The sequence below is a fragment of the Capsicum annuum genome, chromosome 12, assembly GCF_002878395.1.
Source record: "Capsicum annuum cultivar UCD-10X-F1 chromosome 12, UCD10Xv1.1, whole genome shotgun sequence".
Lineage (NCBI taxonomy): Eukaryota > Viridiplantae > Streptophyta > Magnoliopsida > Solanales > Solanaceae > Capsicum > Capsicum annuum.
Window position 1 is genome coordinate 23,963,365 of NC_061122.1, and position 72,089 is coordinate 24,035,453.

At 31.4% G+C, this 72,089-nt stretch overlaps 1 protein-coding gene across 1 annotated transcript; it reads right to left on the reverse strand.

Annotated features, from left to right (window-relative positions):
* Positions 1 to 31,209: 31,209 nt before the first annotated feature.
* LOC107851746 lies at positions 31,210 to 39,726 on the reverse strand. The gene is made up of 7 exons (XM_016696830.2): positions 39,457 to 39,726; positions 39,234 to 39,336; positions 33,939 to 34,022; positions 33,176 to 33,215; positions 32,681 to 32,749; positions 32,482 to 32,591; positions 31,210 to 31,568 (listed from the first exon to the last, which is right to left on the reverse strand). Exons 1-7 carry the CDS (start codon positions 39,575 to 39,577, stop codon positions 31,433 to 31,435), a joined length of 663 nt encoding a protein of 220 aa, XP_016552316.2. The 5' UTR covers positions 39,578 to 39,726; the 3' UTR covers positions 31,210 to 31,432.
* Positions 39,727 to 72,089: the final 32,363 nt, after the last annotated feature.

Genomic DNA, 72,089 nt, shown 5'->3' on the forward strand with positions numbered 1-72,089 from the left:
CCTCTTTTTGGTTTTGCAAGGTGTGAATTTAAGGACAAATATCTTCTAAGATGGAGAGAGTGATACAAGCCTAAAGAGCACAAGGATTACAAGGTCTTGAATAAGGTTCAAGTTTCGGATTTTACAAGTGATTGAAGACCTTTTCGGAGCCTTTTTGAAGCCCTGTCCAAGTGAAGAAAGGAGGATGGGTTGTTACACTCAAGAGGCACCTCTCACTAAGGACAAAGTGGACTTTATATACTACATTTCAACACTCAAGAGGCACCTTTTTGTCTAGCCCCCATTAAGGTCATTTGGGTCATTATTTTGTAATAGTATAAGTAGACACCTTAGCTCTTATTTTCATTAGCTTTGATGAATATTGAAAGAATACTCTTTAGTTTGTAACTTTAGTCTTCTAGTTTTAGCTTAGAATCCATAAATTGAGTGTTAAATGCAATTGGAAGGTTTTTCACTTGTATTGAACATTTGGCAAGAAAGGTGAAATTGAGGGAGTGTGAGTCCTTTGGTTCACCTAAGAGTGGGGTTTAATCTTACATTGATGAGGTGTGTTTGAAGGTTTGAGATACCTTCTTGTGCTAATAATTGGTGGAAGTGAGGGTCTCTCTACTATCTTTATTTTATGCATCTCTTCTTCATCTCTTTTCTTCTATGAGTGTGGTTTTCTCTTTAGTGTAATTGCTGGTTTTTGAGTCATTTGTCCTTAAATTCAATTGTTAGGCTATCAAGATAGAGGGTAAGATTTGTGCACACACTATTCTTCTCGGACCTTACTTGCGAAATTACATTTGTACTTATTATTGTTATTTTCGTATTCACATCCAAGAAGTATTTAAAATTTTATTTTTTAATCATAAATAATTGCCAACAAAAGTTTTCTTTTTACAAACTTGATTTTATAATTAGTGGATCTAGAAATTCATTTCAGCCAATCGAATATTTCAAAGTGTTTCTTTTAATTTTAATAATCAAAAAATTTTGTGTCAAAATAACAGATGTCAAGAAGAACAAAAGTCCTTGACTACATAATGGATCTTAAAATACTATTGCTGCATCTCCCTGACCAACTAATTAGAATTGCGCGTTAATGGCTAGTCAAATTTTTAACTCTCCCTCAGAAACTTGGAAGTTCTGATCCGAGATGGATAATAGCAATCACGCTTGACGTTCCTCTGATACATTCATTATGATTATCTCATATTCCTTTTTTCTTTTAGTATAATTTTATTTACTATACCTGCATAATAAGAATATTTTAAAGGAAAATTTTCAGAAATAGCAACTGTAGAGCCATAATTATAACTTTTATATCAACAATTTCAAAATTACGAAAAATAGCAATATGTATTTTGTATTTTAGTAAAAGGTTGCTATAAAAATACATATACAAATATGTTAAAACGTTCCTTATTAAACTCTAATCAGTTAGAGCAAATAATGGGATTAAACTGTTCCTTATTTTAAGCAACATTCAATTAACAGATACCTTTACCATTAATGACTCTTTTTTTTTTACTTTAACCGTTAATAAACAATTTGAAATTCAAAACTCGGTTTCCATATACATATGGTAAAAGCATTTAAAAAAAATTGAGAGATTGAAATATCATTGATGAACTCTGTATTTTACGAAGAATATTTGAATAATCAACTCAATGATTATAGGTATGGTTAAATAAACTTTTTAGATCATGTTAATGGAATTGAGAAAATAAATTGAAAGTTAATAACAATATGTGTTAATGATCATGAAGCTGAAAATTTTATATATTGTATTCTGAATTTTATAAGTTGTGGGTGAAATTTTTTTTTTCTACTTTTTTGTCAAACATCAAAGATTTTGTTTTAGTCATTTATGTATGAAACTAAACTAAACTAAATAATTTTTCGTGGAAATTTTTTTTTGTTTGTGTATATATAAATTATTAATTGTATGTAGTACATATTATATAATTTAATTTGTATTTAATATTTTGTAGTGTTCTAGATCTTGATGATGGAAAGCATACCTTTTCTCATTAAACATACTGGTAGTATGAACAATATTGAATAACAATATAAAGATTACATCAGTGATGCAATATTGTTGAGCATAAACGTTTCATACAACCAACTGCGCGAAGTACTAGCTTCGGACATGGATGTCGATTTGACATGCAAAAGCATTCAAATTGAATATCAGTTAACAGTTATTGAAGGTAAAATACACATACGTAATGACATGGGTTTGAAGGTCTACATTATGCAAAAAAGGGATGTAAAGGCAATGAGTGCTTTGCCCTTGTACATAAGTGTTTCAGAAAAGAATAGTTTCAATGAATTCGTTAGTTCATCAATATGTAATGCTACGAGTATGAATCTATCTATCATTGCGCGTAACGTGGTGAATACAAGTACTGAAAGAGCATTGATAGTTACTAATTCAGATGAATGTTTGGATGTATTGGATATTGACGCAACTAAAGTAATTATCTTGGACCCACATCACAAATATATTGAGGTTGAACAAGTTTATATCTCGAAAAGGGTGTTAAAATCTGTGATGAAGGATTACACGATTCGAGAGAAATTTCAATCACGATCTGTTAGATCAAGTAAAACCTGGTAAGTTTGTCATGTATATAAAATCTGTTGTTTTTTTCTTATTAAATTTTATTACAACATATGTATTTAAAAAATACATATAGATTTTTTTTTGTACATGTTGTAAATTATATTACACCATTTTTTTTTGCAGTTACACATTAATATGCAAATCAAGTAATTGTGATTTTTTATTTTGTGCATCTGATATCAACAAATCAGGAATGTTTTGTGTTAGAGAATTCTTACCCGAACACACATGTCCGATAAAGGATAAGATTTATCCTAAGTTTGATGCTACTAGTAAGTTGATTGGAGGTATGGTGAAACAAAAGTTTAAAAACCACAAAAGAAAGTACAGTGCGACTGAAATCAAAAGTGATATGAAGGAAGACCTTGGTATGAATTTGACGTATATTATGTGTTGGCGAGCTAAGGAACAAGAACTTGAAGATTTGAGAGGGAAACCTTCGGCATGATATGGAAAACTACCTGCATACATTCATGTTTTGAACACTACTTATCCAGGTTCATATATACGAATGAAAAGGCATAAAGATAATGAGTTTTTGTATATTTTTGTCGCACTAACTACATTCATACAAGGGTTCGATCACTGTAGACCTGTGATAGTTATTGATGCAAGTTATATTAGAGGACTATACAGTGGCACATTTGTAACTGCATGTACCATGGATGGAGCCGGTAAGCTATTCTTGAAATGTATTTGACTCTATGAATAGATGTATATGTTTATAATATATATATATATTTATATTTGTACTATCTATTTGTTATGTTTTAGATATATGAATTTATATTAAAGTTGTGAATTATGTTTATGAAATAAATTCATTCACATAATAGGTAAGTTATATATTTTTATAGAGTACTTATTTAATTTTTTTGTGGATGTTGATTGGGAGCAGGATATAGTTCCAGATATATGTATATGTATTATAGGTTTTAGTTATGTTTATGTTTTAAATTTCAGTTAAACTTGTTCCCAACTGTATGTATTTGAAAAATACATATGATTTTTGTAATGTCTGTATATATCGTACTTTTAATGTATTTGCTCCATGTTCAGGCCATATATTTTCATCGACATATGAAATAGTAGATTTTGAAAATGATGCATCCTGGACATGGTTCTTTCAGAATCTAAAGGAAGCATACGGTGAAAGAGAACATATGTGTGTAGTTTTCGATCATAACCCAAGCATTATAAAAGTTGTTTCTGGAGTGTATAATAATGTACCACATTACTCTTGTATGTGGCATCTATGGGGTAATGTGAAAAAAAATTTTAGGAAGTCACATGATGCATTGTCTGAAATCTTCTATATCATGACGAAATCGTACTCAAAGTTTGAATTTCATAATTTAATGGAGAAAGTGGAGGTAGTTGATGTTAGGGTGAAGAATTACTTGGAGTTGGCAGGATACGATAAGTGGGCTAGGTCATATGCAACAGTTCATAAGGGATAAACCTTAACATTAAATATTGCAGAGTCAATTAATGTTGCACTGGTATCAGCTAGAGAACTTTCAATATATGATTTTTTTTAGAGGAAGTTAGATTGATGTTTGGTAGATGGAACTTTGAAAACAGACAGGAGGCATTGTACACACGCACGGATCTTATTGAAAAATTTCAAGCAATTCTCCAACAGAATGAAGCAGAGTGTACACGTATGAAGGTATGATAAAATAGATATAATCATTTAATTTTATATCTTCTTGAATTTTTATATGTTGTATGAAACATATCTTAATATACAAATTATTAAAATTATAACAAATCTATATGTTGTAATGAAAAAAATACGTATATATTCTTTAGACATATTAATATGCATTTGCTGCTTTGAAAAAAAATACATTTGCTAATCTGTAGCAAATTTTACTGTAATATTTTTTTTTCTATAATATTTTTTATGTATTAATATTTTTAGGTTATACCAGCTTCAGAGTACGTCTATGCTGTCCACGATAAGGAGAAACATTTTATAGTTTTTCTAAAGGAAAAAAAAATATTCTTGTCATGCATTTCAATTGGATGAGATACCATGTGTGCATGCTTGTGTTGTACTTGATAGCAAGAATCTTGAAAAAGGATCATATTGCTCTAATCTATACAAGCCAAAAACTGTACTGAGAATGTATGATCTTCCTGTATATCCTCTACCACATAAAGATGACTGGGTGATACCTCAGGAAATTTTAGACGAAGTAGTTTTGCCCCGAAAATACAAGCGGCCCCCAGAAAGACCTGCAAAGAAGGAGCTCAGTAAATCAAGAAGAGATATGTTTGGAAAGAAAAGCAAAAATTATTGTAGTTCATGTGGACAAAAAGGTCATAATAGACGTTCATGTAAGAAATACAACAAATGATACATTTAATCATGTTTTTAGTGAAAATTCAGTTGCTTTATTATTCTAATTTTTTTTTGAATTGTTTCATTTTGAATTTTGAAATTTTTATTGATATTGATAATTGGATAGTGTTCAGATGTTGCACTTTTATGAAGTTGAACTTGTTAATTTGTTATAGTTCAAATATTTAATTTTATATTATATATGTATATATATACATATATTTTTTGCACTAAAAATATGTTTGAATATGGAATAATAGGAGCCATTGTTATTTTAAAAAATAAATATGTTTACATTAGACGTAAATGGAAATACAATCTGAAACGAACATTAGTATTAACCATAATGTGTATCTTTCAAAATATACAAATTGAAATCTGAATAATACATAAGTAGAAAGTGTATTAAGTAGAAACGTGTATATGGAAATCAAATAAAAATACATATGTATTATAAACGTTTATGTTCAGTTGAATGGTATATGTATTTTAAATATACATTTACTCACTGAAATTTTAAAATTTATGCTAATAAAATACATTTGTTAACTTAAATGGCATATTTATGAGTAATACGTATTTTACAAATACATATATTTACTGTCATGGTGATATATATTTTTTTAAAATATATATCTTCATTGTAATGGTAATACGTATTTTGAAAATACATATCTTCACTGTAATGGTGATATGTTGACTTCAGAATTGATATGGTAACAGTATGTTCATGTAATGTTAAAAATACAAATGTTAAGTGGAATAAGCATATGTATGTTAAAAATACATAATTTCACTGGAATAAGCATATTTATTATTACAAATATGCACATAGACATATACTAACCATGAAAAATTGAAAATTAGACGATTAAAAATCAAAAAGTTAAGATAACAATAAAGGAACATTAACATGCCATTTTTGACCATTAAAGTAACATATGAATCCCATAATCTATTCAAAAAAAATATCCACCTAATCTTAAATGTTGTTAACTTCAACAAAATAAAATACAAATAAAATATCAACCACTTCAGTGCCTTCTGTTAACTCAGTGATCCGAAGAGGCCTCATTGGTGCTTCATCATCACTTTGTGCCTTTTCGTTTGCTTTTCTAGTACCATAATCCCACAACAGTGAAGCGTATCTTATGCGAATTAGATCTGGGTCAAAGTCAATACATGGAACAGCTTCACCAAAAGTAAGACACTCGGCATACGTAATCATATATAAACCACAATCCCTGCAAAGACATACATTAATAAGTAAGAAGTTGTTACAACTTTAATGCATATGTATATATACAAGTAATATGCATACTAATTATTTACAAGCTGTCACTTGGCTGTTGAGGCACATTCTCCACAATTGAAACACCAAACAGATCCATCTTATCATTCAATTTCTAATTAGGATGATTGTCGATGTCAATACCCTTATGCTCATAGAATTTACATTTAATGAGACATATAGGTATAACCTTAGCTAACTTTTCAATTTCAGTAAGCACTGCCGCATCATGACCAGCAGCTGACAAAGAATCATATACATATATACACCTATGATTGAAAGATATAACTGCAAGAACCCAATAATGTTTTGCCTTTACATGAACAGGAATAAACATATGATCAATCGTATGCCATGACACTGTAGCATGTATGCGGAATCCACTTACATACCCATTCAGATCATATTTCTTTCCACCAGTATTAAAAGTTGCATCATCCAATTTATACACATCAAACACAGTTGTAACAATGTTCATGAAATTGCAGTCTACAGTGCTGAACTTATATGAGATATTGGGATCATACTTGGACTTCTTTCGCAGATAGTACAAGCATACATCAATTTGCTGCATTATAAATAAATTTCTTACTTAATATTAAATAAACAAATAAAAAAAATCAAACCTTACATATGAAAATATCATGTACAAATCAGTGAAGGTATAACATACTTCATATGTATTTACAAATATACATTTTCAACTATAACAAAATAATTAATTACAATTATTCATATTTAACACCGAACTAATATATATTTCAATATACAAATCAATGTAATAATACATCACTTACCTCATCTGACCACGTCTGGCTAGGAGTACCCATAACGTAGAATCAATTCTTGTCTTCAACAGATAAAATTCTAAAGTTGATAACTGATATTTTTGTCGTTCCCTTCAAATAATGTTCTTCTTTGTTGTTCTTGTTTATTCATTATACATATTAGTCTATAATTTACATAATCTTAATTTACAAAAGTCAGTACTATTAAGTTGTATTTTGTATACCTCTTCAAATGATATTTAAGAAGATCCAATGAGAGTCACGTCATGAACTTGTTGGTGACTTTAGTATCTTCTATCGCATTAACTGAATGAGATGTGAAAGGATGCTTCTGATCAAATGTTCTCCACTGCTCTTCCGTGCTTACTTTATTATTAAGTTATGCAATTAATTATGTTTATATAATCAATTACATCAGATAATGCAGTATTATAAGAAACAATAAGTATACTGCTGAAACAAAAGTTAAATCATGTCTAAAAACTGCAACAAATGTATTTCTGAAATACATATGAACAAATGCAGAGTAAAAATGTCTAAACTATCCAACTTCAAAATGAAAAAAATATTCTTCAAAATATAACCATATCTCATTAAAAACATTTACTGTTGTTCCAAAAATACAACTGAACAGCAAAAATCAAATTCATACTTCACTATCCATTAGGAAAAAATATAAAGTAAGCAAATTTGTTAACTAAAAAAATTATGTTAAGAGTACTAACCATCTGCTGAATCAAATTTTATTGTAAATGGTGACTCATTGTATCTAGATGGTCGCCTAATCCTTGAAACATGCATTGGCGTTTGTTGTGCTTGATTTGTCGATGGATGTACAATTATACTTCGTTCAAGATTGACATACGAATTAAGACTGGGAAGAAGTTCATCTGGAAGAGTGTTCTAAGAGTCAGACAAATGTTGATCAACATTGCTTTCAACATTTACTCGCAGGAATGTGGACTGCACTCTTATATTGTTGATCTAACTTTGAATTATCCACATCATTAACCTCTGACTCATGTCCTGCTGGTGTATTTACATTCATCTCGATCGCACCTTCTTTGTTCTGTATAAATTTTATAAAGATCTAGTTAGATTGCATTTTTCAACAAATTAAAAATAGCAATCAATGCACGTATTGTAGATACATTGAACTCATCTTCAACTTCAACATTGGCTTTTGTTATGGAGTCAAGATCAATGCTTCTAAGGATGTCATCTGAAAATGTGAGTTGAGATTCTGATATTTGTGCTTCACCAATACTTTCGTCAACTGATTTTGTGATCTACACATGTTCATACAAATTAAATAAAATAATATTTATGAAGAACTAAAAAACTAACCAATATGTATTCAGCATACCGGAGCGATACAAACATCTCTTGCTTCATGAACATCTATATCAGTTTTTTCCTTTAAAAAATAAAATAATAAAAATTAAAATATGTATTATTAATCAATATAACTATACCTAACCAAAAAAAAAAATCTCTATCAGAACAATGTCATTATACTCATTGTACCTATCAATCACATTATACGCATCACTCATATTGTTGCTTTGATATCCTGCCATCTCTTCACCAACCTGTTTTAATATTATTTTTTATAATGATAAATTAGAATTGTATCTATAAAATTAGTTGAATATAAATGTACGGAATTTACTTACCAATGTGCCTTCAGGATCTTATTAAAATCATGAACAAACTTTATAGTCGCTTGATGGGGTGATATACTCTTAACATTTTCATCCGCTAGTGGATGATCAGATTCGCTGCCTTTTGCTTGTTTCTTCGCGTTTAAAACATTAAAATATAAATTAAAAAATAGTAAATAACAACTTAGTTGTAAAAAAATACATATGTTGTAAATGTATATATGTTGTACCTTATTTTCATTGATTGCATTCATCATCTGATCAAACCTGGAAGACACTAGGCCACGGACATCATTAAACTCTTGCCATACCTGAATTATAAAAAAAAATAGAAATGAAAAAATAAATTAATCAAAAGCTTAAAGAAAAATTACCTTTTCACAAAATTTATCAAAGATTTTCTTCGAGACAACACTGTCTTCATCTTCAGAACTGAACGAAGACGGAGCAGGTGACTGAATCGGAATAGACTTTTTACTGTCAGGCCGGTTTATGTATTTTCTATTTCCACGTAGTGTAATTTTTGTTTGAATTGACTTGTGAATTGGAGTCCTGACAAAAGGCATCTTTCCAGCACAGGGTGGAGGGGTCCTTTTTGATATCAGCTCATCTACACCTTTAGGATGTGGCTTCATTTTTTTTCTTTACAGGTGAAGCTGAGAAATCGCCATGATGTTTTTCTTTGTGGTAAACTGATTTTGTCTTTGTGGAGAATCCTGAAAATCATTATCCGAATCAATGTCATCTTCATTATGACTAGCAGATCCAGGAACAAGCTTCTTTGGTATATGAAAAGCTGAAATCTCCTTTCTTGTTGGCTCGATATTCTTAAAAACGACCTACAGTTTAAATAACATAATGAAAATAATAATTTAGATGGTAAAATTAATTACATTATAAATCAGTTAACCATGATTCAAACCCAATAATGAATATACACTGACAAATGGTATGTTGTATATATACATATACCAGATCAGAAAATACATTTACAAAATAATCAACATCACATGCAAAAAAAAAATTGTAAAACTAACCTTGTCATTTGTATCATCAAACATACTTCCCATAAAAGTTTCATATCCTGGACGAGGAGAATTTGTCTTCCAATTCAAAATACGAGGGATTTGAGAATCCACCTTAGAAGCAACATTACGAGGCACGTTTGAACAACGCTCATACAACCAAATTTGAATGGCCAGTGGCATTCCAAGAAGCATATAGAATTTTTCTTTCGTCTTCAACTTTTTATGCAAACTTCTAGCTAATTCTTCAAATACAACCGATCCCCACGGATAATCACTGTAGCGATCACTCTCAACCAAATCAAAGTGGAGGCGTGGAATAGCTACGGTATCAACTGACGATAGTAAGAATGCGTGAATTAAATATAAATTGACAAACTTTAACGCATCTTCATCGTTATCATTCCCCCAAATTTTGTCAGAAACAACAACATATAAATCTTTTTTCTGTACAAAACTCTCACCATCAAAATATTGATCAATAATTTTATTCGGGCTCTCCTCGTCAAACACAAATTCATCCTTATTTGTAGCACAATTCAAACCAGTCACCAAAGCAAACTATCTAATAGTCAAATGAAGAATTGTGCCCTTTGCTCGAATGACTATGGCACTTGTAGAACTTTCCCTAGTTTCAAGTGACATAATGCATCTCCCTAACTGGGCTTGGACTACACAATCTTTCTTCTTCATGAAGAAAACAAATATACTTTTAGTACAAAACATCTTGTACTAACTCTTCGTCAACATTGTCTTAATACGGTCTTCAATGTCATTGACCGTATAACATCCTATATGAGGAGCAAATTTGGGCAATACCCGGGCCATGAATATTTGATTACGAATGACCTAAACAATAAAAAAATACATTTATATGACAAAATAGTCTCTTATATGTATTTATGAAATACATCTTAAAACTAGTTTATATAAATTGTCTTATATGTATTTATGAAATACATCTTATAGTTATTTTATAAGATGTATAATAACAAATACAACTATGTATGTAAAAAATATATTTCAACAAATAAGAAATACATATCACATTAAAAATCTAATGACTACCAAATACAACTTAACATCGAATAAAAATTTTAGAGGTAAACATAAAAACACATATCTAACCTGTATGTATTTTCAGAATTCATATTTGAATTATATTTCAACAGACACATTATGTATTTTATGAATACATGATTATTACAAATTTAATTAAAAAGAAAATAATATAACAACACATTTACAAATTATATAACATATGTATTTTCAGAATACATATTACACTTCTACAGTTGCTATTTCAGCCATTTTCCCAAAGAATATATATATATATATACAGAAACCTAATAAATACAAATATATTACACAAAATTTAGATATGAAATACATATTTAAAATATATTGTATATAACATATACAATTCATATCAATAACAAAATTTTCGAATAGTACCATACCTCCTCCACTTTCTCTTGTTCAGATTCAGAATCTGATGCAACGAGACTTGCAATTTTACTACATTCTTCTTTTTCATCCGACTTTTTCCTTTTCATTAATTTTTGAAATTTTGTGGGAGATGAAGTTTTTGTCAATCCTTTCCTTTTCATTATTTCCACAATCTTTTCAGGATCGTTACGGTGCTTATATCTCAACTCTTCAATGGTAACACCTTCCTTAGAGAAAACATTAGTAGAACCCAAATTAAAAACTTCGTCTTGTGTTAAACCAAAACTAAACGATGGTACTTCATCACTAAGTAAATTCTTCGGTTGATTTTCTCTAACTGAACAACTTCGATTTGCATGTTGAGCCATTATAAATTTTAACAGAAAAAAAATTGATCCGAAACAGAGAATTTTCGCAAAACTAATATTGAAAAAAATGACGACACTAAACACACTAACAAAAATTAAATGGAAAAAAGTAACATGCATTAACTGAAAAAAATACTTACCTTAAAAAGTGGGTATGATCTTTATCAAGATCGTGGGAGAGATATGCGGAAATTGGAGAAAAAAAAAAAAAGAAACGAAAGTTGGAGGGAAGTAAATTGGTAAAGTAAAGTAAAAGTAGTGATGTGATATCACGCGCTTTACAAAAAAAAAATATTGTTATTTTTATTATAAGTTGTAGTTTTACCAAACTATTGTTATTTTTTGTAATTAAAGTATTAAGGTTGCTAGTTTATGTAATTTTTCCTATTTTAAATGAGAATAAAAGTTAAAACAGTTCATGACGTGTATATAATTAATAATTAAGAATGTTTTAAAAGCTTTTATAACAGTGAAAAGCATTACCTACAAAGGAATTTTCTGTTCCCACAAAAGATACCAATAGATCATTGTATATCCACAATAAAAAGAAAAGTTGATGTTATTATATAAATTGAATTTATTCATTGAAAAAGAGAGAAAATTGAAAGGTGAAATTCGAAATTATGGTCCGACATAGAGGGACCTTTTTGTTTGTTGATTCAGGACCCTCAACAACTAGATGTCCCTCATGCTATATAAGTTGCTAACTATTGTTGACTGCAAAAAATAGAAAAAAAAAAATACAGTAATACACACCAAAATAATAATAATAATAATAAATTCAAACATGCAATCTTATCTATAAACAGTACTATTTTCTATCTTTTTCAAATCAATTTTGTTCTGATAATAATTCAATGAAAGTTCCATGCTTTTTTTCTTACTTTCTTTCATGCAATGAGTATTTGGAACTTATTAATTCGATTAGTCATATATTCGCGTCACATAGAATTCACTAAAGTCAAAAGTCGTCCTTCATTGAAGATTTCCTATTTACAGGCGCTAATTTGAGATTTCATATGAGGGCAGAGATATCTCATTCATCTCATACAGGGGCGGATCCACATGTATCAGTGAGGGTGCACGTGTATCCGTTAACGTTGAAAAAAATTCTATGAATATATGTATATATACCTTGAAAAATTAGGATATAGTTAATAGTGCACCCATAAAATAACAAAGGCACACCTAAGTGCAATAGTCGAAACCAGTGCTTCTCGCCCATGTAACCAAGGATTGAACAACCCGCAACCACCTTGTATGGTGGACACACCTTTGACCACTAAACTACCACAATTAATTGTTCAAAGAAATTATAAGTCAACATATTAATAATAAAGCTACTCATATTTATTCTATATATTTATTTTTTCAGTACTATCCATGCCATTAGCGACAAATCAAATATGATAATATCCCTTAATTGACACTGAAAATTCTGCTAACGTCTATTCATTAAAATAATATTAATGCACCACAGTATTATCAAAAGTAAAAATGGCAAAAAATACTTCAAGGTCCATTGTGTTTAAGCACAAAGTACAAATAAAGCATGAAATGTAATGAAAAAAAGCATAAAGAAAAAAAATATATAAATATATGTCTAGTTCAAGATTAATAATATAAGCATGAATAACAAATATATTAACAAAGAAATTGACTTTTTTTTTTCTGATAAAGTGAAATATCAATTGTTTAGTATTCGTCTCTTCAGAAAAGTCTCATTGACAAGGGAAAACATGTCTTAGAAATTAGAACCTAAAGTGCACATTAAGCGAGGCAAGCGCTCAATACTTTTTGAGTCTGGCTTCCGAGCTTATGTGCGTCTTTGACAATACTAGTGCACCCATAAATTTCAAATTCTGAGTTCGTCTTTGTCTCACTGTACTCCCGGTGTTAACTAACACAACTCAAATTGAATGGAAATATTGTGTTTCATTTTCTTTCCTTTTTATGCATAGAGTATGTAAAATTTGCTAACTTAGATTAATTTACATTGGTGCAAGACCCATTAAATTTGCAAGGGCTCCCTATCATGAGCTATTAAATTAATTTCATTTTTGAAACCTTAGATTAAGGGTAAGGAGATGCCATCCATCTCACTTACTCGTGACGTTAACCCACACAACTCAAATTGGATGAAAGTCTCGTGTTTTTTCTTTCTTTTATGCATAGAGTATTCAAAATTTAATAATTCTAATAATTCATATTCGCGTTGTATATGACCCACTAAAGCTGAAAGTGTTTTCTATCATGAGTCTTTTTCGTCTTTAATTAAGACTCAATGATTTCTCAAGCTAAGGATAAAGAGACGTTACTCATCCCACCCACTCACTCACGCTGCTAACTAACACAACTCAAATTGAATGAAAGTCGATCTCATGCTTTTAGTGTCCAAATTAGATATAATAACTTGATTAATTCATTTTCGCGACGTATAAAATCCACTAAAGTTGGAAACACTCCGTACCATCAGTTGTTTTCATTTCAAGATTTGACAAGAATGGTAGAGAGATCTCATCCATCCTACCATACTTTCTAGCACTACAAAACTCATATTTATAACAATAAAAATAATATTTTTTTTAAGTATCTCAGGGTAACTGCCCCCCCCCCCCACACACACACACAAAGAAATATACACTTCGTTATAGCTGCACAAATTGCCACCATTGAATTGTTAATACACATAGATAAAATCATGATTGACAAAAAGAACAATACTATATATCCTCATAAGTTATAATTATAATTCCGTTAGCAATCTGATCTGTATATTAATAATAATTATGTTTGTTTCTCTGTGACCAATGATTGAACTAACCAAAATAAATATGTAGCTCTAAAGGTCATCCACCAATTTTAAATTTCTCAATATGATCAAGAAATGATTACTATTGAAAAATAAAGTAAAGAGTATAGCACTATTGACCTTTTTTTTATTTTTTTGGAATTTATTAATAAGGCCATAAGGTTAATACTAACATATCCATATTCATATAAATTTTGTGTACACTTTTGAAAGGGAATGTAACTTTTATCTTTCAGTATTATATTGCCAGTAGTGCAGTCTAACCAAAGACCAAGACAAGCTTCCACACTTAGAAAACTTTTTTTAAGTTTTAAAGGGAAGAATATATGGGAAGTGGGATAAGGCGGGTGGGATAGTGGGACATGATATATATCCAAAAGAGAAATTTGCATTTTTTGTCCTTGAAATACTGAAAAATTCTTATTTTGGTCCTTATGATGCCTGATTAGACACATTAATTAACTTTTGAGTAATTGATATATTTCATTATGCTTTTGAATCTTTCATAAATGTATATACATTATCACCTCTTAACTCATTCCATTATGCCAAATTTTACAATGTTACTCAAGATAATATAATTTCAGCAATCATCACTTAACTTTTATTTGATCGAAACAAAATCACAAAACTATTGAGACTAATATGTTTAATTAAAGCATGTGACAGTCTACCAATGGTGTGATCTAGTGGTGAATGAACTAGGTTGAGAACCAGGAGATCTTAGGTTGAATTTCAGAAGTAACAAAAATATTAAATAATTTCTTCTCATTTGTCTAAACCTTGATGGACAGTGTTACCCAGTACCTGAGTTGGTAGGAGGTAATAGGTATCCCATGTTAGTAAAGTGCGTGAAATTAATCGAGGCATGTGTAAGTTAATTCAGACACTATGAATGTCAAAAAAAAAAAGAAGGAAGTGATGTGTTTTAAGTGGATTAACTTATATATGTACTAGACTTTATCATGTTTTCAAATGTTTTATTGATATAAATCATATTATCAATATAATCAAATTTAATGATATATATTGACACGTTTAAGGAGCTATCGACATACTCCGCGATAATTGAAGGACCAAAAGTGCAATTTTTCCAATGCAAAATATAGTGTGTATTTGGCAATAAAAGGATTAATGGAATGGAGACAAAGTTTCCACAGCATGCTCCTTTGCAGACTTTTTCTTTAATTAAAGAGTAAAGATAGAGAAATTGCTTCTTTTACCTATAGTCACAATCAACATAAAGCTTTTTTCTTTCTTTCTTTTGCTATTTTATACTACATTTTTTTTTGCATGAAAGTAAGCAAAACTCATTTCTTGGATCTGCTGCCAAAACAAAACAATGAATGATATGTAGAATCTTTGCTTTACTTTTTTTGCTTTCTTTCTTTCTTTTTGCTTTATTAAGTATTTTGTTTAACTTTTGATCATTCTCAATCTCTCTCTCATGATGAAAGCCTTGGATCCCTCAATAATCATAAGATCATTCAAATTATTGTATGAAAAATGTTTTTGATTCAGAGAGACAGGCTATAAAGATACAGAAATAAAGGCATACACATCTTCTTGTTTCTGTTTATGTGTGGGGTTATTTCAAAATATATGCACTGCTTCATGAGGATCTTGACCAAGTCAAAAGATATATATTTGTGTGCCCTCAAACATTAAAGTTAAGAAGAATATTGTTTATTTTTTGAGTACAAAATATATGTGCTGCTAGTGTATAAAAGGAAAGTTACAGATGTATATCATTCGGCCAACTAATTTACTAATATGAGTGAAATATACAAAATATATACACTATCAGTGTATAACTGTATATACATTATTAATGTATCAGCGGATATACATTGTAATTGTTAGATATTGTTTAAAAGTATCTATACGATATGTATATAAAATACAAAGTATACAATACATATTTTTTTGTGAACTAGACGTCCAAATCGTTCAGACCATAACTACTTATATTATAGGTATGTATAAATGTGTTATGAATTATATATACTACCTACTATAATACTTATGTAACTCTTCATAACAAGACTTCTATAATAATCTAGAAAATGGAAAAATAACATGTTATAATTAATTTCTCTACTGTATGAATAAAATAGAAGTTGTTTATACATTATGAAACATCTAGCCTCTTGCAGAAATGTACGGTGACACTACGTACAATAGACTCTTACAATCCGACCCTTATCCGAACCCCACACATAGCGGGAGCTTTGTTTCACAAGACTTCCCTTTTAAAATTTTCAGCATCATCAGTACATTATATTGCATCATAATATAGTTTTTCAATTTTTTTCTTTTCATTGTGCAATTATTTGTGTAGCAAACCCCCCCACCCACTCACTCGCCACCCCACTCAAAAAAAAAAAAAAACCTTCGTCAAAAACAAATTAAGGAGACATGGCATTGGCATGTGCAAAGCATGACCTAGAACTTAGGAGCAGATCATATATTAATTAATTAGCAAATCCTAACAAAGATTTGAACACAAAATTAGGGTGTAATATCCCATGCAAATCCTACAACAACAAAATCTCTCTTTACCTCGTGCTTGAGTCTTTCGATACTACACATTCTTTTGAATGCTTCAATATTTTCATAACTAAATTGAACTTTTTTCTCCACATACGGTAATTAAAATGAGAAAATTTAGTTTTACTTCCCTTTAGAATATTTTAGGAGTCTATGTTACATTTATTAATGATGTAATTAAGAAAATTTTACTCAATCACTTCACCCAAAAAGGCAATTATATACAAGTAATCATTCTATAATAAGTGAAATAATAACTTGAAAGAGAGATAAACTACTAAAACTGGGAGGGTGATTAAATGTATCCAAACTCACGGGTTCAAGCCTTAGAATCAGTCTCTGGCAGAAATATAAGGTAAAGCTGCGTACGATACACCCTTGTGGTGGGGCCCTTCCCCGGACACTGCGCATAGCGGTAGCTTAAGTGCACCGGGCTGCCCTTTATCACTTTTTTATGGCGACAAAGATTTCTTTCGTATCAAGTGTGTTGGAAAGATAGTTGTTCAGTCAGTATACCCCGTAAATCTTTACTCTTATAAAAAATAATTTTATAAACTTGGTATTATTGCAAAGAATTTCTTTAGTAACTAATAAGTAAAATTAATCACTGTGGAGGAGGTGAGTTGAGATTTAAAAGTAAGAGAAAAGAGAGAAGGGAAAGAAAAAGGGCCTTGAATGATCTAGTCATTATTACCACACAACCAGCATGAAAATATAATAGGTCTAATTTGTTTAAGTTTGGTTGATTATTGTTCCGTCTATTTATTAATTCAGCCTATTTCAATTTATAAAATCCAAAACTAAATTGATATGTTAGCTCAAAGTAACGCATGAGAAATTTGATCAAAATATTTTTAAAAATATTTTTTTTATTTGATGTCATATATAGTCATTTGTTCTGAGCTAATGGTCTTATCGAAACAACCTTTCTAATTCTAAGATAGTGATGCAATTTCATATACTCTACCCTCTCCAAACTCTACTTTGTGAAATTATATTGAATATATTATTATTGTATGTTATGCATAATCAAAATAAAGATTTTCTTTTTGTTAAGAACTAAAAATCATAAAAGAACAAAGTCACAAACAAAACAACTAAAATTTAGTAAAAATTGACTAGGTTAGGTTATGACCCATCTTTGAATCTATTTCAATTCATGTAATTTTTGAACGAATCAATAATCCTTCAAGGCATTTTATCCTTCCAAATTCAATTCAATTCGTTCATTCGACACCTGAGCGTCATGTATCATTTATGATTACAAGGCCCATGACAAGATAGGGGCTTTAGTATGACACAAAACATCCGTACCATTATTAGTAGTACAAACATCAACTATCGAACATAAGTGTACATATAGCAGTCGACGCATGCCTGACAACTGAACTGAAAATACCAGTATAATTTTGGAAAAGTGCACCTATAGCTCATTTTGGCCCCCATGTTAAAAAAAAAAAAAAAAAAAAAAATAATCCGGTTCATTAAAATTTTCGTTATGCACAGGATTAAAAAAAAGATCGAGTCATAAGGGTTTATTGAACTCAGTTTTATCACACATTTCTGCAAGTAGTTGTTTTTACGGCTTGAACTCGTGACCTCTTGGTCACATGACAACAACTTCACCGGTTTATTGAGACCAACATTATTTGAAAAAAATTACAGCCAATGTTATTTATGAACTTTTGTTAGTTAATTATTTTGAAATCAATTATAGACATACACGATTGAAGTTACAAAACTTCACATTCGAAATTATAAATTTTAATATGAAATTTAGCATAAGCTTCAACAAACTTATTGAAAAAATTTGAATTGACATTTAATTTTCAGACTTATTTTGATGGTTCCAATCTTCAGAATCGTGTATATGAAGATTGAACTACCAAGCCTAGTTTCAAAGTCAGACCAAGTCACATATTAGGTCCGGCAGATTGCTCAGTATTTTTATGTAAGAAAATTATTGTATAAATAAATAAATATCAACCTTTTAAAAGTAATTACACTCTCTCCCACTTTTTTAATTATTTTACTCTCTCTATTAATATACATAACATAGCCGACATATACATAGCATTTTGTGTATATGTGGGATTTTTGTAATATGTTTAGGGAGTTGGGATTTTTTGTAATATTGAAAATATAAATTGTGTATTTGTGTAATTTTTAGAAAATTATTTGATGATTGGTAGATTTGTTGTGCTTTGCCCCTATGTGGGCTTTCATGTAGGCTTGGGGATTGATATCAGTCATGTAGGCTTGGGTCTTACATTCGGGCTCCATTACAGAATCTCGTGGGCTAATGCGTTTAAGTTTGGGTTTTTTTAAGGGAAAATTAACTAAATAAACTTATTAGATTGTTTATTATACAAGTTATAACAATTATTTTTAATTTTCAAGTTATAGCAATTTTTATTTTAAAAAAGTTGTTAAAAATATTTTTTTTATTTTTTTAAAAATACAAAAAAGTAATTACTGAAAAAGAAAATAAAGATTTAATACAACTAATATACAATATTCCTTCCTTAAATGTAGGTAATTCTAATTATTGATATCAATCCACCCCCAAATTCCTCTAACCGTTTTTCTTTTCTCCTATTTTAATGCTTCCATTAAGAGCTTCCATCTTCATACACTATCTTCTTTTTCTACACAATTTACTTGTTTCAATAAACCAAATTCGTAATCTATTTCTTTTATGCAACTGCTGAGAATTATTTTGTGAAAGACATAACAAACATAAATAATTTTTGTGTTATAAAATATGAATTTTGATAATTTGCATTCAATCATGATACGTCATGGAGGGAGATGAGATTCGTCAGGCATGTTACATTATTTAGCAAATTGATATTTTGATAATTAAACGTATTTAAAGAATTAAATAATTTTTTGTATGTGTTTTTTAAATTCTTTTTTTGTTAAAATGTTGAATTAAAGTATTGTTCCAACTTCATTAACATATAAACGGTTTCTTCTTTCAAAAATAATATTCAATCTGTGATTTCATAATTCGACCATGTTTCATACATTAATCATTTTCCATAACGTTATTCTGATTGCTTTGAGTAGAACAATTTTGATATAATGTTTATTTTACTGTATTATTTTATGTATGTTTTTTGTATATGAAATTATTAATTTGTATATTTTCAAATTATGAAATTTCAAATAATTCCTACTAATGAACAATGTAATATGTTTACAGGGAGACCTAAAAATTTTGCTGGAGATGGGATTATATAAGATGCAGATTCAAAGTATAGAGGATTGGTTAATGCAATATCAAAACAGTTGAAGATTGACATTACCTCAATCTAAATTGAGATTAGGTTTTTGATAAGTGATACATGCAAACCAATGCTCATACACAATGCCACGAAAGTAACAGAGTATTTAGATAAGAAAAAAGTAGTATTGTCGATTTTTTTGTTGAATATCTATTGTATATGACAACAAAATATATAACAATGGATATTAATGAAAATACTAAACAATCTTTTATTTGTGTTGGTATATAAGATTCTACGTACAAATGATATATTCTTATAACTGTTTTTAGTGTATGAAACAAGTATAGTACACAATACAATATCCATGAATTGTTTAATAAATTACGTTGAAACCAGTTTATATACTCATTTCATACTTAAGTAATACTTTTTTTTTGAGTTCTCAATGTATTAAGTTGATATTAAAATTGATATCGTTGAAGTTTCGCATATATCACATTTGTATTGAATGAGTTTATGAATGTGACAATCGATAAGAAAAATTATGTTTTATTTTACATAACCTTTTTAGTGTATGTAATGGATATTACATGAAAAACTATCACCATAAATACTAAAAATAAATTAATTGATAATTTTTTATGTCAAATAATTTTTCGTTGCAATAAAAAAATAATCAGTATTAACCAAGATTGATATTGGTGTTTGTTTTCTGGCAGAAGAAGATGAAGAAAATTATATAAATACTATATTAAATACCAAAACTAAACTTTGTTCATACCAATAATCTTATAAAGACAAAGAGTAATGAGCACCAATAAACATCAACATACAATATTCATGTCAAATGTTACTAATTGCAGAATCAAAAAATGTATAATTTGATATAGTTGATATCAAATTTAATACCATATGATGCGACTTAATTCATATCAATTTCATTCAACGATATAAAATACGAAACAAATGATAAAGTAGTATAACTTTATATAAATACTACTTATATACAAAAAATAAACTTTGTTCATACCAACAATCTTAGAAAAACAAACAATAATGAGCACCAAATAATAAATTAAATTATTAACTATCTTAGGAAAAAAACAGTAAATAGAAAAAATGATTCAATATCAATTTTATACCAATTTATTCCAGAAAAGAAATCAAAATCAAATTATATTAACTTTACAAACTTTTCTTGATTTCTTCGTGTTAGCCTTCTTATCACCAACTTTGTCAACACTCACATTGACTTTGGGTCTTGTAACTCTAACATTTTCATGATTTTTCATTTTTGATTTCTTCGTTTTATGTGCGAGAATTTCATCTTCAAAATCAGAATCTGAAGCTTGTTGAACAACAACCTTTTTTCTCTTATCAACCATCTTATATCCTGAAACAACAACCATTTTTTATGCTAAATAGCTTTGCATGTTGAGTTACGACTACTTCAAAGATGGTGAATTTTTTAAAAAATCGATTTTGAATTAAACTCAATCCTCTAAGTCGCACTTATATAATACGTGCATACAAGAAAAACATGAAAAATTGTAGAAGAAAGTTAAAGAGTAAAGTTTTCTTGCGTATGAATATTGGTAATGATATACCAAAAAAACGTAAAAAAAATTGTAGAAGAAAGTTAAAAGAAGAGAAAAAGAAGTTCAAAAAAGTAAAGAGTTAAAGACTTCTATTGAAAATGAAAGACTAGAAGACGCAAAAAAAGTGTAGAAATAAGTTAATTATTAAAGTTAATAAAAAGTAAAAAAATCAATTCTTAACTTTAAAAGATATATGGAAAAAGGATAAAAATACTCCTCTACTTTAATAAATTAGCTAACATACCCTCCGTCATACTATGTGGCCATATATACCCTTGTTGTTAATAAAGATATCATCTATACACCTCAAATGGATGGAAAATCCCAAATCAACTAAAATTACCTTATTTCTTTCAAAAAACCCCATCACACCTAATCTAACCCGCAACGCCCCGACCCATCAAACTTAAAAAAAAAAAAAAAAAAAAAAAGAGAAAATACATAAAGACACCATTAATCTTGTTTGAGATTTTCAAAAAGACACTTAAACTTTGAATTCGACCTATTATCCCACGATTCTTACTTAATCCGTTGCAAATTAACCATTTTTCGCTGAATTTCAGTCACAACAAAGAGAGTGAATACACGCACCAATCAGGTGCTGCCACGTGTTAAATGTATTTAATTTCATATTTTATTTATGTTTTAATAAATTTTTCCTTTTTTATTTAATTTATCACCCTCCCCCCCCCCCCCTCCCCTACCTCCTCCCCCCCCTATCCCGCAGCTCCCCTCCACCCTCCACCCTCATTCAGCACCCCCATCCCGTCAGCATCTTCCCCTAACCCCCAACCCCCCTACTCCGTCAGCATCTCCCTGTTCAGTTTTTTTTTTGTTCAAACTATTTCAAAATTAGTTTTATGATTGAATTGAGTTTTAAAGATAGTTAAATGATATGATTTAATTACAAAATGGAGCTTTAATGATATGATTTAAAAAAAAAAAACTTCAATGGAGCTTTAATGGTGTTGAAGAAGATATTGTATTGAAGAAGAAATGGTGGGTAGTTAAATGATATGATTTAACTGCAAAATGGAGTTTTAATGATATGATTTAAAAGAAAAAAAAAGTTTCAATGGAGTTTTAATGGAGGAGCTTTAATGGTGACATTGTGTTGAAGAAGAAAGGGTGAGGGGTGGGGGGAGGAGAGAGGGGGTACGGGATAATTTTAAAAGAAAATAAATATTAATTAAAAAAAAAAGAATATAAATTATAGAGAGAAGTATACATTACCCCCCGAACTTGTCACGTTTTATTCATGGTACACCTAAACTTTGACTTATCCTAAGTACCACCCCAAACCTGTTGTTTTAGTAAATCGTGTGGCCCTTTTTTGCTGACTGTCCACAGCGTGTAATACACGCGTGGACACATGGAAAAAAGTGTTGATGTGGCTGTCTACGTGGATAAATACCATCCACTTTTCTTATATTTATCCTATATTAAAAACAACTCACTTCTACCTTTAATTATCCTATTTCTCTCTAAAAAAATTATATTTTTCAGTTTTCCTCTACTCCAAACTAGTGAAAGGTTGAATTTTCGTCGATCAAGTAAGCTATTATCTAAAAATTTATATTTTGTGTGTGTTATAAATATAAAATTATTTTTTTCCGGTTAGTATTTCATAGTAGTTTTCGATTAAAATTTTGAGGAGACTCACATGCACAAACACTTTTTTTATTTTAATTAATGGAGTAAGAAATCGCAATTTAAGTTAGAGGTTACAGAAATCGAATCGATAAAAATGTTATTAATTTATCGTTATTGGGTTAACGATTTTCTTAATGATTTTGTGAAAAAAGTTATTGGGTCATTGTTTCAATTTTGATTTTTTATATTGGGTTATCAGGTAAATCGATAACCCAATAAGTTTATGCTAAATTATTATTTTACACCCAATATATATATATATATATATATTACACCCAATAAGTAGGATTTTGGTTGCGACTAAGATTCGATTTTTTTTCATTTTAGTTACTACTTTTTTTATTTTATGATTATTTTATTATCGGTTAAATCAAAAATCAAATCGTTAGGGACTACAAATCGATAACCAATATAACTACATTTATTATAAGTATGTGTCTTAGTTTCTTTAGTATTTGTTTTGTTAGTATTTTTTAAAATATCTGCTTCAATATTTAGTACATTTTTTAGTTACAATAACTCATATGATATATATAGTTAAGATTACAAAATTGAAGGAGTTTCATAAAAATGAAAACTGGAGTTTTACATTGAATTAATAAACGGATGAATTAATAAACAAAATATTTACAAAATTAATAAACGGATGAAATTTTTATTTCGTAAACTAATTAATAAACTGGAGTTTTACCAAATTAATAAACGGATAAATTTTTTTTAGATTGAAAGTAATGGAGGAAGAGGGATAATTGAATTTATTGAAAAAATTAAAAGATTTTTTTTTTTTTTAATCATTAAAAAAGTTGATTGGTCAAAAAATCACTCCATCACGCGCGTGATGGAATGTGACTACAAATATTTTGCCATATTAGCAAAAAAGGGTCATGCGACGTACTAAAAAAATAAGTTTGGGGGGGGGGGGGGGGACTTAGGACTAGGCAAAGTTCAGGTGTACCATGAATAAAACGTGACAAGTTCAAGGGGTAATAGATACTTCTCTCTAAATTATATATCAATTATTTACACGTGACAACTTTTAATTGGTCAAAAAAGTCAAACCCTTTCACGCGCCTGTGGCGCGTGTATACACGCAGAGGGTCAAAATAGTGTATTTGCAATGGAATAAAGAAGAATCGTGGGGTAATAGGTCGAAGTTAAAGTTTATATGTCTTTTTGCAAAACTCGGACAAGATTAGGGGGTTTTTATGTATTTACTCAAAAAAAAAAAAGTTGAACCATCCCCTGACTCTTGCAACAAGCTGAACCGGCAATTATAGCCACCATAGGAATTGGTACAATTCCGGCTAAGTTCTCAACTCTCAACATTTCTATGTGTGCTAGTGTTACAACAATTTCAGTTCTGTCATCAAAATCTGCATCTCTTTTCATTCACGTCGGTACTCCAACTATGTTAGGCTTCTATTACTAGCGATTCAACACCGATTTTGGGAAGGACCCAGATGAGAATTACATCTATCTATATTAGGCTTCTATTACCAGCGATCCAACGCCGACTTTGGGAAGGACCCAGATGAGAATTACATTAAAAAGTGGTTCGAAAAAAATACCTACGTCGTCTTCAGCTGATAAACAAGAAGAACTAGGTTCAAATTATAATTGGGTTAATCACAATCTTCGAGTTTATTCATGGCTCAAGCCAACTAGACCACCAGTTGTGGCAGCACAGTTGGCTTGAGAATTGGTGGATGAAATTTGAAACACTCGAATTTGCCATGGATGATTTCTCCGTCACTAATATTGTCCAGTTAGTTCAGTGTCGAGGCAGGATGAAGAAGACCAACAAAAGCAGGGTCTTTTTTAGTTAGATGGGTCGGGTTAGGGATTAAGGTTGATAGGTTTTTTTAAAAGAAAATTGGGCAACTTTAGTTGATTTGGGATTTTTTCATCCAATCGAGGGGTATAGATGACATTTTTGTTAACAACAAGGGTATATATGGCCACATAGTATGACGGAGGATAAAATTAGCTAATTTATTAAAGTAGAGGGGTATTTTTGATCGTTTTCTCAAAATATATTACCATGAATGACTCCTTAAATTGTGAACAAACTTTAATACTTAATTATTAAAATAAAAAAATTCATTGATACCAATAATATAACTTGCCATAATTATTCAAAGCTTTAATTAAGAGTGATAAATGTTAAATGTTAAAAATAAGGAAATAATATAAATAATAAATATTAGAAAATTAATTTTCGGATATTTAATTAAAATAGATTTTTTAAAAAAGTTGCTATAACTTGTAATTATTTCTTTAGGCTAGTAATTATTAAAAAGTTTTGCTATAACTTGTAATTAACAATCTAATAAGTTTATTTAGGATAATTTCATTTTTTTTAACATGGTTCATTTGATGACTTAGTACATGAATATCATGAATTTATTGATGTATAGTATAAAAGAAATTTCTATATAAGTTGGTTATGCAGTTTTTATCCTTTACCTTAAAAGATAATGGAAAAGAAAGGACAAGAGGGAGTTATTTGAAGGCAAAATTGCCTAAATAAACAACATAGGTTTCTAAACTTCTAAAAATTTCCCGACTTCTAAAAAATTACTTAAATCCCAACATTTCATATTTTTTGGTAAATTTGAGATACAAGTTAAACCTACAACTAACAAGCCGACTCTTTACCAAAAATATTCTACATCTCCTATTTGTACGCCGCAAAATCTGGTGCAGTTTCTATCCATCTTCTCCATCTAATTCAAAACTTTCAATCAAGGTAATTTTCCCGCATAAAATCAACTTCAATTTATTTTATTCCTTTTTTACGTTTTTTTCTCAAAAAAATTTTTTGGCACTAGTGAAGTTATGTGAAATTAGAGTCTTTTGGTGCAGCGATTTGTTCGATTTTACTTTTTTTATGCTTCATTGTTTGAATTGTCAGTATGAATAGAGATTTTGGACCTTCCTTTAGTCTTGGATTTTCTCAATTAGAAAGTATCAAAGAATCTCAAAAAGTTAGAGACTTCATTCTGGGAGATTTTGACTATGAATTTGTAGAAGAATTGACGGGAGCAAGAATAGAGATTTCGAAAGAATTTCTGCACTTGTTCGTCTTTGATAAATTTAGTTTTTTCAAGTTGTTGCTTTGAACATGACGTGGTTGTATCGTGGAAGTATCTGAAGAGCATATATTTTGGGTCTGTGGGATAGGGGATGAACATATTGTGAATAAGTTATTGGGTTGTTCTGCATTGAAAGCTATGGAACTGTGTTTTGTTGAGGGTTTTTGTAGTTTCGATGTTAGGTCTTTGAAGTTGAAGAGATTGAAGTTGAATCATTATTCGTTGCTTGATGATGGAAGAGATCACACCTTGGATATTGTTTTACAGTAATTTTTGTCCTTATGTTAATAAGGTTGACATACATTTTTAATGTTAATGATACATTTTGCTCATTTTGTATCTGAGTTTATATAGTTCTGATTACTTATGTATCTCGTTTTGTTTTAGTTTTATCTATTACAACATACGAAATGAACATAAAAATTTTATTTTAGAATTGTCGAAGAAATTTGTATAGATGAACTTCCTAAGGTAATTGCATGTTCAGATCTGTTCAATATTAGGTCGAGATACATATTTTGACTTGGATGATACGTTTGAAAATTCATTGTTTATCTGGTTCTTTGTAGCTAATTTTATATGTATCTTGTGATTTATTTTTATATTGAAATTAATATATCAAAAAATATAAATTTTTAAGTACATAGATACATGTTATGTTGACTTGTATCTGTGAATTGTTGTTAATGCTTTGATATATATCTATTGGTGGTTAAATTTTACTAAAAGTTTTATTGTAAGAGATACAAGTTATGACTTCATAGATACATGTTGTGTTAACTTGTATCTGGGACTAACTGTTAATGCCTTGAAATGTATCTAGTGTTGTTTAATTGTTATTGAAAGTCGTATTACAAAAGATACAAGTTTATCATAGATACATGTTATGTTGACTGGTGCATGTGAGTTGTTGTTAATGTTTTGATATGTATCTATTGGTGTTTAAATTTTACTGATAGTCTTATTGTAAGAGATACAAGTTATGACTTCATAGATACATGTTGTGTTAACTTGTATCTGGGACTAACTATTAATGCCTTGAAATGTATCTAGTGTTGTTTAATTGTTATTGAAATTCTTTTAGTCTTGGATTTTCTCAATTAGAAAGTATCAAAAAATCTCAAGAAGTTGTAAACTTCATTTCCAAAAGTTTTGACTACAAATTTATTGGCTTTGATGAAAATAGATCAAAGCATAGAAACGATCCCCAAACTATGAAGAAGTTGCGGCAAAAGCATGCGAAGAAGGACCAGAAAAATGAAAGTGGTTCTAAGAAAAAGGGATCCAACAGAGCTCCCATCAAGAGAAGAAAGAATTATTGAAACAATTTTCAGAGATGATCTTCCCAAGGTAATTGCATATTCAGATTTGTTAAATGTAAGGCCGAGATACATATTTTGGCTTGTATGATACGTTTAGAAATTCATTGTTTATCTTATTTTTCATTAAAAAACGTGCAAAGTAACTTGCTTCTGTCAATTTTGATTGTGTGCTGCAGTACAAATTTGAATTTTTTATTCTGTTCTTATGTTATATTAGATACATGATAACAAAAGATGTATCGTCATATATTAATATGTATCTTTTTCATTTGTTGCTTTTTCAGTTTCCTGCATTTTATCTTTAATCACATTAGATACAAAAATAATTTAATTTGTATCAAAGTAATAATCATTCCAGTTGCCTGCTATAACATATATTCCATTTGATTACAATTTGAATATCATTTGAATGTCATCATGTACTACTTGAGGAAGAAGTACAAGAACAAGAATTTTCAACCAACAGATACACTATCACGAATTTCTTTTACAAAGTGTACATCGATGAGGCTTATGTGAATTACTATAATGCTGACATTGGTAAGAAACTTGCAACTCAAGAATGGTGGAACATTTAAAGATATACTTATGTTTCTATATATGAGTACATAGGTGTTTTTAATTAAATTAGTGATTGCTATGCAGGGATTGTGATGTATTTTTAGTTGTCTATACCGAGTATCTGAGCAAGGGATTAAGCATTCTATCTTCTGGTATTGATGCTCAATACCATCGTCTGAGATATGCTAGATTTTTGTACCAGTATGGATCTAAAAAAAACAGAAAATGACTACTTTAGTGAGAATGACGATCCATCAAGGACAAGTAGCAAGTTCGCACCAAAACAAATAGACCGTGTTTTGCATATTCAGTCGTTATTTATTTATTTGCTAGTTGGATATTAAAATCATTGATGATGTTATAAACTTTGATGATGTTTTGATGATGTTAGTATTTAGTAATGTTTTCATAAACATGCAATATGTTTCTTTAATGATTAGAAACTTCTACTTTGTCACCTATTTTAATGCAATGCTGAAGCATTTAAAGGTATAATTATATTTCGATATACGTTTTTTACACATTATAAAAACACTGTATTAGATACATATTTTATAATATTTTACAATTGTATGTATCTAAAATAATGAAACATATAATATAATATAATGGTAGAAAGCAACACAACATTTGCATTATTATGTATCTGTAATCACATTTTGTTCCTACTAAGATATGTTGTCTCTAAAATGCATAGCAAATTATAGCAAAACTCAATAGATCTAACTCTTAAAACTATTAACATATTAGATTTTACAAGTGATACAAATTATTTAAACTTGTATCTAAAAATTTATGTGAGATACATATTACTAAACTGTATGTATCTAGTATAAGGAAATATATTTTACTATATAATGATAGTAAGCAACACAACGTTGCATTATTATGTATCTGTAACAGTTTTTTGTTAATCCAAATACATGTTTGTCTTTAACCTGCATAACAAAAAGTACAAGAACTTATAGTACCAAGTCTTAATAATATTGATAAATTATATTTTACATTAGATACAAATTTTGTAAATTTGTATCTATAAATTTGTGGTAGATATATCTTATAAAAATGTTTCTCTTTTCAATCATTTACAATGGCAGAACTACTAATATACAATTTAATAACATTATTAGTTCAATGTATCTTAATTTCTATATGATGTGTCACGATAATAAGCTCATGAAAACATATATAACTAATTAACAAAGGTACGAAAATAATAATTTATTTTGATAACTGTTTTTCTTAAAATTCTTAAAAAACAACAATATCATCAATTAAAATATCAAATCAAAGAGTTAAAAAACCCAGCAACATGTTGAGAAATTATTCAACATTATTCATCAGTCAACTACATTGTCACTCCTCTTTTAAAAAAAGGTTACAAGTACGCCTGTTGTGACCTTCATAACCACATCTCCCGCAATAAGTATTACTCGATGTCATTGTTTCACTTAATTTCTTGTGCCTATTTTTCTTTAATCCAAACACAATCCTCCAAACAACATCGTAGGACATAGCTGAATCAATGAAAATAAAACTTCAACTTATTTTTCTTCAGTTTCTGTCAAAAAACAGATTACTAGATACATTAACTGCAAAAACATGTATAACATGTATCTAAAATAAAACTTTTATGTTTGTTTCGTATGTTGTAATAGATAAAACTAAAACAAAACGAGATACATATGTAATCAGAACTATATAAACTCAGATAGAAAATGATCAAAATGTATCATTAACACTAAAAATGTATCTCGACCTTATTAACATAAGGACAAAAAATTACCGTAAAACAATATCCAAGGTACGATCTCTTCCATCATCAAGCAACGAATAACAATTCAACTTCAATCTCTTCAACTTCAAAGACCTAACATCGACACTACAAAACCCCCCCAACAAAACACAGTTCCATAGTTTCCAATGCAGAACAACCCGATAACTCATTCACAATATGTTCATCCCCTACCTCATAGACCCAAAATACATGCTTTTTAGACACCTCCACGATATAACCATGTCATGTTCAAAGTAACAACTTGAAAAAATTAAATTTATCAAAGACGAACAAGTGCGGAAAGATTCAGGCAACATGCAATCTCCATTCTCTTCATCTGAACATAATACATGTTCTACATTTTTATTTCAACAACCAAACTAAGCCATTCACCAATTTTTTTATCGCGTGCATCATTAGGTACCGAAAAGTAATATCCATATGGCAAAGTATAGTCGAGTACAACTTTTTAAATTTTATGAGAAATGGAATGAGCTAATACATAGTCAAGAAAGAATGCGATTATGTTGGTATGAAGTTTCTGATTGTTCAAAACAGAATATGTTGATGGTTTTTTATTATGTCGCGTATGAAGTTTCTGATTATGTCGCGTATGAAGTTTTTGCAATTTCAAAAGAGATTATGCTGCCTGTTTTTTATTAGAATGGTGGACTAACAAAATAATTGTCATAAATCGTGGAATTTTATTTTGTTTTAACCATAATTAGTTAGATTAATTATTATTTTATTGCTAATTTATCCGTTACATTCCTTAAAACGTGCTAGTTAGTTAAATTAAAATATATATTCCTAATATGTATCTAAGTTAAAACATGTATCATCAATGGCTAAAAGTTGAAATTTTATGAGGTTTTGAAAAAAATTAAATTTTTTAGTAAATACTAGTAAACATGTCGTTATATATGTAATTTTTACTTATTTGAATAGTGAGTACTCCCCACTTCCAACAAAAACACTGGGAGCATATGGATCATCAGAGGTTCCAAAATAATACTCCATAAAATTGTGCTTCAATCCAAATAGCAATTGAGGTCCAAATGGATAAACTGAATAATTATTATACATGTATTTTCAACAACATACACGTGTAATCTCACAAGAAGGGTCTTGGGAGGGTGATGAGTCCTAACCTTAGCCTACCTTGTAAAGGTAGACTGGTTGTTTCTGAGTCTTACATATTTTCAAGCAAACATATATTTCTCACCTGATTATAAAGTTGCAGCTAGGTAAAACTAACTGAAACACTATAGTGCATTGCAATTTACATGGTGGGATCTTTTCCAAACCCCATTAGCGCATGAGTTAAAAGCATCGAAGCTCTACGAGATACCTCCATCATACGCCCAACAAGTGGTACCTTCACTGTCTCCCTATTCCGTAAAGGTTTCTTATCCCAGCTGAAAAAATTGTTCGTAAAACAGTCAAAAATATTATAAACTATACAACCAAACATTATATATATATGTATAGAACTATATTTGGCCAGACAAGTGAGGCTTGCTCAGCTGGTGAAAGGCTTCTACCTTTAGCCAATTGGTCGAGGGTTCAAGTCATGTTGTAACAAAAGGCGAGTACAGCTTAGCAAGCCTCATTCGTTTTGCCAAAAAAGAAAAACATCTTTTGGAAAATTGTGCCATGTGAACAAGTAGCGAAACAAACATTACAACCAAACATTATAAAAATAGAGTATATTTGACAAGATGAGTGAGGCTTGCTCAATTTGTGGGATTCCTCTGCCATTAGCAAGTTGGTCGAGGGTTCAAGTCTCATTTTAGCAATAAGGGAGCCACAACTTAGCAAGCCTTACTCGTTTTTTTCCAAAAACAAAAATTGGCAAAATTGTCATTTGACTAGTAGATGGGGCTAGTTAAATAAATATACAACCAAACAGAATATATAGAGAAAATATGTTTCGCAAGACAAGTGAAGTTTGCTCAGATGGTGAGACTCCTCTGCCTTAGCTAGTTGGTCACGGGTTCAAGTCTCATTTTAGCAAATGAGGGAACCGCAACTTAGCAAGCCTAACTCGTTTTTCTCAAAAAATAAAAAAATAAAAAAGATTGGCAAAATGATTTCATACTACATTATCAAACATATTAGTTGCACATATTTAAACATGCTTAACAAAGTAGACAATGGTAAACAAAGTTTTACAGATTGCCTCGTACATTTTCACAAACTGAAAAAACAATGTTATTATCCCATGGCAAGGGAACAAAAGAATGTTCCACATTTTCCTTGTTGAACTGCAAATTCAAGTATTCTTGTTTAGTTCTAAGTACCAGGCATGTGAAATATATAAATACGTACCAATCTTCATGACGAACAACCTTTCCTCCTTCAGTATACAACTTGATCAGTGAGATCATATGAATGTCTTTCCCCAAGAACTTGTAATATTGTTTGTTGTCAATTAAAATCTGACGCCATCAACCATAATGTTAAAGAGTCCTAAAGCAGAGAACAAACAAACGAAAAGCGGACGCAATAGGATATATGGATCTTAAACCTCTTTATTTCCTGGAGAAATTTCTTTCTCTGTGACGTTGTACTCCACAATTCTCGACTCACTGAAGATCTGAAATGTACAAAAAGCAACAGTTGGAATTATTCGTAGACAACAATCCCAAACCTAAAGAAACACATAATATGAAAATGAATTAGTTAATTTAAAACACAAACGGTTGGGTAAGAAGTATTGACGTAAACCATAGTAGTTACAGTCACTCAACGGATATGTTCGCCTTTGGATACAAGATGGATGAACAGGTACGAGCTTAGAACTGATGATATTCGGGCAAAACATGGAAGCCATAAAAGATGAAGGATGATGCAGTAGATTTCTATAAGGACGAGTACATCAACCCTAACTAGTAGTGCTACAATGTTTTCCAGGGCATTTTAGCACTTAGCAGTGAGCCTCTAACTACCAAAGTGTATAAATCTAGCATAGATAGTAGGTTAGCATGAAATAGGACAGCTCTAAGAAGGAAATTTTTTAGACCTTCCCAAGCGAATAAAATGACGATTTTATCTGCTTTACCCTGCAATCAACAGGAAAAATCATAATCAGACTTACTGAGAACCTGAAATGTACAAAAAGCAGCAGTAAGAAAAGCCGGAGTCAAGTTACTTTTGATTCAGAAACATAGAAGAGCTTGATATTCTGTTAGGAACCCTGAAATCTCTTAACAATAAATCTGTAAACTTCCACAAACAATGCAAAAGTAGAAACAACACTTCAACAATTATCTACCGCCACCAACAAGTAGAATGAGTTTAACGAATAGCAAATAAAGAATACTTCAACAACCAAGGTATTTCGAGGAACCTTAACGTCTATAATCTGATAGTCTTTGTTTCTTCCTAATACAATATATCGAAAAATACTGACTAAACTGCTACGTAACTGCTAGAAACTACTAGAAATACATACACAGATAATTAATAAATAAAACAGATACGTTTAAGCCTTATTTTCACCCTTCTTCTTGCACTTATAGACCCTAGTAACAGCAGGTCTTTAACATATTCAAATTTCAAAATCACTAGGTGTAAAGGTGGTTACATTGAGCTTTTGAAATAAGGGGTGGAGAATAAATAGGCTTTTTTCTCATCTCCTTTATCACTAGAATATTGCAGTAAGAATTCTGCAGCCAAAGCACATATTGTTCAATTCTTGCACATACCACCATGAATTACAGGCACTCGTCTTAGTTGCAGCAGTTATTCTATTACCAAACAAGGCTAATAAGATAGAAGCATACCCCTCTGCACGCATAAGGGGATCTTCAAACGTTGCATTTGGAGCATAAATCTCAAAATCCTGTGCCTTGGCGCGTGATGCATATCTGAAATATATTTGCAGAAAGCTGGTGTGAATAATTATTAAAATGATTCATTAACTAATGAGATATTGATGAACTGATAATCGCATAGGCGAACAAATTTACTCAACCTCTTAACGAAATAAGGATGGAATGCATGAAGTATGAACTTTGTGCGCAATAGATAAACCAGAATTGTGTTGAACAGCAAACCATGGACAAACTGCTGCAGCAACTATAAGGAAAGGATCTAACAAGCTTCTCTTAATACTCATATTTTCTGCACCCAAGGGAGTGGTCTAGTAGTCAATGACGTGGGTTGAGCACCATGAGATCTCGGGTTCAATTTCCAGCAAAGACAAAAGCTCTAGGTGATTTCTTTCCATCTATTATAGCCTTATGGTGGACAAAGTTACCTGATATTTAATGCTGGCGGGAGATGGCGGTATCCCACCATAAGACTAAAAGAGAACTTAGTCAATTTCTTTTCCCAAAGAAGTCCCGCTTTGACTACCCGACGGGTCATCTACTTAAAAGACCCTCCCATAGTCTGCCCTCCTTGAATTATTCGGTCATGTCATACTTATTGATAGGGGCTGACCTAAGTTCAAATATGTGGTGCATCGGTACCCGTTAAATCCGATGAAAATAGGTATGATTTTATAAGAAATGTATAAAAATTGATATAAGATGGAAAATTGCACTTATGAAAGGAAAAAAAATAACTGACTATTATGATTTTCAGGCAGAACTTTAAAATTTTAAGTATCAATACGAGTGTTCGAACCTCCCGAGCACCTATGACTCCTAAATTTTGGATCCTCCACTGCTTATTATTGAATATAAAAACATAACTACATTTCAAGCTTGTCGTAGTTGTCAATTATTTCGTAAGGGGAACAAGTCTACTACGAAATATATCCCTTTGTGAAGGCAGTAATAGATTTGGGTTCAGAATTTTCAATTTTCATGTCACTGTAACATCGAAATTTTGTGTACTCTAAAGAATCCAATTTCTGTTAGAGTTCTTGTACTATTTTATCATAAATCTAGTTGAGTTCTTGTACTATTTTATCCTAAATCTAGCTTGGAGGCTACTGTACTCCAATCCCTAAATTACGCCTATATAAAGGGGCAAATATTCCCTTGACATCTCTAAAATCCCATAATTTTCATGGGGTACTCATAAAGAAACCAACAATCTGTAGTATCTCAGAAATTCATGAGATATTTACAAGGAGATCAAGATCCTCTTTTTTTTTATAATCAAATATAAAAAAGATTCAGAAATTCATGAGATATTTACAAGGAGATCAAGATCCTCTTTTTTTTATAATCAAATATATCAAGAAGATCCACAAACCGCAGATTCTACTTCCATAGAGATCTAATCCAAATATTCCTACATTCGAGATATGCGGTACTGACTGCCCTCGAATTACGGAGACGGCCCTTGAATTACGAAGAAAATCAAGAGAGAAGAATAAGGAAAGAACAGATTCGTTCCCACATCATTTATCAATAAAAAGAATCATGTTTCTTCATATTTTTATTTGTGATTGCAATTTATTTTTGCCACTGTAAAAATTTGTTGAAAACAAACTGGCATGCTTAATGGGACCAAATTTGTCCTTCATCTCTTCTCTCATAAATAAGATCTGCAAATATATAGCCACAAGATCATAAAGATGGAAGCTCTATATAGCCACAAGATCGTAAAGATGGAAGCTCTATAGATACTTCAAGACTTGTCTTTCAGTTTCATCAAGTTTACATTCCGACAAGTAAAGGGGCATTTGTAGACATTAAAATTTTGTAGACTCTAAGAATCCAATTTCTATTAGAGTTCTTTTAGACTACTTAACCCTAAATTTAGCTTGGGGGCTACTCTATCCCAATCCCTAAATTACGCCTATATAAAGGGTCAAATATTCCCTTAAAATCGGCATCTCCAAAATCCCATAATTTTTATGGGATACTCATAAAGAGATCAACGATCTCCAATATATCAGAAATTCATGAAATATTTATAAAGAGATCAAAATCCAATATGCTACTAACGGCTTTCGAATTACGGAAAAATCTATATCAAAACTAAATATTCCTTCATACGAGAAATACGCTACTCACGATCCTCAAATTACGGAGAAATTCATATCAAATTCAAATATCTCTACGTTCAACAAATACGCTACTGATGCCCTCGAAATTACGAAAAAAATCAAGAGAGAAGAATCAAGGAAGGAACAAATTTATACCCATATCATTTATCAATAAAAAGAATCATGTTTCTTCATATTTTTATTTGTGATTACAATTTATTTCTATCACTATAAAAATTTGTTGGAAACAAGCACAAATATATGGAATGACATATGAAATGTCATTACAAGCTGGAGAAGTTGCTTATCAAGAAACAATTAAATAATTAAATAAGTGCATCCTTGGTGATAGCATAGTGCTCCTACCTGCTGGATTTGAAAGAGTAAACATAGAGCAGTTGATACTACGACAATAACTATGGCTCAATTCCAAATAAGTTAGAGAGTCAGGTCATCATCTATATCACTTTATTCAAGTTTGTCTCGTCCCAATATTATAAAATTGTAGTTTCTCAGTGTTAGAATTTAAGTGTATGACAACATTAAAAGAATTCTAGGAAACATTGTATGGAAAAAATTTTATGGAACAATAAATTCTCTTACCTAAAATCTTATCTTATTGAAAATGAAAACTAAGTAACTGTTTGGCCATGAAAACTAAAATTTTTCAGAGTTAGAGTTAAGTTGGAGTTTAAATTGGAGTTGGAGTTGTGTTTAACCATGTCTTTTTTGAATTTTATTTTTTAACTTTTGAAAAAAACTTTTTTTAAATATGATTTTATGCCCTAACTTTTATAAACTATCAAAATCACCCAACTAAAATTTACCTACTAATGAAAAAAAATACAATTAGCCACTATTATAAAAATAATTATATATACATTGTCATATTTGATGAATTTCAATTGTGACATATATAATATTTACATTACTAGCTGTTTTCTCATATTTGAAAATTTTAAATATAGATGTTATATTGACAGATCACTGCTTTCTGTTTTTTAGGTAACAAATATTATCTTTCAAACAAATTTAATTTTTTAGGAATTTATTTAATTTATTTCCTTCATTTTCCGTTCCTAAAAAATAGGAAATGATGAGTTGTTATTAAATTTTAGGGCCGCTAATGTATTTTTTTAATTTTCCTATACATGAAAGATTTTACTGTGTGTAAATAAATTATTTCTATGTAAAACATGCTTTGCATACTTATGATATATTATATTATATACCATAAATATATAAATATACTTAGTATGTTTCTTTATACTTTGTATTTTTATATGTATGTGTATGGTATATACATGGTATAAACTTTATATATAACATACTTTGTATATTTATATTATAAATATACTTAGTATGTTTCTTAATACTTTGTATATTTATATATGTGTATATATAGTATATATACATGGTATAAACTTTATATATAACATACTTTGTATATTTTTATTATAAATATAATACTTTATATATTTATGGGTATAAATATAAATTAGCAGTAAAATAATATCTTAAATAAGGAAGAAAATTATATAAGAGATAAAAATAATAATGAGAGAGAAACAGAGATATATATTAATTAGGATAGCATTAAGTTTGAAATTATAATTATCTTATTCTTTAAAATTGTTATATACGTAATATTGAAAAAGTAATGTTATAAGGAGAGTTTTATGTAAAAATTTAAAAGATTGGGGTTACATGTGATAATAATAAAAGTTGAAATTGGAGTTAGAAAATTGTTAAAACAACAAAAACCTGTTTTCCCTTTTCAAAAAAAATTTCAAAATTATTTTCTGAAAAATTTTCATGGACAAACACCACACAATTTCTAACTCCGAAAAATATTTTCGAAAAAAAGGGAAAAATTTCCATGGCCAAACGGGACCTAAATATGAGTTAGGTTTGTATCTTATTGAAAATAAAAACTAAAATGAAAGACTGACACTTATTGAAACTTTTCTAAATGTTCAGTATTATTATTGTCTTCTGTCCAATTTTTACTCACTGTTATTGCCAAGAATTCCAGAAACAATTCAAGTTTCAATTATATCGAGGCCTTAAATATGTACACATACATACAAAAATAATACTTTTAATAATTTAAAAAACACGTAACCTTTAACTTCACATATTAATAGAATAACGAATAAAAATAAAGGTTAATTGTAGTGAATAAGATGTTAAACATTTATTTATAATACATTAACTTGAATATAGTTGTTAAAATTGTTTTTATTAATACAAAGTTTGAGTCGTTTAATGCAGGTCATAAAATATTTATGATAAAAATTAGATAGCTTTTCCTTTCCTTATTATTTTTCAAGAAAGATAATTTTTTCAGGCATATTTCTCAACCTTCATTATTATGTCAAGTAATGTTGAAATTATAAAATTTACTATTAAAATTTTGAAAGTCTAGAGCAAATATTTTATCAGTTTTACCCTTAAGCTACCCCGATTTCAATATGGATGATGTCTAATATTACAAATAAAATACCCCTAGAGCTACCGGGAATGGAGCTAGACTATCTCAAGGGGTTATTTGAATCCTTTTTATCAAAAAATTAATATTGTATTAGTCTTTATGGTTAAATTACTTCTTCTTTTTTTTCTTTTATAATCTCGATGTTCAGGCCAACTTTCACACACTTTGATTAATCTCACGAATTACCTGCCACCTGCCACCTCCTCTCAACAATAGATACCAGACAACTCTATCTATTAAGACTTGAATATATGAAAAGAATGAGTTAGTGTTTTTTGTCTCCGCTTAGACTTACATGTGAGACCTTATTTTCTCACCTATTTTGTTTGATCACCAAGCTAAAAAGAATTGGTTAAAATCACTTTTATGTTAAGGGTGTGCCTGATTTTCTCATGTTCCGTAATGTTTAAAGATATTTTTTTTTAGAAAACAAGCTCCTTACGTTTTAGAAAAATAACTTGCCTAATGAAAATAGAAAAACCAAATTCTATCAAAGCTATCTCCTTTTTTTTTTTTTCGTGTTGAAATAAAATTCTGCCACCACTAAACGCTACAACATGATCATAATTTAAAAAAAAATAAAATGATACAAGCAAGTTAAAGAACAAAATAAAAACATTCAAAAGTGACTAAACTTACAAGTTGAGAAGATGAGGAAGTATATAATCAGAAGCACTATTTGAAGGATAATGATCACCAGCCACTTCCTTGCAGTAACCTTCTCTCTGTTCATCCTTCATATCTTCACAATTACCAAAAATAATTCCAACACAAATTGATAAACACATAAATAATATCCACAAATTAATAGCCATCACAATAAGAAAAAATAAACAAGTTCTTTTGTTTTAACAAGAAATACCTTTGGTGTGCTTATTTTCCATAGGGAGTTGGAATATATTGTTGGTGTTGTTGACAAAAGAAAAGTAGTAGGGGTATAGTGTAGCTCGAGTAAAATACTGTGATGTGAAAGAGCGGAGCATTCACAAGAATGGAGGAAAGAAACGGGAGAGACGAGATAAAGTTAGGACAAAAGTATTTAAAAATAAATAAGACTTAATAATTTACTTTTATATTTTTAAGGGTATTAACCATAGGGGCCAAATGAGATAATTTTAACAAATTTTATTTTGATTCAATAAACAAAATAAGTAATTTGAGATATATATATATTTTTATTTTTAGTAAGATAATTAATTCTCAAGAAAATAAGAAATAATATGAGTATGTTGTCATAATATTTCTATTAATTGATATATTATATATCTTGAAAAATAATTTAAAATTATATAAATAATAAAATAATATAATTATAAATTTATTTTTAAAATATTAAATAAATAAATAAAAATAAATTGAGGGAGATATATTCATAGCTCAACTTAAGTGAAAATTTTATATCAAGTGTGGGAGTTCGATTCCACGATCTATAAAAAAGAAAAGAAAAAAAAAAATCAAGGTAAGAAGTGATGGAGGGAAGGTAAGTTTGAAAGTTGGTGGACATGAAAGGCTTGGTGGTGGTTTACGTGGAGCTACTATATCCATTTGTGGGCTACACAATCCCGGCCATGAATTTGCTTCTTCTGTTTGGGTTTGACTGGTTTTGGAGACGCATGGTTTTGAAATTTTGATTTATTACTTTTAAAATAAAATTGTAAATTGAATAAATATATATTTTGACCTTGAAAATTTGTGCACGTACATAAGTGTCAAAATCTCGGCATTAATATAAACAATATAAATTTCAGTATTGTAGGATTTAATTACTTCCCTCTTTCATAAGTTTTCAATATGACATAATATCTTATTAAAAAGTGAGTATGATTAAAATGTTCGAATACATAATTTAGTTTACATTGTATGTATTTGAATTTAATTGCATATATCTAAGGATTACAACATGTATCTACGTATCTAAAGTTATTATGTAATATTATATAATTAATTTAAAAGAATAAATAAATATTATAAGGTTGTTTGAGATTTTTTATAATTTATCCTATTATTGAGATTTTTTAATGAATTAGGTGAGGCTTTTGCTCTGGATTGTATGATTTTGTATTGGGTTCAATACAATTATAGCCCATGATTGAGCACTATGAGCATCGTCTTTTTTAATCTAGAGAAAAGGACATAATGTAACACTTTTTTAAAATGAAAAAGGCTTAAGAATATTCTTGAACTATTCGAAATAGCTTAACAATGCTCTTCGTTAGATTTTGGGCTCAAAAATACCTCTCCGTTAAATATTTGGCTCAAAAATACCCCTTCCTCTAATAGAATTCGGAAAAGGATTAAAAATATTCTTGAACTATCTGAAATGGGTCAAAAATACCTATCTGTTAAATATTTGGCTCAAAAATACCCCTTCCTTAACGAAATTAAATTATTTCAATTATTTCGTTAATTTATATAAAGTTCATCCTTTAATTTATATTTCGTTAATTTCTTTAAGAGAATATTTATATTTCGTTAATTTATAGTTTGTTAATCTCTTTAAAGATTAAAAAGATGTAAAGTGAAAATACCTTTTTAGAATAAATATATGTTTATTTTCCAAATCAAATTCAATCAATTTATATTATAATTCAAATACTTTTTTTTCATTATCTTATTTTTAAAATTAAAAAAATACTTTTATGTAAAAAAAATTAAAGTATTAGGGTTAAAAAGCTCATGTTAGGGTTTAATTCAATCGAAACAATTTAATTTCGTTAAGGGGAGGGGTATTTTTGAGCCAAATATTTAACAGAGAGATATTTTTGACCCATTTCAGATAGTTCAAGGGTATTTTTGATCCTTTTCCGAATTCTGTTAGAGGGAGGGGTATTTTTGAGCCAAATATTTAACGGAGGGGTATTTTTGAGCCAAAAATCTAACGAGGGACATTTTTGAGCTATTTTAGATAGTTAGGGGTATTTTTGAACCTTTTCCGTTTTAAAAATAATGATCCATGTTTCATGTTTTGGATGAAAATAACACTCTCAATCTTTTTAATGTCATTTATTAGCCCTTCATTTAATAAGACACAATTCTATTAGCTAAAGAAAAAAAAGCCTACAATTATCCTTTTTTCGAAAAAAAAAAACTTAATTGCTAAGTACAGTGTCCTTTTTCGACTATTCTTTCCAATTAGGATTTTTTGAAGTCTATAGTGATGAAATCAAAGAAGAAACTTAATATTGGTACGAAATTAGCTGGTAAAGGTATTAGATATGACCCTAATTTCGTTGTTAGTGATGATGATTTTGAAGATTTAACAAATCGTGATGTTCAATTGAAGGATTTGAAGAATGTTCATCCTACTCCTACTTGAATTACCAGGTCTCAAGGTAAATTATTAGGTGATCCATCAATGACGAAATAAAAAAATTAGCTAAAAAAAAGGCACATACAGATGTGAGTGATGAAGCAGATCTTGTTGTTCTTCCCCAAAAAATAAAAAAAAGGAGTCATTCAAAAAATGATGAAGATGATGGTAAGTCATCTAAAGAAAAGGAAAAGATAAGTGTGAATGAAGAAGGAGATACTCTTGTTCCTCCCAAAAAATTAAAAAAAAAGAAATCGATCAAATGACGGAGAAGATGATGCTCAACCATCCAAAAAGAAAGGTAAAAAAGTTTTTGTTCATTGGAAGAGAAAAATATCCAAATTAACTGATTTTGAGGTGCATTGTGTGTGCTTTCTATGTATTAATTATGTCTGAGAGATATTTTAATTTTTGTGTAAAATTTGTGTATGTTTAAAATATGTGTGTTATTGTTGTATATAACATGTGTCAGTATTATATATGAAATATATAGGGTAGGGATATTTGTGAAATTTAGTGTACAGTGGCTGTATAACTATTTGTGTATCAACATTGTATAAAAATGTGTATAGTTTGAATATTTATATTGTTACTATGTAAAATTTGTAACTGTGTAGTAATGAATATTGTATGAGTAATATATGTAGCTTTTTAAAATATTTAGACCTTAAAGTACATTTAGACCTTAAAGTTCACTTACTTATTGCAGGTTTGAGATTTGTTTCTTGGTCTATCTGATCATTACAAGTGTCAGCTTAGTGTGCACACAAACTGTGGTATTGTGACTTCCTTGAAATCTAAGTTGGATAAGAAGCAACTTGATTTGTTTAAGAATAGTTGCTTTGGGTATTTCTTATCTTTATCAAGTGTTTTTCTTCAAAATCAACTTATCCATGGAATGTTGCTTAGGGAACTTGTTTGTGAGAGAGATGATGAAAAATGGATTAAAGTGAATAACACTAAGTTGCGGTTCGGCTTACAAGAGTTTGCTATAATTAGCGGTTTAAAATGTACTAAAAATTACAATAATGAGTTTACTCTTACTGAACGAAGAAAGCTGATGGAGTTGTATTTTTCAGGAAAGTCCAAGGTCACAAAACTTGATTCAGAAGAGTGTTTCATGAAAAAAAAGTCTCAATGTGATGAAGATGCTTTACAAATTTTTATTTTGTTCTTTATTTATACCTTTCTTTTTTCTATCACGTATAGTGATGTTATAACAAAGAATAATTTCTTATTGGTTGAATCTGGGAACTATGAAATATTTTCTTGGGAAAAAATTATGTTTTCGTCTGATGTTAGAGTCAACAAAGTCTAAGGTTTATCAGAGAAAAACTATGTATCGTTGTGCTGGTTTTCCTTTAGCATTTCAGTATTGGTTTTATGAGTGTTGACCTTATGTCGATGGCCATTTTGCTGATCGAGTTTGCGATGGTGTGCCACGTATACTTAATTGGTTTGTAAAGCATAGACCAACATACAATGAGATCAAGTCTGTATTTTTTGATATTAGGCAAGAGCGGGTATATAATTATTTTAAAACGTAATTTATATATGTTTTGTTAAATTGTTATGTGCTTCTTAAATGTCGAGTGATGTTTTGTATGTGCAGGTAGTGTTGAGTAAAATTACGTTGATGGTTCTTGAAAAAACAATCCTTCAATGACCTGATTTTAAATCTGTGGATGCGGTTGTGAACTCTGTTGATTTGTCCGGTATCAGTAAACAAGAATGTAGTCATTAGAGCTCAGATAATGAATTGACACTTTTGAGAAGTGATGTTAAAATGGTATGTCGAAGGTTAATATTAATATTTGTATGTTTTTGTTAATTGATGTTTTGACTTTTTCCTTTTTATGTTTAGTTAATGGAAAAGATTTTCTCGGTGGAGAAGTTTATGAAATCCCCATTTGAATTGATTTTTCAAGCTCTACATATAAAGAATGAACCTAAGATATTCTTTTTCAAATTTTTTCCTATTTTTTTTAACAAAATTAATATACACTATTGTAATTATTTTACAAAGTTTTTTGTACAGCTTGCTACATCAATTAGGGATAACAATGATGGCAACTCAAAGAAAAAGATGATGAGACACCTAATGTTGGTGGTATAGGTGATGATCAAGTTGATGATCTACCTAATGTGGGACAACAAAATGTTGTTGCACCGAAACTGGATCATATAAGTGACAATTTGATGGATGATGTAGGAAAAAAATAGATTATGTAGGTGGTGATGTATTTGGTCATTTGGTGGATGACGTTGGAGAGAAAGTTAATTTTGTAGGTGATTGTGTAGTTGATCACGTCGATGTTGAGTCTACAGCCAAAACTTTTAAGGATGGTGCTTGGAAGAATTTTTCAAATTTTGATTTCTTGAAGTTCACACAAAGCTCAGGTGAAAATAAGGTTATAAAGAAGGATAGAAATAGTCAGGTTGATAGTAATTGATCTAATTTCACTGATTCTGAAGTGTCTAAATTTACTCAACCTTTTTGTGATTAAAAAAAATACAAAAAGAAGATGATGTGGCAGTGCTTAGCTAGAATGAGCTTGATTGGTCAGAAATTTTAGACGCTGAAATTTCTAAGTTCACTCAACCCGATAAGAGTATTACAATGATTGATGCAACTGATTTAGTATGTGATAATGTTAGAAAGGTTGATGCAAATGCAAGTGATAATGTTAAAGGAATTGAGGAAAATATGGTGGTTGTCTCTGTTATGTTGGATGAAACACCTGCTATTCCTCGCCGATTACGTAAGCCAACAGCAGTATGTGAATCGTCATTTTTGTCAAAATTTGATTCTGATTGTGGCAAAATTGAAGGTCAATCATCTAAGCGTATAGAGAATGCTCAGCCAAGTAAATGCGTCTTGTCTATAAAACATCCTTTTGTGAAGAGTATCACGAAGCAAATTGATGATATGAAAGTGACATTACAGTTTAATAGGTTTGTTGCCAGATCATTGCACGTTAAATAGATGTAAATATTTTATGTGTAGTTTCTTTTCGTTTTACTTTATTTTGTCATATATTACAATTTTTGTAACATTTTTTTACAGGCCTGTTTATTTAGATTCTTTTAATGCTCTCCCAAAATAATTTGACTATGGAGTTGATACCGTTAAAATGAAAGAGTGGTTCTTCATATTGGCATATCCAAGAATATCCTTAACCGATTCAGTAAGTAATGAATTTGTAAGTTAAGTAGGTTATATAGATTTTATGTTTATACTTGATAGTGATAAGCTAATTGGAATACTGAATTTTTGTATATGATGCATGTTATATAAGTAGTTCTTATTTATTAGATTTTAATTAGTGTTCTGTATTCATTTTTAGCATTTTAACGTGGTTTTATTATTCGTATTTTCAGCATATTGATGTTATCTCTTACTATTTGTGAAACAAATCAAAATATGGGCCTGTTTGTGGTTCAGTTAAATTTACAACCACCGATTATTGGTTTAACTGTTTGATTCAGACTTTGTATAAGCGGTTTGTGGAGAACAATAGAGATGTAACACTTATCACTCAAGAATATCAAAACATTGAGTACATGGTTGGATCTTTTTATGAGATGCAACGTCCCATAGTATAGTGTTGACAATGTTCTTTTCCCAATTAATCTTGCTGAGAAGTTTCACTGAATTTTGGCGAGGCTGTGTTTTATAGATCAATGCATATATGTGTATGATTCAATGCATGGTGCAAGACATGCCGTTCGTGTTCAAAAATCACTTGTTGCATATGCAGAGTTAATTCCATACTTTCTTTCTTGTATTGAATTTTAAAAAAGTAGGAGCGATGAACTTTCAGTGGCTAATTCTTTTAATATTCGTATTGTTGATGGACTGTCAACTCAAGCCAACACGTAATATATTGAATGCACATTCAATTGCTCATTTTTAAATAATTTTTTGTTAATTATACTGATGATGTATTATGTTGCAGGGACTGTAGTGTATTTGTTGTTGCCTTTGCTGAGTATTTGCTTGATGGTCTTGAAATTTCTAATCATCTAGATGATATTGATGCTATTCGAATTTGGTATGGTGTGTTGCTGTGGGATTATGGAAAGAAGAAACAAAGGCAATGTGCAGTTAGTGAAGATGAATCTACTGGTCGATTGTTGAAGAAAAATGATGGTGTGCAGCAAATTAGTTAGAAATGTCTGTGAAGCATAGATGTGAAATATGTTTTTAGTGTTAAAATGCTTAGTGTTGTTTTTGTTTTGTGTTGATACACTGAAGATTCTTATCGTGAAATGTTATGCTGAATACCATATGTTTTGGCAATTGATGCTGAAATGTTAGTTTATATTGATCATAGTTTATATGCAACATTTATTCAGTTCCTATACATTTGTTTCACAGTTTAAGTGCCGCATTTCTATAATTTCATGCATTTATCCCAACCAGACATAGAACTTATATATTATTGAAATAAAGTAGTTATATAGTTTAAAAAGTAGTTATATTCAAAATATAGAGGTGCTATGCATTCGCTAATTAATTTTGGTCCTATATCCAAACCATATAGAGGTTCTATATATGATTGGCACATGATATATATCAGTGCAGTATAAATCTACCTTTATTGTTTAAATTTGTGAAGTGTTATTTAAGAAAGACGTTAAAGAATAATTTAGATTACTATTCTTATGATTAAGCTGTTAAATGTATTTTTAAAAAATGATCGAAAAATTCAAAAGACAAATACTACTACTTATATATATTCAAATTATATATACGTATTATACATGATTGACACAAATGATATGCAGTTTTTTTAGGTATTATAGAAGAAAAATTACACCCCCCAGTTCAGAGAAGTACCTAAAATGAATGAAACACCATAATGCACAGATTTCTATATTTAGAGTACAAATGAAATTGAAAATAATATTCTATAAACTGAAAGTGTTGTATTTGAAGTAAAATAATATCGTTGTAGCGAAGGCTATTACATTGCTATGAAATGAATAGTTTTTTTTCAAGAAAAAATATGAGAAAGATAAAAGTATTCTTGTAGCAACATCCTATTAGATTTTTGTTGGAGCATTTCCACATGTTCTTCGATTGTGTCCTATTTTTTACACCGCCCACATGAAATTTGTTGCTTAAAGTAGTTCATAATGTCCTTTCCATGATTATTTTTTTTGGTCAACCTGATCTTGATTTTTAGATTAGTGGCAGTATTATATTAGCTGATATCTCTGGTGGAATATGCCAAGCTGTTTCATCAGGAAGTGGTATAACTGAAAGTTCATGTGTTTTTAAGAAATTTTCTTTTTTGTAATATGGACTACAATAGCTTTGTAAGTCCGTATGCGTGTAAGTTAGCACCGTCATAGCATGTGGACAAGGTATGCCATCTACTTGAAATTGTAGGCAGGAGCGTTTTTTTCACACATGCAAACAATTTTCGTTTTTCAGTTTCATCAATCACTACATAAGAATAATGAATAGAACCCATCATCTGCAATGTACAAATATATTAATAAATAGTGTGACACATTAGAATACGTAAGTGTTTGTAAAGTAGAAATAAGGAGTAATACCTTCATTTTATCTGACAGAATGAGATTTTTTCGCATTATTATATTGTATTTATTTTTCAGTTCTGTAAATATTGCTTCTGGATGCTGTCTATGTTTATTATTCCATCTCATGATCAGATCCATCATGAATTATAGGAATTTTTTAATTGACAAGTCTCTTGCATTTCTATTTGTTGAATTTAGGGACTCTGCTATGTTTGAAGTCATAAACATCGACCTGTTGACATGGGAATGAGCTATGGACTATTTTTCATAGCCTATATCAAACAGATACTCCTTAACCCTATTATTAATTTTGTTTATGTCTTTCATAAGCCATTCAAAGTCTGCCTTTATGTATGTTCTGGCCATTGTAAAGAAGATCCCCTTTAATTACTTTTGATTCTTTTTAAACCTACCCTTGATGTTGTTCCATAGATGATAGATGCATATACAGTGAGCCACATTTGGATATACAAGTGCAACACCTTTTAATATGTTGTCATGTCTATTAGATACTATGCACATGTCTTTTTTTTCACCGAAAACAGTGTTAAACATGTGAAAAAAATTATTCCCATAAAGCGTCATTTTCAGAATCAACAACAGCATATGTTAGTGGCAAAATATGTCCTGATTAAGCAAGTGAAAAAGTGTCTATCAGTGTATACCAGTATATACATAATTTTATCTAAAAAAAATTCATAAAACTCACCTGCTGCATCCAACACTTTAGCAGACAACATTGTCCCTTTGTATGCAAATTTCAGAAAAGTTCCATCAACAATAATGGTAGGCATACAATATCTCCAGCACCTAATTGGTATGCTCAACGCGACAAAAGCATATAAAAAGTGATTGTCCTTTGTTTTGTGTAACCCTGTGAACGATTCTGAATTTATTATGTTTACCATGTATAGGTAAGCTAGCAATTTAGCATAAGATTCACGCAAGGAACCTCTGATCAGTTCAAGCATTTTTTCATTGGCTTTATATGCTTTTTGGTAGTTCATCCTAATTCCGTACAAGTTTCTCATTTCTTCCATGATCTCTGGTGGAGTGTATATTGACTTTAGATTTAGAAAGTTGTGCTTCACCATTTTAGCAATGGTTAATGAAGTAGCATGTTATTGTAAAAACATTCTGTCCTCAATTAGACAGGTGTGATCATCGACAAATTTTATCTCCATGAAAATTTCTGAATTTTGTTGACTTGAAGATCTAAAAGTCCAATTGCATCTTTGATTGATACACTTAAGATAGTACCTAGATACATTTATATACAATAATGGTACATTTATATAATATGGGTATACAGTAGGTACACAGTTTATATGTTGTACTTTATATGCAGTATATATACAGATCCTATACAATAGTTACACATTTTATATTCAGTATATATACAGGTCCTATACAGTAGTTACAAAATTATATGCAGTACTTATGCAAGTTTATACCTATATTTCAATAAAATATAAAACTTATACATTGTTGACACAGTTTATATAAAATAGTTATATAGTTTAATATCCAATATATATGCAGGTGCTATACAGTAGTTACACAATTTATATGCAGTATTTAGGCAAGTTCATAGCTATATCCAAACAACATATAGACCTTATGCATTGTTGATATAAGTTATATAGTTTAATATCAATATACATATCGACACATTTTATCACCATGAAAACTTTTGAATTTTGTTGACTTGAAGATTTAAAAGTCCAATTGCATCTCTGATTGATACACTTAAGATAGTACCTAAATACATTTATATACAATAATGATACATTTATACAATATGGGTATACAGTAGGTATACAGTTCATATGCAGTAATTTATATGCAGTAATATACAGGTCCTATACAGTAGTTACACAATAGGTACACAGTTTATATGCAATATATAAACAGGTTCTATACAGTAGGTACACAGTTTATATGCAGTATATATACAGATCCTATACAGTATTTATGCAAGTTTATACCTATATTTCAATAAAATATAAAACTTATACATTGTTGACACAGGTTATATAAAATAGTTATATAGTTTATACCTTGATGATGATGATCTTTTCACCTTAAATTGAAATCTCTCACGAATTGCATAATGTTTCATCACACTTGATATTGAATTTTTATCCAAGTACAACTGCCCTTCTTCAACATCTCTATGAAGTGGATCCTTTATTATAGATTCGGGCTGTTCTTCCATTTCTTCCTCAGAAAATTATCTTCAATTGTATAATCAGAAATAGGTATTGGATGAACTTGAATAGCAGTCAGAGATGTTTCGATCAAATTTTCAATTGAGAATTTTTTATTTTCAGATGTGTTTTATAGTGTTATACATAATGAAAATTCATTTATATCCAATTTTTTTTCTTCATCTCCATATAAAGTCTAACACTCATATTATTGTAAATAGTCATAGATCCATTTTTTATCACGTATTTTACCTTTCTTCATCTCCATATAAAGTCTAACACTCATATTATTGTAAATAGTCATAGATCCATTTTTTATCACGTATTTTACCTCATTAAATCAGAATTTCGTTCTAGATTCAACTGCTTATACAATTCATCAACAAAATATTCGTACCTGCAATCCGAATTCAAAAGTACTCCATTGATTGTAAATTTTTCAAACTGCACTTCATTTAACCACTTTCCTCCGTATTATAGCATAATTGGAACTAAAATTGAACTTGAAGCCATAATTTTATATCAATTTCAGCTAATTATGAATGAAAAAAAAAACTTTATAAAGCTAATTGACGAAAGATTTTTATATATTTCTATACAATTTATGAAGGTATTTAAGGTAATGTGTTGTATCTGAAAGAGAAATTGTGAGGTTTTAATGGAAAGAGAATCCTGAGGTAAAATTGGGGAATGAAAGCGTGAGTGTTAATCGAAAAGAAAAAATATATATTATGCGAATTTTGTGACTTTTTGTAGCAATGATTATAAGATGGTTAGAAGATGGAATTAGTTTAACTGTTATTAAGTGAGAATTGAAATCAGAAATTATTTTTACAGAATAACTTTTATGTGAGGAATTATTTTTATCCTTCTCCCTTTAATCTATGCATAAAGCCAATAGTCGTCATATTGTTGTGACGTGTGTCTAGTCACGTGGCTAAAGGACACTAACTAAGTAAATGAATTGATTCTCAAGTCGTTTTTCCACCGTTTGTATCTACTTGATGGTCAAGTATAATGGCCTATAAATATAGTTTTTGCCCCTTTTATTGGTACTAGCCTATATGAATGTGCGTTGTACGTTTGCCCTTTTTCATGTTTTTATTTTTTTTTGTATTTTAAAAAGTAGAACCATTAAATACGAAATTCTAAACTTTACCTTTGTCGACTTAGTAATGGACTTATAAACTTGTAGGTCCTGACAAGAAAAGGCACTGAACCTTTTTCCTCGTTATATGAAGGCAAACTTAATTGATTGTAAAATCTTTAATTGATTTTAAAATCTTTAATGTTTATTTTTTAAAAAAAAATACAGAACAAAAAAGTAGAAAGAAAACATCATGTAAAATTTATTTTGTACATAATAATAAGTTGTGATAACCAGGTATGAGGTCGACATGTCTGCTTATGTTGTCTGTGTCTACTGTTTTAATTATGATTTTACCATATCACCCTAATTAATTATTATAAGTCATCTAAGTATTAAAAAATTAATAATAAAAGAAAGGTAAATTTTACTTAATAATAAGTGGTGATAAGTAGGCACGAGATCGACATGTCTACTTGTGCTGCCTGCTTCTGCTGCTTCAATCGTGATTTTTCTATATCACCTCTAATTAATTATTATACATCATCTACGTATTAAAAAAATAATAATTTTCAATAAAAAGGATAAAATACACATAAAATAATAAATTAACTCTTCATGTTTTGTGATGTCTGCTCCAACTGCTTCAATCATAATTTTACTATATCACCCCTAATTAATTATTATAAGTCGTCTAAGTATTAAAAAAATATTTAATAAAAAATATAAAATGATAAATTAACTCTTGATGTTTCAAATTAACATGATGTCTTATACAAGGCCTATTTAAATCTTTTTATAAGTATTTTTTATATTAATTTTGCTATATCACTTCTAATTAGTTGTTATAAATCATTTAAGACATTTTTTTTGCTGTTTCAATTGTGATTTTATTATATCACCTCTAATTAATTATTATGATCATCTAAGCATTAAAAAATTAATAACATTTCATAAAAAGGGTGAAATAGAAAAAAATATGTCAACATAAAATATTTGGTTGACCGTCAAAATTATATTAGTGTCAGATAAATTAGGATGGGACAGAGGAAAATATAAAGTAACATATATTATTTGAAAATGAGTTAAAAAGTATTGTAAATCACAATAATTAGGAACATATATATATATATATATATATATTTATGTATGTATGTATGTATGTATGTATACATATATATTAAAACAAATTGATTGACTGTTGAAATTTTATTCGTGCCACGTAAATTGAGACGTAGAGAGTATTCATATCTTATTAAAAAATTATGTTAAATGCATTTAAAATCACATAGTTAACAAATTAAAAAATATAAAAGATATAAAATATTTGGTTGATTCTCGAAATTATATCAGTGTCACTTAGGAATAGAAGAAAAAGTATTATAAATCATAATAATTAAAAATTTAATTATTTTAATGATTGATCATCTAAATTATATTTGTTTCACATAAATTGAGACAAAAAAGTAACATATAACACGAGCCCATCGATGTCTAGTTTTACACATAACATTGCTAATTGATGTTACCACCGATATCAGTTCCTTTGTCTATAGATTTTATGAATTTTTTTATTCAAATTATCCTTCTTATATATTTTAGGAAAAAAAGAACATATCAAAAAAGTATTTGATTTTACACATGATATTGGTATTTGATGTCATCATCGACATTACTTTTTTTTTTTTTCAATTGGTTGTATGGAGTTTTTATTCCAATTTTCCTTCCTGTATGATTTAGGAGTATATATTAATTCTCCTAATATTTCTTCCAAAATACACGGTCTAATTGTAGTAAAGTAGGATCGTACCTAAGTTAAATATTAAGGTTACAAACAATATTTAATGACATTTAAATTCTTAAAGTAATAAAAAAAAATTAATTATCATTAATACTTTTAATAAGGAAGAATTTTACTATAAATATATTTAATTAATTTTTAACTATTAAATATTAAAAAAATTGTGAAAAGACGATTTTGTCTAAAGCAAAGACTTTTAATGGAGGGCAAAAAGTTCATTCAATATTTATAAGGCCCTTCACACTTTTAATATATTATAGATATAGATTATATATTATAGATATAGATTATAGATATAGATATAGATTATAAATTATAAATGTATGTATATACGATGGAGGAAGAGAAAGTAATAAGAGTAATCTGTTCTCCCTCTCTATCTCCTTGTTCTTGTTTACTTTACTTTTAGCATTTTTATTTATAACACGTTATCAGCATGAGACTCCGTCATCTCAAGTGAATATTTTACAGGTAATAAAGGTAATAACTTATTTTTCTTAAAATAATATGAATCTATTTAAACATGAATTTATTGCTCTGAATATATCGAGCAAAACCTACTTATCTTGGGCATTTTATGCGGAAATTTATTTGGATGTGCCGAATTTGACAGACAACGTTAATGATAAAAATCAAACATCTAATTAAGACTGTTTCAAAGCTATGATTATTACCTCAACGAGGGCTTAAAATGAAATATCTCATTGTTAAGGATTCACTTATATTGTGGAACTTAAAAGAAAGACATGACCACCTGAAGATAATCGTTCTTCCACATTCACATTATGAATTGACCCATTTGAAATTACAAGATTTTAAAGATATAAACGTATATTCTGCTATATTTTAAATTAAATCACCATTAAATATATGCTGATAAAATATCATAGATCATGATATGCTACAAAAAATATTTTTCATCTTTCCTGCCTCAAATATGCTCCTACAGCAGCAATATCGAGAACGAGATTTAAAAAGTATTCTGAATTAATTTCGCATCTTTTTATTATTGAACAATATAATAATCTTTTAATGAAAAATTATGAAAGTCGACCTCCTGATATTTCTCTATTTCCTATAAATATTGTAAATTTTCACCAATTTAAATGTGAAAGAGGTCCTGGCCTCAATCATGGTCGTGATCGAGGAAGAAATTATAATCATGATGATTGTCTTGCATTGAATAATAATCTTTCTCACCACCAGTGCAAGAAGAAGGGTGAAAAGCCTAAAGCGGTGCAAAAGAAAAACACTAAAAATAAATGCTATTAATGTGGAGGAAAAGGGCGCTGGTCACATATCTGTCATACGTCAAGACACTTGGTTGATTTCTACCAAGCATCTCTGAAAGAAATGGATTATAATGTAGAAGCAAATTTTATCGCTGAAGATAATGTTGAACCTATGCATTGAGATGTTGGAGATATCTTTGAATTCCCTGAAGGAAATATAAATCATTTTGTCGGTGACGAATCTTTAATAGTCTAAGTATTTTGCTTTTCTGTTGATTGTATTAGTTTCGGTTTATGATAGTTGTGTTTCTCAAGTCTTTTAAAGAAATAAAGTTTTGTGTAATACGTTGTTTGCTAGTAATATTATAATTTTTTCTTTATTTATATTTGAGAGTAAAAGACCTAAAGTGACCATCAAAGTTGTATCGAATTTGCTAAAAGACACCTTAATTTTGTGGGCGACCTATTATCGCACAAAAAATTATATAGTCCATTGTAAATAGGTCATTCTAATAGATTTTGAACTTGTGTTTGCATTCACGTAATAACGCGCGTGAATGTGAAAAATTGACTATAATCCCTAATTAAAATTGTCATGTGTAATTAATTTTTGCAGTTATTGTAAAAACTCATCTTCTCTTCTAAAATCTCATCTTTCCCAATTCCTCTATTAAAATGGCCTTGGAGCTTTAAAAAAAAACACATGCTGCTCTTCTTAACAAAATTAGCTTAAATTCTTGTCAATCAAGAGGCAAAAATTACATCTTACAAATATGTTTTCCTCCAAAAATTTACAAATGCATAAACAAAAAGTGAATGATTTAAGAAACAAAGAAAATATAGAGTATCTATTTAATGAATAAATTGGGTTAGAGATGAACCTCAAATTTAACAATTCTCAAAGGTTGCAACAACAACTCCAATAATTCAATAAAAATTCAAAAATAAAATTAGATTGAACCCCGAAATATGAGCTCCAAATCTTAAAATTGAATCACAACTTGGAAAACTGATGTCGTGCTGTTTGGGGTCTCTTCACCGGTGGTATTCTCCGACAAAACAGAGACGAAGGAAGTTGAAGATGGTGCGGTAGTTGGAGTTTAGGTGACGGGGGTTGATGGCTGCTGTTTTAGTTTTTAATGGTAATGGAGATTTTATTAAGGAAGAGAAAGATGGAGGAGTTGTTAATTTAATTTAATTTTTTAATTTAAAAAACTAGACCATCACGTGCCTAAAATTAATCCAAAATTAAACATAAAATTGATCAAAATGGTTCATTTATAATGGTCTATATAATTTTTGTGGGGTAATAAGTCGCCCGCAAAGTTAAGGTGTATTTTAGTAAATTCGGGACAACTTTGATAGTCACTTTATGTCTTTTCTCTTTATATATTCATCTTAACGAATATATAGATTCTCCTCAAATTTAATTTGGATCAATAATCAATCGTGAGAATATTTGTGTAATTAATTGTAGAACTTTTAATTTACTCCTGAAGGAGTAAATGTGAAATTTATTCCTGAAGTAGTAAATCTGAAATTTACTTCTGAAGTAGTGAAATTGAAATTAACCCCGAAGTGGTAAGATTGTTCAATAATAAAATCTTGCAAACTACTCTCGAAACAGTAGAACTTTGAAAGTTACTCAAGTAAATAGCACATGTCATGATAAACTTGGAGTTTACTAGTTCAAATAATTTATCTGTTGGCATGAATAATTTTATTGTCTCGAAGATGAGCATATTGAGTATTAGACATATACTAAAGAACTTGAAGATTCTTCACTAATTATTGTTTGTTCTCATGTTAAGTGGATTGGACCAACTAATGTTGAGACTTAAATACCGAATCAATCATAAGCCTGAAACGTCTGATAAAAACTGAATGTAACTGACTGATTGTCTGAACGTCTAAAAGCCTCTAAACAGACTGAGGAGTTGATGGGACAGATCCCAACTGATAGATCCCAACTAACTCCGACTGACTGAACAAAATAAAATACTGAATTAACTGAATAAACATAACATGTCCTCGATGGATGAGGACTCACCACTACGACTGTTGATTTACGCTGAGCTGTCTAATTGTGGTTGGGAAAGTGTGCGTCCAAACCTATGATATAAGACATCATAACACAAAAAAAGTATGCAGTTAGCACTTTGAATGTACTGGTATATGAGATGAGGTTAGACAGATATACATGGGGTACTGTGCATATGAAATAAGGACTAATTGAATAGCATGAGATAATTGAACATAAATGCATGAAAACTGAGACATCTGAGAATGAAAGACCAAGAATAAATTTGTAATCTGAAATAAGTCTAAAATATAAAAGACTGTAAACTGTATAACTGAATAACTATAAGTCTGTGAACTGAGAATACACTAGAATACTGTACTGAGACTGTGGGAGGTATCATCTAACCGACATGCCCCAATATAAGCTAATCAGGGTCCAACTTGTAACCCCAGTTAGAAGGGTGTCAGTATCGTGCCACGGGTACTATCACTGGCTGTGTGGATCCACTAATCTGATGTCCCAAAGGACTAGGGAGTCAGTCCTAAACTGGCAGGTGACCCCTAAGAGAGTGTCATTCCTAAACTGGCCGGTGACATCTCGTAATCCTATGCTGGCTATATAGTTCTAGAACTTAGGGACTACTACTAAGGACCCCATCCTAACTGGCGGGTGAGCCTCTATCCCTAGGTTCCCTGGGTGCTAAATCCCACTCCCAACTGAAAGACACTAAAAAACTAACTGGTGCATGCACTGATAACTAATAACTAATAAGATCAGGTCATAGTATTCTGAAAATAACAGTGCATACAGATTCTAAGGTAATTCTAAACATATAAACTGATAATACTCAACATGATCATGGTGTTCTGAATATACTGAGAAGATTTATGTATTAACTGTCTGAGTACTTGAAAAGCTAAATTCATGTAAATCACATAGGTATCGGGTGTTCATAACCCACCAGCACTGAATGAAATTAACCATAATGTCATATAAAAGCTTTAAAATCATAGTAGGGGATCATTGTTCAAAATCCAACACTTAGACATTTCATCAAACACATGAGAGTCATGAACCTAAGCATGAGAATGAGTAAAACATGCGAGAATAACATGATTACAAGACTAAAATCATAAATTAGGAATTTAACGTAAAGCTTTCAACATCCAAAACACGTAATGGCTCATTCCACTTGAAAATACTCATAAATATAACTTGTAATTGAATTAACAAGAGATTCATGGAGATATTTCAATTTAAACATGAAAACTCATAATTTAAAACCAAAAAAGGCGTCCTGGACTCTATGGGTGAAAGGAATCTATAAATGAACATCACACATACCTCACTAGATGATTTCGTGAAGATTCTTGGGAATTTATTGAGATTTGAAGCTTGAATTCCTTGATTGCTTGAGAATGGGTTAGGATTTGTTCTTGAGGAAAGTGAGGCTTCTTTTGAGAGGATTTTTGATTGAAAGTGCAAATAATGCTCTTTGGGGAGCTAAATTTTGTGTTATGGACTGATTGGGTGAAGGAAAATAAACCAAATACCTTAATTATTGAGGATAAAAAAGTTGGATGGATAAAGGAGAGCGCGTCGAGGGCTCTAGAGAGGTGCACTAGAGGGGGCACTATGGGCTCCAGAGCATGCACTGGAGGGGGTGTCGGGGGATCATATCAGTGCTGCTACTGTTTTGGATTCCCAAATATGCCCTTACGCTCGTCTAAAAATTTTAAAACTCACTCGAGACGTACTTTTAACTACCCTGATCATGAATCAACTTAAAAATCGATGTTCCAAGGTCAGAAAGGTCAAAAATAAAATCATCAAAGTTTAGGGACCTTGGAAATGACTAAGTCCTAACACTTAGGCTAATTTTTAAGCTTTGGACCCCTTATGTATGCAATTGAGAGCTGAAATGAGCTAAGATTTTTATGGGGTATTATAATATCTCCCCCTTGGGAATATTCATCCTCGAATGATGCTGGTTAGATGAGAATACTGGGAAAACTGAGATCATAAATAGAACATACATAACTGAAAACATGACTGCATAACTGAATCTGAAACATGATACATGAATTGAACCGAATGTATACAATCACATAAAATGAATTACATAATTGAAACTGAGAATGGAAGAGAGTCAATTTGAGGAAAATCGTTACCTTAAGCTGAATCTGAGTTCGTGAAAAAAATTTGATGGTACTTGATTCGCATATCTGTTTCTGCTTTCCAAGTGACTCCCTCAACGGACTGATTTCGCCAAAGAACCTTGACCGAGTGAACTTCTTTCTTCCTTAGTCTACGAATCTGACGATCAAGGATTTCAATTGGGATTTTTTGTAGGAAAGCCTATCCTGAACATCCATACTTTCTAACGGAACAACTACAGATGACTCACCAATACACTTCTTTAATAGGGAAACATGGAACATTGGATGTACTGATGCCAAATTTGTAGGCAACTCTAGCTCATAAGTTACCTTCCTAAAATGACTCAAGATATTATATGGGCCAACATAACGGAGACTAAGTTTCCCCTTCTTGCCAAATCTTTTCACTCCCTTCATGGGTGATATTTTCAAATAAACCAAATCACTAATCTCAACCTCAAGATCACTTCTCCTCACATCTGCATAGGATTTCTGACGGCTTTGGGCTATCTTCAGTATTTCCTGAATCAACTGAACTTTCTTCATCACATCAAAAACTACATCTGGCCCTATCAAAGAAGCTCCCCTACCTCAAACCAACCAATAGGTGATCTACACTGCCTTCTATAAAGAGTCTTAAACGGAGCCATCTGAATACTGGAGTGATAACAGTTGTTATAGGCAAACTCAATCAAAGGTAAGTGATTATCCCAAGGTCCTCTCTGCCTGGCCGTCTGTTTAAGGATGAAAAGTTGTATTGAGATGAACTTGGGTACCAAGGACCTTCTGAAAAGCCTTCCAAAAGTGAGAGGTAAACTGAGTGCCTCTGTTTGATATGATAGACAACGGAATCCCATGTAACCTAACCAACTCCCTAAGATAGAGCCTGGCATAATCATCAGCTAAGTAACAAGTATGAGCTAGTAAGAAATGAGCCGATTTGGTCATTCTGTCTACACTGACCCATATCGAATCATGCTGATGACGCGTACGAAGTAATCCTGTCACAAAGTCCATGTTCACTACCTCCCACTTCCAAGTGGGGATACTGTACTCCTGTAATGTACCACTAGGTCTTTGATGCTCAACTTTAACCTGCTAACAATTAAAATACTTAGCCACAAACTCTGTAATATCCTTCTTCATACCATTCCACCAATAGATTTTTCGCAAGTCACGATACATCTTAGTGGCTCCTGGATGAATAGAATATCATTCACCAAACGCTTCTTCTAGGATCTTCTACCTCAACCCATCAATACTCTAAAGACATAATCTGCCCTGGCTACGCAACACACCATCTCCCCCTTGGGAGAAAAACCTCTACTTTCTGATATTTGACTGACTCCTTTAATCTAACCAAACTAGGATCTCTGTCTTGCTTTTCTTTTACTTTGGTAATCAATGAAGATTCCAAACTATTCTGAACCCACATACTACCCTTTGCTGAATCAACCAACCGGACACCTAATCTTGCAAGATGATTAACCTCATTGACGAACTTCTTCTTATCCTTTTCAACATAAGTGACACTACCGATAGATAACCTGCTAAGGGCATCTGCCACTATATCACATACATATCATAATCTTTCAACAACTCAAGCCACCTTCTCTAACAAAGATTTAAATCTTTTTGCGAGAATACATACTACAAACTTATGTGATCCGTGAACACATCGGCATGAACCCCATAAAAATAATGTCTCCATATCTTCAAGGCAAAAATAATAATTTTCAACTCAAGATCATGGGTAGGATAATTTTTTTATGGGGCTTAAGCCGTCCAGAGGCATAGTATATGACCTTACCTCTCTAAGTCAACACACAACCAATACCAACTCTGAAAGTATCATAGTAAACTACAAACCTATCTAGACCATCTGGTAAAGTCTATACTAGAGCAGAAGTGAATTGAGTCTTCAACTCCTGAAAACTCTTTTCGCAAGAATCTGACCACTAAAACTTGACTTTCTTCTGAGCTAATCAATATATGAGGGATGATATAGAAGAAAACCCTTTAAAAAACCATCTGTAATAGCCAGCCAAACACAAGAAACTCCTTATATCTGATGGAGTGATGGTCTCAGCCAGTTCTGCGGTGCTTCAGTTTTTTGAGGGTCCACTCTAATTCTATCACCGGAAATAATATGTCCAAGAAAATCTACTGATCTTAGCCAAAATTTGCACTTATTGAATTTAGCAAACAACTGATGAGCTCTAAGAGTCTGCAACACAATTCTCAGGTGGTCTGTATGATCATTCTCACTATGGAAATAGACAAGAATATCATCAATGAAGACTATGGTGAACATATCCAAGTACTACTTGAACACTCTGTTCATCAAGTCCACGAAAGCTGCAGGGGTTTCGATAGTCCAAAAGACATAATGAAGAATTCAAAATAACCATACTGAGTTCTGAATACTATTTTTTAGAATGTTACATTCTCTAACTCTGAGGTGACAATAGTTGGATCAAAGGTCTATCTTAGAGAAGTAACTGACATCCTGAAGTTGGTTGAATAGGTCATCAATCCTGGGGAGTGAATACGTATTATTGATTGTGACTTTGTTTAGCTGACGGTAATCGATGCACATTCTGAGAGAACCGTCTTTCTTATGCATGAAATAGACTGGTGTGCCCCATGGAGAAACACTCGGCCTGATGAAACCCTTATCTAAGATGTCTTTCAATTTCTCTTTCAACTCTTTAAGCTCAGTTGGATACATTCTATAGGGTAGAATAAAGATAGGTTGGGTATCTGGAAGGAGATCTATTCCGAAGTCAATTTTTCTTTTGAGAGGAACTCCGAGAAGGTCTTCAGGGAACACATCTGGAAATTCCCTTACTACTAAAACTAACTCGAGACAGGAAGTTTCAGAACTAGATATTTTGACTCAAACAAGATGGTACATGCACCTCTTAGATATTATTTTTCTTGCCATAAGATAAGAAACTATTTGACCCCTAAGCACTGAAGTACTACCCCTTCATTCAATAACTGGTTTACTGGGAAACTAAAGCTAAACAACTCTATTTCAGCAATCAACTGGGACATAACATGAGTGGAGCCAATCCATGCTGAGAATGACATCAAAATTAGTCATCTATAACTCTACAAAGTCAATTGAGGTGACTTTCTGGGATACTGTGATCGGGCAGTTATTGTAAACCTGCCTGGATATAATAGAGACACCTACTGGAGTAGACACTGAGAAGGGTTCTGCTAATATTTCAGGACTGATGCCAAAGTTGACATCTATATAAGGAGTTACAAAGGAGAGTGAGGCTCTAGGATGTAATAAAGCATAAACATAGAGATGAAAGACTTGTAATGTACCCGTAACTACGTTAGGAGAAATTTTCTGATCCTGTCGGGACTGAAGTGCATATAATCTGTTCTGGCGCTGACCACTGGTGGCACTGGAAATGGCAACTTGCTGAGTCGAGCGACCTGCTGGAGCTGATGACAGATTGGACTGGCCCTATTGGCGCAAATCCTTTTCCCTCTGAGCAATTGCTTGACACTCCCGGATACGTTGTCCTGGCTTGCTACATCCAAAGCACACATCACTATCAGCTCTACACTCACCCTAGTGATTTCTGCCATATTTTTTGTAAAGCGGATTAGTACGACTACTATTCATGCTACTCTGTGACTTAGAGTCTAGTGTTTTATCCCGACTGTTATTTTGAACTTTGGCATTGGTGCACTAGCTGAAGATGGAGATAGAGCTAAGAATTTCTGATGGAACTGAGAATGGTTTCCACCCCCTGACCTCAGCTAAGAAAAGTTAAAACTACCTATTCTGGATCTTTAAGCTTCTCTTCCTCAATCCGCTGAGCATGAACCATAAGCCTAGATAGGTCTATCTCTTTAATCAACATACCAGTTTGGCAATCCTTGACCACACTATCAGATACACCAGAAACAAACTTACTCATTCTAGACATATTATCAACCACCATCGAAGGAGCATACCTCGCTAACTTAGTGAACTTAAGAGAGTATTCTTTCACACTCATACTACCCTTTTTCAAGTTGATAAACTCCTGCACCTTAGCTTTCCAGAACTCTAAAGGAAATAACCTGTCTAAAAAATTCGTGGCAAATTTCTCCCACTCTACACGCCCTGCCTCAATGCCCCTTTCCTCTTTTCACTGCTTATACCAGGTGTGAGTTACATCGTATAACTGATATGCAGCTAAATCTACACTGTTACTTGACGTGACCCCTATAACATCTGATATTTTTTGAATTATATCAAGAAACTCCTATGGATCCTTCTCAGATTTGGATGTCAAAAACAAAGAGAGATTCATTCGGGTGAAATCCCGAATCCTAGCTGCAACTGTATTTGCCATTGGATTTGATACATGATCAAGTTCACAACACACAAAAACTAACAACAACAAGAATATCAAGATGAACAACAAGTGCTAGTGAATCGAAATAGGCCATACACGACTTCACTAGGCTTCAAGAATCACGTTTTTAGAATAAGAAGATGAAATTATCAACAAGAACCAACAATTCAAAAATAATGCTAGTGAATCAAAAGAGCCCCACATGGCTTCACTAGACTTCTAGATTCCAACAACACAATATTAATAAGATTACAAGAAGAATAGTAACTTGACATACAATATTCAAGAGTCTAAGAACCCTAACAACAAGAGAGGACCCTAAGACTAAAGAATATCAACACCAAGTTCTTACTTGGACCAAGAGGAACTTTATGACCTCAAGATCCTAGTTTCTAGCCAAGATGCAACACAAGTATCACTTTACTTGTGAGTTTTGGATTTGTGCTTCTCCAATGGAAGAGAGAAGTTCCAAAATATTACAAGTATTTGTTGTCTCAAAATATCATGAATGAACTAAGTAAAATAAATAGCCCTAATATTATCTATATATAGTGATCCACAAAATGAAAGGAAAATAACCATTCTAGCCTTGGTCTTGGGTAGCTTTAGAGTGTAATAAACTTACACTTCAAAGCCCCTCTTCACACTTCAAAACATAGAATCCCTTAGATGAATTAATTACACACTCACACACAGCCCTTTGCATGAACATGGCTTGGAGTTTTTATAACTCCCGAGCTTGGCTACGTGTGAATAGTCTTAAGCTAGTTGCACTTGTATCATCCTTTCCATCTTGAAGGTAATTTGTTCTCAAATTTGATGGATGTTCATCCTCAACCGTGGCAATAGGAGAGAGGTCACATATGTTGAAGGTGTTGTGCACTTGATATTTCGAAGGAAGGTCAATTTTGTAGGCATTATCATTAATTTTTTTAAGTACTTGAAAGGGACGATCACCCCTCGGCATCAACTTGGTTTTCCTTTGTAAAGGAAATCATTCTTTCCTAAGGTGCACCAACACCCAATCACCCGGTTTAAGAATAAGCTTTCTTCTCCCCTTGTTTGCTCTCTTAGCAATATCTTGATTTTTTTTCTCAAGCTTTTGCCTCACTTTATCATGAAATTTCTTTATGGATTCGACCTTCTTGCTTCCATCTAAGCTAATCATGAGATCACTTGTCAAAGAAGTTAAATCCAAAGAGGAGGGGGGTTGATGTCATAACACACTCAAAGGGAGTCATTCTCATACTTGAGTGTATAACCAAATTGTATGCAAATTCCACCAAAGGTAGGTGGTCTTCCCATGAAGTTATTTTGACTTTAACCATTGATCGTAACATATAACCCAAAGTCCTATTTACAACCTCAATTTTGGCCATCAGTTTGTGGGTGACAAGATGTAGAGAATAGCAATCTAGTGCTAAGCCTACCCCACATTGACTTCTAAAAGTGACTAAGGAACTTAGAGTCCCTATAACTTACAATGGTCCTCGGAATACCATGCAATTTGATAGTATTTTCAACAAATAAAGAAGCCACACTTGATGCATCTTTACTTTTTGAACAAGGAATGAAGTGTGCCATCTTAGAAAATCGATCAACCACAACAAAAATGCTATCTCTACCTTGTCTAGTCCTGACAATCCTAATACAAAATCCATAGATATATCAATCCAAGGACGTAAAAGAGTGGGTAGAGGGGTATGCAACCCGTGAGAAAGGAGTCGAGACTTGGCTTCCTTGTAATCTATACATTGGCCGCAAATCCTAGCCACATCCTTATGCATTCTAAGCCAATATAATTGCTCCTTCACTATACCGAGGGTGGTCTTGTCAATCCCAAAATGACCCATTAGACCGCCATCGTGTGCTTCCCTCATAAGCAACTCTGTCCAAGAGTTAGAAGGTACACACAATCATCTACCTTTAAATAAGTAACCATCAAACTTGGCATAGGGATTTGAACCACTATCAACCCACTTGTCCCTACCCAATTCTTCGCATTCCCTAAAGATAGGAGCAAAGTGAGGGTCCTCAGGATACAATGCCTTTAGCCTCTTAAAACCCATTAACTTTGAAGAAAAAGTGGATACAAGTACATTTTTTCTAGATAAGGCATCGACAACCACATTGTCCTTACCCTTCTTGTATTGAATAACATAAGGGAAGGTTTCTAGAAACCCAATCCATTTGGCATGCCGTTTGTTAAGCTTGTATTGTGACCATAATTGTTTCAACGATTCATGGTTCATTCAAATCACGAATTCCTTAGGCCACAAATAGTGTTGCCAAGTGGTCAAGGCTCTAATCAAGGAATACAACTCTAAATCATACGTGGAGTAGTTTAGAGTTGCTCCTTTGATCTTTTCGCTAAAGTAAGCAATGGGCTTTAAATCTTGCATCAAAATAGCCTTTATGCCTACTTTACTAGCACCACATTCGACTTCAAACGTCTTATCAAAGTTGGGTAATTGTAACAAAGGCGCAGAGATGAGCATAGTTTTCAACGCTTCAAAAGACTTAGCTTGCTCGTCACCCCACTTGGAGGGTTGATCTTTCTAAATGACCTCGGTAAAGGGGAGGCTATGGTGCTAAATCCTTTGACAAACCTTCTATAAAAACTAGCCAAACTATGGAAGCTTCTTACTTCTCCAAAGGTTTATGGGATTGGCCAATTTTTGATAGCGTTTATTTTGGATTCATCCACTTCGACCTCTCTTGAGCTAAAAATAAAACCTAAGAAAACAACTTCATTAACACCAAAGAGGCATTTTTCAGAGTTGCATACAATTTTTCCGTTCTAAGGACATCAAACACACATTGTAAATGCATCACATGCTCATCTAAGGACTTACTATAAACCAAGACATCATCAAAGTAGACAACAACAAACTTTTCAATAAATGGCTTCATCACATGATTCATTAGCCGTATGAAAGTACTTGGAGTATTGGTTAGGCCGAATGGCATAACCATCCATTCATAGAGACCAAATTTGGTCTTGATTCCATTCATCATTGGGTTGCATACGAATTTGGTGATAACCACTCCAAAGATCTATCTTGGAAAACATACAAGAACCATTCAACTCATCAAGCATGTCATCTAATCTAGGAATAGGATGATGATATTTTACGTAATCTTGTTCATGGCTCGATAGTCCACACACATGCGCCAAGTTTTGTCCTTCTTTGGCACTAATAACACCAGAACCGCACACGGACTCATGCTCTCTTTGATGTAACCTTTGTTGAGAAGCTCCTCAACTTATCGTTGTAGTTCTTTGGTGTCCGTAGGATTGCTTCTCTAAGTCGGCTTGTTTGGCAATTGTGAACCCAACACAAAGTTAATTTGATGTTCAATTCCCCGAATCGGGGGCAAGCCTTGTGGAAGTTCTTTGGTAAAAACATCTTTACAATCCTGCAACACACAAGAAATCAAAGGAGATTTAGAAAAATTAGTTGGGTTAGTGTTAAAATAATGAGCCAAAAGAAGCATAGGTGTGTCCTCGTCATGATCCAAGAAGAGTTCCTTCTTTCTAGCCAACATCACTATATTTTCTTTCCCTTTTGATGTCGAGGCAACCCCGGATACCCCTATTGCCCCATCTTTGGGTTCCCCTTTCTTTTTTTTTATTTTTGGATTTCTTTCGCTTTTCTTTCAATTCTCTTATCCTTTGATGCTTTTCTTTCGGCCATCCTTCTCAAGTGTATATCAATTGGACCTCCCATCATGTTTAGTAGACTGATATTACCAAGATATACCTAACAACAAGTGACATGCTTGAATTGGTATCACATCACAAAGCACTTCATCTTGGTAGTTTCCTACCTTAAATTGTATCACACATTGCCTCATGACTTTCAATTCACCACATTCATTTAACCATTTCAACTTGTAGGGGCTAGTATGAGGTGTAGTAGGCAATTTCAAGAAGTTCACCATAGCAACACTAACAACATTTGCACAACTACCACTATCTATCACCAAAGTACACACACTTCCCTTTACAAGGCATTTAGTATGAGATAGATTTTCCCTTTAACTAGGGTCATCTATTGCCTTACTAATCATGATGCACCTAACTACAAAGTTTGAAACCATACACTCTCCTTCTTACAGATAAAAATCTTCGCCACTATCATCATCATCATGTATTCCATTCTTGGTTCCCTTTCTATCTTGAGGCTCGGCCTGATTCTCTTCTTTTTCAAAACCTACCTCCTTACCAAGGTAATACAATCTCCCTTCCCATAGGATTACATTGCATCGGTTTGGACATTCATTGGTTTTATGTCCCCAACCTTGGCACTTGAAACATTGGAACCCTTTAGGGTTAGAATACTTGTGAACTTCTTAACTTGGAGAAATTTTGTGGACTATTTTTGGCTCGGACAGCCTTGTAATGGTGGGTTGGTTCTTGTTTTTGGGCCAACCCGAAGAGGATTGAACCATTTCTTTTCTTCTAGGCCAACATGAGGTGGATTGTCTCCTTGCCTTGAATGACGACCTCTCTTTAAGTTCTCTTTCAATCTCAAGAGCTGCTTGGAAGATACCTTCAACAGTGTCAAACTTATGAAGTGTTGAATAAGTGGGGATATATTTGTTCAACCCACACTTGGATCAGATGATGCATGACTAATTTGTTCCCTACAATGATCAAACTTCAACATGAGTTGTTGAAACTCATCATAATACACCATCACACTTTTGTTACCTTGACGAAAGTTGTACAATCAAGCAAATAACTCTTGGCGATAACTCTCGGGAAGGTACCGTTGTCTCATTAAGTATCTCAATTAAAACCAAGTCGATGGCTGTCCATCAACTAATTCATTACCAAACCGCTTGACGTACTCCCACCAAGTTTTAGCATAACCCTCAAAATGAGCTATGGCATAACAACTCTTCTTTTCTTCTGAGATATCATTAACTTGGAAAACTTTATCGCAAGACGATTCCCAAGCTAAGTAGGTCTTGGGGTCACTTTCACCTTTAAAGATTGGTAGGATTAACATGATGGTGTTGATGACTACGTCTCTCTCTTGGTGTCAGTTTCTCCTTTCCCCATACCCTCAATATCTCCTTGGATCAACACGACCCCTCTCATCTCCTTCTCCCTCAAGTAAGTATCATCAAAGGCTCCATACCCTTCATACTCCTCTCTACCATATTCCTCAAAATGGACAAGATGGTTGTGGACACTTGGAACTTGATTTGGAGGAATTATTTTTTGTAGAGGTGGTGGTCTTTGGTTTAGTAGAGCTTGGAAGGGAGGGTTCAGATTTAGTGAAGGTACTTGACGTCCAAGTCCCTCTTGTGGGACTTGAGGAGTTTGGAATGTATTGGTCTAGTGGATTCATGATTTGGAGGGAAAGAAGTGGTTTGGCTTGCGGCATTTAGTGGAGCTTGTGGTTGATTTAGCATTTGGTGCCATGTTTTGGGAGTAACGGTGGCAGAGAAAGTTCTATCATGTCCATTTAAAGAAACATGTTGAGGAGTAGAAGGGCGAGAGTTCCTTTGACTCTCCACTTGTTCTAATCTCCCATTAATAGTCAACACATCTCCCTTTATTGTGGTCAAATTCTCTCTTACGGCTCCAACTTCTGTATTCAACCTTTCAAGAGTTTGGGTCATAGCCTCAAGAGTGACCCTCATAGTCTCAATAGCATTGGAATACACAGTTTGAGACGTGGTTCCCTCCATTGTCAAGGTATCACCTATAAAATCAACAAACAAGTTAGTGTAGCCCTCTCCTCACTCACACTCTTTAGATTACCTCACATTTTAGTTCCACAAGTATTGTAGATTGGCTAGTAATCCGTGAATCCTTAAAGTATGAGTAGGCTCTTGTCCGAAGTGTATTATTGTTTGAAGAATCAAAGAATTCTCATCTAACTAGAATCAAGAAGTTTCAACGTGTTCAAACGAAAAAAGCACACAAGAAAATGATGACACGAACTCAAGGCTTCAAAGGACTAAGTAACAAGCTAGTAGGAGTGCACTAGTTTGTTAGTTAGTTCTTGGAACAACTAAGGGAAACCAAGAATCGACAATTAGAAACTACGAAAATCTAAATTTGATCTTAATCTTGATGTGAACAGTGTTTTAGGGTGACATGGCAGCTTATAATCGATCACGACCCACATAATTTGTTCATCAACTTGAAGTCTTAATCTTTACATAATTTTTTGGTAATGGATGACTTGATATTGGAGGAAAAGTAAAATTCTTGTAGTATTTTTCAACCTTTAAAACTCAAAAAGGTGAGATTTGAGTTTACTAGTCCCATAAGACAAGGTCCCTTGATTTAAGGAAAAGTGGTTGTCAAGTCTAGGAAGTGATGTGTGCAAGTCTTCTCACAAACAACTTTACAACTTTTTGGATCTATTTTACACTTTTTTTTGTTGTCTTAAGTTGTAAGAATAGATGAAGAAACAAGATGAACACCACAACAAACTTCAATAACACAATAACAACTTCTTCAAGAACACAACATAACACCACCAATTGTCAACAACAAGGTACAACATACGTTCATCGTCAAGTCACCACAACAACGGCCAATTTTATAAGCTCAACTTTAGATCTAGACACTTTTAGTGTTGGTGAGAAAGAAACCAACAGTAGAAACACACTAAACAAGTAAAAGACTACTATATCTAGTCACAAAACTCTTGGCCAAGTCACCACAACATTTCTTCAAGTTTCATCCAAGGTCTAACACAACACAATGTTTCTAACTTTGGTAAGATCTTCCCAAGATTGGTTTTGTAAGAACAAAACCAAGCCTTGAGCTTTGATACCAAATGATACAAATCAAGTTCACAACACAAGAAACTAACAACAAGATGAATAACAAGTGCTAGTGAATTGAAATAGGCCACACACAGCTTCAAGAATCACGTTTTTAGAATAAGAAGATGAAATTATAAACAAGAACCAGCAAGTCAACAATAATGCTAGTGAATCGAAAGAGCCCCACACGGTTTCACTAGACTTCAAGATTTCAACAACACAATATTAGTAAGATTACAAGAAGGGTAGTAAATTGGCATATAATATTCAAGAGTCTAAGAACCGTAAAAATAAGAGAGGAACCTAAGACTAAAGAATATCAACACCAAGTTCTTACTTGGACTAAGAGGAACTTTATGACCTCAAGATCCTAGTTTTTAGCCAAGATACAACACAAGCATCACTCTACTTGTGAGTTTTGGATTTGAGCTTCTCCAATGGAAGAGAGAAGTTTTAAAATATTACAAGTATTTGTTGTCTCAAAATATCATGAATGAACTAAGTGAAAGAAATAGCAATAATATTATATATATATAGTACTCCATAAAATAAAAGAAAAATGACCACTTTATCCTTGGTCTTGGGTAGCTTTGGAGTGTAATAAACTTACACTTCAAAGACTCTCTTCACACTTCAAAACATGGAATCCCTTAGATGAATTAATTACATATTCACACACGGCCCTTTGCATGAACATGGCTTGGAGTTTTTATAACTCCCGAGCTTAGCTACGTGTGAATGGTCTTGAGCTAGTGATACTTGTATCAGGATTAGCTGGGAAAACAACCTGTTAATTTTTCTAAGCAGCTACTAAGTGAGCTAAGGTAGTGATAGCAGCTCTGAACTCAGCATGAGAGACATACTCATTCAAGGGATCTTCCTGAACATGTGGTGGTGCGGGCTAGTTCTTGTTCCTTATTCTGTTATTTCTTTAAGGAGGCATTGCCTGTAAACAGAATGAAGGTTGCATTAGAAAGAGAATTTAAGTAGATCTCATTCTCATTTGCACGATATGAATAATGAAAGTAGGGAAACTTTTCCTAAAATATCTTGTAGCCTCTTGTCCATAAGTGTGGCGCACTTCACACCCATGCACAAGACTCTACTCAACGTGGCTTTCAGACTCCCTAGGACACTTTAAAACTCTGAGATCTATTACCAAGTTTTTTCACGACCCGAGACTACCCCCTAGTCGCGACAATGATGCTTATGGTCACAAGTGACCACAAGCTAACCAATAAGTTGGTACCTATTGTGAGCACTGAATAAAATATAAACATAATACATGTGCGGAAGATAAACTGAGAAGCAAAATATATATCTGAATACTGAAATACCGAATCAATCATAAGCCTAAAATATCTGATAAAAACTGAATGTAATTGACTAACTGTCTAACTGACTAGAATATTTAAAATCTTCTAAACTGACTGAGGAGTTGATGAGATAGAACCCCAACTAACTCTGACTGATTGAATAAAATAAAATACTGAATTAACAGAATAAACATAACATATCCTCGATGGATGAGGACTCACCACTACGGCTGTTGATTTATACTGAGTTGTCTAACTACGACTGAGAAGCTGTTCATCTGAACCTATGATATAAGACATCATAGTGCAAAGAAGAGTATGCGATCAGTACTTTGAATATACCGGTATATGAGATGAGGTTAGGATAATATACATGGGGTACTGTGCATATGAAATAAGGACTAACTGAATAACATGAGATAACCGAACATCAATGCATGAAAACTATGATATTTGAGAATGCGAGACAAAAGCATAAATCTGTAATCTGAAATAAGTCTAAAATCTAAAAGATTATAAATTGTATAACTGAAAGTCTGTAAACTTGGTCAAACAAACCTGAATAGAGAATACACTGGAATACTGTACTGAGACTGTAGAAGGTATCATCTAACCGACATACCCCAATCTAAGCTAATTGGGGTCCAACCTGTTACCCCAGTTGAAAGGGTGTCAGTATCATGCCACGGGTACTAACACTAGCTGTGTGGATCCACTAATGTGATGTCCCGAAGGACTAGGGAGTCAGTCCAAAACTGGAGGGTGACCCATAAAAGAGTGTCAGTCCTAAACTGGTGGGTGACATCTCATAATCCTATGCTGGCTATGTAGTTCTAGAGCTTAGGGACTGCTACTAAAGACCCAATCCTAAATGGTGGCTGAGTTTCCATCCCTAGGTTTGCTCAATGCTAAATCCTACTCCTAACTGAAAAACACTGAAAAGCTAACTGGTGCATGCACTGATAACTGATAAGCTCAGGTCATGGTATTCTGAAAATTACAATGCATACAGATTCTGAGTTAATTATAAATAAATAAACTGATAATGCTCAACATGATCATGGTGTTCTGAATATACTGATAAGATTCATGGATTAACTGTCTGAGTACTTGAAAAGCTGAACTCATGTAAATCACATAGGTATCGAGTGTTCATAACCCACCAGCACCGAATGGAATTAACCATAATGTCATATAAAAGTTTTTAACCATAGTAGGGGATCATTGTTCAAAACCCAACACTTAGGTATTTTATCAAACACATGAGGCATGGGAATGAGTAAAGCATGCGAGAATAACATGATTACAAGACTAAAATCATAAATTAGGAATTTAACGTGAAGCTTTCAACATTCAAAACATGTAATGACTCATTCCACTTGAAAATACTCATAAACATAACTTGTAATTGAATTAACAAGAGATTCATGGAGATATTTCAACTTAAACATGAAAACTTATAATTAAAAACCAAAAAGGACTTCTTGGACTCCAAGGGTGAAAGGAACCCATGGATGAACATCACACATACCTCATTAGATGATTTCATGAAGATTCTCAGAAATTTCTTGATATTTGAAGCTTGAATTCCTTGATTGCTGTGGATTAAGATTTATTTTTGAGGAAAGTGAGGCTT

What these genes read in the sequence shown, in the direction of transcription:
- LOC107851746 (XM_016696830.2), bottom strand. Translation starts at nt 39,577, where the DNA reads ATGCTCCGCTCTTTCACATCACAGTATTTTACTCGAGCTACACTATAC. An exon ending in CCCCTTATGCGTGCAGAGGG is followed by an intron (nt 33,216 to 33,938) that starts GTATGCTTCTAT and finishes TGTTGATTGCAG; the next exon opens with GGTAAAGCAGATAAAATCGT. An exon ending in GTTGTTCGTCATGAAGATTG is followed by an intron (nt 31,569 to 32,481) that starts GTACGTATTTAT and finishes CAATTTTTTCAG; the next exon opens with CTGGGATAAGAAACCTTTAC.